The sequence below is a fragment of the Bubalus bubalis genome, chromosome X (assembly GCF_019923935.1).
Source record: "Bubalus bubalis isolate 160015118507 breed Murrah chromosome X, NDDB_SH_1, whole genome shotgun sequence".
NCBI lineage: Eukaryota > Metazoa > Chordata > Mammalia > Artiodactyla > Bovidae > Bubalus > Bubalus bubalis.
In genome coordinates, this window is record NC_059181.1 from 137,652,949 (window position 1) to 137,705,094 (window position 52,146).

The following is a 52,146-nucleotide window of genomic DNA, read 5'->3' on the forward strand; positions in this document are numbered from 1 at the left end:
CTGGCTGGAAGAGTGTACTTTGCTGAGATGTAAATTTAAGGGTATTCACATTTTGGAATGCATGTACAGGTTTCTCACATTATTTTTAGTAAGGAAGTTTCTGAAGGTAACAAGGCTAGTACTAAAGTTGAAAGCAGTGTCGCATAGTGGTTAAGAGCTTGGCCTCTCAAATTCAAAGCTGAATTTGAATACCAGCTTTGCCACTCACCATGTTACTCTCTTAACTTCTTAAGACCTCACTTTTCCGATCTATCAAAAGGGGGAAATAATAGCCCCTGTCTCCTGGGGTAGTTTTGTGCACATGAAAGCTTTTGCACCACCTTGGTAAGGATTCCATAGTGTCAGCTGCTACTATGTGTGCCACCTGAATAAATTTTTTAAGTGGGGACAAAAAACCAAAATGTGAACTAAAATGAGAATGATTCTTTTGGAACAAAGGTATTCTGAACATTCATTCATTTAACAAATAATCATTTAGAGCCACGTGCTTTGCATTGACTTTTACTCAACATCTAAACCATACTATTTTGTATTCCCGTGTGATTATGGATCCTTCACGCAAGAGGCTTAAAAATGTAGCCCATTGGTTAACATAATCACCTAGGGTGATTTGAAGTTGTCCCTTCTGGTTCCTGGGGGTGGCTAGAGCCTGAAGCTGGTCACCAGGGCCTCTTATCATTTGCTGGCTGATTGTGAGGTCCGGATTAACTCTCAGACTCCCCTGTTAGTATTCCACTCTTCATTTTATCTAAAACTTTTTATGGTTCCCTTTTCTGCTTCTAATTTGCTCTTTCTTAACCATGCTTTGGTTCCAAATAGGAAAAGGAGTACGTCAAGGCTGTATATTGTCACCCTGCTTATTTAACCTATATGCAGAGTACATCATAAGAAATGGTGGGCTGGAGGAAGCACAAGCTGGAATCAAGATTTCCAGGAGAAATATCAATACCCTCAGATATGCAGATGACACCACCCTTATGGCAGAAAGTGAAGAAGAACTAAAGAGCCTCTTGATGAAAGTGAAAGAGGAGAGTGAAAAAGTTGGCTTAAACTTTAACATTCAGAAAACTAAGATCATGGCATCTGGTCCCATCACTTCATGGCAAATAGATGGGGAAACAGTGGAAACAGTGGCTGACTTTATTTTTCTGGGCTCCAAAATCACTGCAGATGGTGACTGTAGCCATGAAATTAAAAAACGCTTGTTCCTTGGAAGGAAAGTTATGACCAACCTAGACAGCATATTAAAAAGCAGAGACATTGCTTTGTCAACAAAGGTCCGTCTAGTCAAGGCTATGGTTTTTCCAGTAGTCATGTATGGATGTGAGAGTTGGACTGTGAAGAAAGCTGAGCACCAAAGAATTGATAGTTTTGAACTGTGGTGTTGGAGAAGACTCTTGAGAGTCCCTTGGACTGCAAGGGGATCCAACCAGTCCATCCTAAAGGAGATCAGTCCTGGGTGCTCTATTGGAAGGACTGATGTTGAAGCTGAAACTCCAATACTTTGGCCACCTGATGTGAAGAGCTGACTCATTTGAAAAGGCCCCGATGCTGGGAAAGATTGAGGACAGGAGGAGAAGGGGACGATAGAGGATGACATGGTTGGATGGCATCACCGACTCAGTGGACATGGGTTTGGGTAGACTTCGGCAGTTGGTGATGAACAGGGAGGCCTGGTGTGCTGCGGTTCATGGGGTCGCAAAGAGTCGGACACAACTGAGTGACTGAACTGAACCATGCTTTCAGGGCCTGGCAACCTCAGACCTGATGCTGAGATTGTTTGTTTACTTGATCTTTATTTGTGTCTCCTCCGCCCCCATCTCCTCCCCCTGCCCCGTCCCCCCAGCTCAACTGCTCCTGCTAAGTCACTTCAGTCGTGACCGACTCTGTGTGACCCCATAGACTGCAGCCCACCAGGCCCCCCCGTCCCTGGGATTCTCCAGGCAAGAACACTGGAGTGGGTTGCCATTTCCTTCTCCAATGCATGAAAGTGAAAAGTGAAAGGGAAGTCGCTCAGTCGTGTCCGACTCTTCGAGACCCCACGGAGGGCAGCCCAGCTCAGGCACCCCTCTAAATACCGCTCATGCCTTTTCCCACTTTTAAGATCTTTGCCCCGCCTCCTCACGCTCCCTTCATTCCCATACTCTGCGCGCAGGCGCCCCACCCCTCTTCTTTCCCTAGACCTCGCACGCGCGAGGTGGGTGGTGATACTGTAACAAGGCATCACTGCGCCCACGTTAGCTGCAGAAGCGGCTACATTCTCATGCCTTAGTCTCTTCTCCCTGCACTTCCCTCAAGTCAGGTTTCCCCCTCTGGGCCTTTGCGCCAGTAGCCTGCCCGACTCCCCCGTTAAGACCCTTGTCATTTCCGCCTTTTCCTTCGCGCCTCCGTTTTTAGGCTTAGAGGGGCGGAGTTGGGATGGCTGTACCACCGTTGCCGGGGCGACAGCTTGATTACTTCCGTTGGTATCAATGTTTCCGGGTTGGCGTTGCAGTGGCACTTCCGACTGTGGGAGCCTCGGCTTCCCAGTCGTCAGATGAGCCCGAGCAGGTGAGGGGGAGCTCCTGCACTTCCAGGCTGGGGAGCGGGGCTGGGCCGCGCCAGGCCGCGCGGGGCCGGGCTGGCCTGGTTCCCGACCTGGGAGGGGCTTAACGGTCCTTTGATCTCTCTCTCCCCTCAGCTGAGTCCCTTCCCTGTTTTTCACTCTTCTGGCATCGGTGGTTTTACTTCTTCGATTGAACCCTGCTTCCTCGACCCCCCAGGGAGGCCGCCTCATTAAGGCGCCTCCCTTCTCTCCACGAACTCGCTCTGACAGCTGAGGAACTGGCAAGATCCTGCTACCCAGAGGGTGAATGGGTATCTTTCCCGGAATAATCCTAATTTTTCTAAGGGTGAAGTTTGCAACGGCGGCCGTGATTGTAAGCGGAGTAAGCAAACACCTCCATTGTACTAGTGTGAGGGATGCTGTTGAAAGGTGCTCCCTTTCAATTTCTACCCCCTGTCACTCCTTGAGATCAAGGCATTGAAGGCATCTATTAAAATGCAGTTCAGCTAACTGATTGGGATGACAGCCATTATGAATATGAATTAGCTTCTCAGATAAGGTAAAAGCAGGGACATTTGTAGTTCTCTGTCAGTGTTTCCTTGTTGTTGTTTTTTTTTTTTTTCAGACCAGGGGTGCTTCAAGTCATCAACTCTTCCCTCACCTTCATTCCCTACATTATCAAGTTCCTTTGTGTCTCCATTTTAGAAGTTTATCTCTAATCTTGCTGCCAACAAACATCTTGTCTGCTTTACTTCACACCATCCTAAGCTAGTTTCCTTGCCTCTCCTGTTTGTAATCCATTGCTTGCTGCAACCCTAGTAGGCTAACTAAAATGTGGTAGATTTCATCAGGTCACTAATCTATTCAAAAATTTACAGTATCCCTTCCACCCTGCCACACTCACTTTGATTTCATGCCTTTCAACTGAATCTGTTCCTTATCATACTGTTTGTCTGATATTGTTTCAATATAAGCAAGATGTAAACAACATATTGTTTCAATATAGAATAATTCTCTGTTCCAGTTAGGTTGCGTTCTTTCTTCTGAGAACAAACCATACTGATGCTTGCCTCCACATCCTGTGTTTTTCCCCAAATTTGTGTCTCTACAGCCTGTTCTCCCCTTACTCTCTCCTTTACCTACACCTGTGAATATTCTACCTGCCCTCTATCAAGGCCCACTTTAAGTTCTCTCATCTCCATAAGCTTTTTCGAATTATTCAAGCTCATGTGGATTGGTTCCTTTTCCATGCTTGTCCTGCTCTTATAGTTTGTGCTATATAGTTTAGCACTTATTTTTTTTTCTCTGATGAACTACTTTGATTTCTTCCACCGGATTATAAGCTCTTGAAAGGCAAGTACTGTATTTCATACAACTTTTATCCCCACACCCATCTCCTTAATTATCCAGGAAACATAAATATCGTTATGGTGTTAGAACATGTTATGTGGTTTTCTTTTAAACATGGCATTTGTACCCGTAGCACATTGGACATTTAGTATGCCTTCAATAAGCATTTGCTTGAGTCTCTATTTTATCTTCTGAATCTGAGAATATCTAATGCCTACTCTTTCTTAAAGGGGAAACCAAGAAAAGCGCCTGGATTTTTCTGACCAGAGCTTTGCAGTAGTGTGACAGGATTATGTAACTTGTGTTCTAGGACATTCTTCTCATTCTTTAGGCTATCAAATATTCCTTAGTCAGATTTCAGAATACATGTCTGCATTTTGAAGGCATTTTTCATTGGCTTCTTTACACAATGAAAATACTTAAGGTACTGTATTTCTATTTTAACTCAGATGTGGCTTCTTTTACCCATATCTGGGGATAGACCCCACAAATCAAAATCCTTTGGGGAGTATTTTACACAAATAATTTTCTGCAACAAAACCTAGGGAGAGAGTCTCTGAGGATCAGCAAAGTGTCATGTACAGAGTGTGTAGTATTGGTCGGGTCCAGCAAGTTATCTTTCTGATTTCCCCTGTAACCTTTTACATACAGGCTGTATATGTTTATAATGGACATCACGGTGGAGCCAACCAAGTATTTAATGGATGTGTACCCAATTCTGTGTAAGCTATTTTAGGGGTTATAAAAAGTACCGTGAGACCAGGTGCCAGCCTTCAGGGATCTTACCTAGTTAAGAGAGAAAATAACACGGGGCAACCAGAATATAAAACCTCATCCTAGTCATTATTTGTATGCCTGAGATTTAAGATATAGAGGAGATAAATGAAGGCTCAAAAGAGCATTACACAGCTGTGGAATAGGTATGACATAACAGGCATGCATGTATACAGCCTTATGTAAAAGACTTGGAGATTATAGCTGACATTTTAATGATTCAGTAGTGTGATATGACTCCCATAAAAGTGACTGCAATTTTCAGCTATAGTAATTGAAGTGTTGGAGAACAACAAAAATTATTGGTAGATATTTAGCCTAAAAAATAAGTTGTAGGAGAAAATGGTAGCTGTCTTTAACTGTTTGATGGACTCCCCTAGGAGAAAAGAATAAATTGTTCATACTGCCTCCAAAATATGAGTGAAAACTAGAGGAAGACAGACTTTTGGCTCAGTATGAGAAGGGAATGTCTAAAATCAGACTTAAAGATGATACAGGATTTCTTCATAACAAGATTCTTTCCCTGCATTGGAGGGAAAGAAAGTTTACTATCAGATGGGAGTGGGAAGATGGCAGTGGTCCCAGACTTTTAGTCTTCATGGACCAGTAAAATTGAAATGAAGGTGTGGGGAGGCGGCACAAATTAGGGTACCCAGTCTTATTTTGCCAAATAAGAACACTGAACAAAATCAACTACCAGCTACTACATTTCATATAAGAAAGGTGATTTTTGAAAAATGCTCCAGGAGTAGGAAGAACATGATCTTCTAATAGTCCTTTAAATGAGATACATTTAGCTGAAAAAAGGCACTTGGTGCCCTTATTTTTATTTCAATTCAGAATTGTGAAAATTTCATTAAAGAACTACTGGGCTAACTGACCAGAGATTGTGACTGGTCTTTCTGCTCCCTGCTGTGGCTTTGCCCCCTGCCTTTAACTGCATTAGTATTATTCTCTGAACCCTGAGTACATCTTTATTAAAAGGCAGGTAGCAGGTAGTCAAGTCAGGCTTCTTCTATAATGAAGAGTTGAAAGAAGTGATGAAGAGAGAGCTTTCGAGAGAAGCATAGCTGCCTTTTGAAATGTTTGACTGTTTGGGGAAATCTCTAAATTAGTGAATGGAAAGGGGATTCCCCCTTCTAAACTTAGAAAAAGGACATGCCAGTTCCTTGCTTTTCCATGTCTACCCTTTCATTGTGTGTGTCATGTGTTGCTATTATTTGTAGTTTTAAAATATGGGCATAACTGAAAATGTTGATAAGGTAGTATTTAGTACTCAAGACTCTTCTTTCAAGCTGCAGCTGATATTTAAAGTACTTATTCCTACTTTGCTTTTTAGAATTCTTTTAAACAGTTTTCCTCCAAAAGAGCTATGTATTGCCGACTCTGTATGTCAGATGGACTGGCTGATCATATTATGCATGAAAGGAAGTTTCCGTAATTATTTTTGTGGCCTCTTAAACATTTGTCTGCATGTTAGCTATCCTTTCTGGAAAGTTGTTTTTCTGTGCTTAGTTACAGAGGATTCCTTATGCGGAAACAAAGCAAAACCTTGTCTCCTCTTAAAGCGAAAAACTGAAAAGCGAAGTCGCTCAGTCGTGTCCAAGTTTTTGCGACCCCATGGACTGTAGCCTGCCACGCTGCTCTGTCCATGGGATTTTCCAGGCAAGAGTACTGGAATGGGTTGCCATTTCCTTCTCCTCTTAAAAGAGACTGTCAATTCAGTGCTAATCCCAGATTGGGCAGTAGGGGAGGTGGGCAGTAAGTATTATCTGTTAAAATATATATATTTGAGTACTTAACTATTCAAAAAATGTAATAATGGTAACTAATAGTTGTTGAATTAGGTGCCAGGTACTTTTCTAAGAGTTTTATGTGTTTTATTTAATTTTCATAACAATCCTATAATACAGTACTTATTATTATTCCCATTTTACAATTCAGCAAACTCAGGCACACGTGGTTAAATAACTTGCCCAAGGTCTCAGAATGAATAAGTGGTGGTGCCAGGATTTAAACCTAGGCAAGTCTAACTTTTCGAATCCTCATCCCTGGCCAAAGACCAGTTGAAGTTGCTTTTGAAATTCAATAGTAGGCAGACCTTGAAGATCTGAAAAAAGGAATATTTAAGAGAAATCTGAGAAGCCATCCTAAGAAAATAGCTTCCAGCTGGACCAGAATTTAGTAGGCAAGGCCTAGAGCAGAAGGTCTTAAAGCTTGAAAATATCAGCATTGTTTGTAAATTTTCATATTCTCAGGCCAGACCCAGACCACCAATCAAAATCTTGCAGAAGTAAGCCCCAGCAATCTGTGTTTTAATCTGCCTTCTGGGTGATTCTGGTGCCCATTAAAATTTGAGAACCACTCTTGGAGAAGGCAGAGCTGTAGGGAAAATAAAATTCCAGAGAGAAATAGCTGGGAGTGGCAGGAAAAGAAAATAGGCTGAAAAGATTGAGGGTGACAGGTCTAATGGGGGCAGGAGGGGAGGGAGGTAAGGAGGACTGGGAGTAGAATACTTTGTTAAAGAACTCAAACATCAAAGAGAAACAGTATTTATATTTATGTGCTTTAAAAGGTGGAGAAGGCAATGGCACCCCACTCCAGTATTCCTGCCTGTAAAATCCCATGGAGGCGGAGCCTGGTAGGCTGCAATCCATGGGGTCGCTGAGGGTCGGACACGACTGAGCGACTTCCCTTTCACTTTTCACTTTCATGCATTGGAGAAGGAAATGGCAACCCACTCCAGTGTTCTTGCCTGGAGAATCCCAGGGATGGGGGAGCCTGGTGGGCTGCCGTCTATGGGGTCACACAGAGTCGGACATGACTGAAGTGACTTAGCAGCTTTAAAAGGACAGAGACAAGGAGATTCACTAGATGGATATATGTTAAATGTCAGGGAGAAGAGGGACATCATCCATGTTGCTGTCATTCCTCAGAGAAACAAAGGAAGGTGAAAAGGTGCTTAACTTGGCCTGGGCCTAGTGGGAGGAGGTTTTGTGTAGCTGGAAAGTAGCTAGATGAAATAAAGTTTAGTGGAGAGATGAGAGGGCTAAGAATATGAGAAGGTAGTGATGCCAGTCTGTGCTTTGCACCTGAATCAAGCTAACAATACCATGAACTGCTTTTATGAGATGCCTCAGCCTATGTAATTTAAACTCCAGATTCCTTCACTTGTAATTGTCTAATTGAATGTCTAAGTTGGGTGTGCTAGATGGACTGAAACCTCTTCTTCGGGTGGGATGGGGATAAAACACTAAAGAAACTAGAGAACGTGAAGTGCACAGGTTGACATTTGAGTGAATCGCACACTTACCCCTACAGAAAGGCAGTAAAGAACACGTTCATGGTCATCTATCACATAAGAGGAGCCTTCATTTTGTGTCATTCCACTTGGTAGGGTTTTTCTCTATGTCTGTTTTGTTTGCTCTAAGTTGTGATCATACACTGACAGGTGCTCCTCACTCTTGTGCCTTGTTCTGATTTGTGTTTATTTTTAGCACCAGAAAAGTGCCACTGTAAGCCATGAGATGTCTGGTCTGAATTGGAAACCCTTTGTATATGGCGGCCTTGCCTCTATTGTTGCTGAGTTTGGTAAGAATGTGGAAACCGACATATCTGCTCCTTTGGGGTATAGATATGGTAATGTTATTTTTGGTAAAAAGTGGAGAAAAAGAAGCTTGCCTATTTGCTTTAAAAACTGTTGTCTCATACATCAACATGAATCATCCAGAAACCAACACAATACTGTAATTATCCTTCAATTAAAAATAAGAAAAAAACTTGTCTCAATTCTATCAAGTAATATTTTCTGGGAAAGTACTACTACTGCAAGTGATGTTAAGAAAAGTCAAACTTAGGACGCTGTTTTGGTGGTTTAATGATTTAATTTGCTAGGCTTAAGAAGTGTGCATGAAAATATAGAGGAGTTCGGTAAGATAGCGGTTTCTGCTATATTCTTATACTAATGACCTTTCCTTTGTGCTCAGTTGTTCATAAATTTCTTAGTAAGTATTCAAACTCCTTGTTGTCAAACCTCTTTCCCATTTTGGAAGAAAATTGACCAACAAGATCAAACCAGATTCTTCTCTTTTTGATTTTAATTTTGGAGTACTTTTAGATTGTTTTTCATTTTCCAGATTCTCTTTCCTAAATTGTTTGTTGAGTGACCCCACTAGCTTTTCTTGACTTTCTTGTCATGAACTCTGGTATTAGGATATCAGGGTCATCAGTGACCAGAGTTGCATAACCACTGTGTTAGTTTTAGACCTTGAAATAGTCCTTGAAACATTTTGCCAATATAATGACTACTTTGTCTGTGTTGATATAATAAGAGAAAGAAGTTTGGTTAAAGAAATTTTCCTGCTAAACACTGTGCTGGTTAGTCCTGAATTACCCAAGGAACCAGATGAGTAGGCTATTTAGTCCTGTATAGGACTTTACCCGGAGAAGGTAATGGCATCCCACTCCAGTACTCTTGCCTGGAAAATCCCATGGATGGAGGAGCCTGGTGGGCTGCAGTCCATGGGGTCGCTGAGGGTCGGACACGACTGAGCGAATTCCTTTTCACTTTTCACTTTCATGCATTGGAGAAGGAAATGGCAACCCACTCCAGTGTTCTTGCCTGGAGAATCCCAGGGACGGGGGAGCCTGGTGGGCTGCCGTCTTTGGGGTCGCAGAGTCGGACATGACTGAAGCGACTTAGCAGCAGCAGCAGCAGATATAGTACATTTCACTTTATCATATATAGCCCTTGTCCTCTGATAGTAATATTTTAGTGAAGATCTAGCTGTTATAAAAAGGACTTTGCCTTATGTTTTAAAAATTACCATTGGCCTGAATCATCCAAAATTTAACTATGACTCTCTGGAAAAACTTACAAATGAGTGTGTTACTTCATAGGAACTTTCCCCGTGGACCTGACCAAAACAAGACTTCAAGTTCAAGGCCAAAGTATTGATGTCCGCTTCAAAGAGATAAAATACCGAGGAATGTTTCATGCTTTGTTCCGAATCTATAAAGAAGAAGGTGTATTGGCTCTGTATTCGGGGTGAGAATGGATTCTTTCCTTACATCATGAAGAGAAATAATTTTTTGAGAAGCCATGTAGTTCAGCATTAGATAGTTTGTGCCGTTTATATCCACCATTTCAACTTGTAATTCAATATTTTTTTAACTTTTTGTTTTATATTGGAGTACAGCTGATTAACAGTGTTGTGATAGTTTTAGGTGAACAGTGAAGGGGCTCAGCCATACATATACATGTATCCATATGCCCCCAAACTCCTGTCACATCCATGCTGTCACAAAATGTAATTCAATATTGATGTGCCAATTTATATTTCACTTGCTTGTAAATCTTGAGCTTTGGATTTTGTGTTCATTTGGCTATAAGTGATACATTTTAAAAACAGATATCTCAGTGTAGCCCTGGCTTTCTCCTTTTTTCCTGAGAGTCATCCATAGCCACCATGAATAGCAGAGCACCAATTGACAGTATATATTTCTGTGATACTCTTCCTGAGTTGCCAAATCCTGACTTAAATTATTTTTTCCTCTTTAAAGAAATACTATTCTGGCAGTTTAAACATAACATGAAGAATAAGAGAGAGGGAGACCCATCATTTTTTGGGGGGGGAATCATCTTTTGATTATTCATAAATTGGCGGCTTATTGTCCACTGTGTTGTTTAATCTGCTGCCAATTTACTAGTTCACTTCTGCATCTAGGGTCCCAGTTCATTGCTCTGGGAATGGATATCAATTTTATTATTAACTTATGTTGGACTTAATTTCAAAGATAATTTACTTGGGGAAAAAATCAAGAATTACATCCTGAAGCAAATGAGTCATGGATCATGTGTTTCACCTTGTTCTTTCATCGGCACAGATAATCACAAGATACTTTTTTCAGATAGCAAGCAATAAAGTCAGAAATATGCATGTTTTGTCATCATTTTAAAATCTTAACTGTTTGAACTGCTGCTGTCTTTCTATTTATAACTGCTAAAGTTTAATTCTGCAATATGGAAGAATCTCAAAGGAGGTATGAGTGAGAATATCTCCAGTTAATAAGCAGAACTTGAATAGAATGAAATCTTGGCTCTGGTGTCTCCTGGATAAGATTAAAGTTGTATCTGCAACTGCTAGGAATTAAGGTGGATTTTTTTTAAAAAGCTATGAAGCAGGTAATAGTGTATACGTCTTCTGCATTACTGGATTCAATTTGCTAATATTTTGTTAAAGATTTTCATATCTAAGTTTATGATAGATATTGGGTTGTAGTTTTCCTTTTCTGTACTGTTTTTTTCTGGTTTTGTTATCAGGGTAATACTAGCTACATAAAATAAGTTGAGAAGTGTTCCCTCTTCTGTTTTCTGGAAGAGATTGTGTAAGATTGATGTTAATTTATTAAATGTTTGGTTGAATTCCCTAGTGAAATTATCTGGGCCTAGAGATTTCCTTTTTGGAAACTTTTAAATTATAAATAAAAATGTTTTAGATGTTATGAGATTATTTGGATTATCTATTTCATATTGATTGAATTTTGGTAGTTTGTGGTTCTCAAAGAATTAATCCATTTCTTCTAAGTTGTTGAATTTATAGCATAAGGTTGTTTATGTTGTTGTTGAGTCGCTAAATCATGTCCAACTCTTTTGAAACCCCATGGACAATAGCCCTCTAGGCTCCTCTGTCCATGGGATTATCCAGGCAAGAATATTAGCCATTCCCTTCTCCCAAGGGCCTTCCCAACCCAGGGATCAAACCCGGGTCTCCTGCATGGCAGGTGGATTCTTTACCACTGGGCCACCATTCTTCTAATGACTGCAGGGTTGTAGTGCTATTCCCCATGTCATTCCTGATATTGGTGACTTACTGTTTTTCTCTTATAACTACCATGACCCTTACTAGAGGTTTATTAATTTTGTTGACTTTTTTCTGAATAACTTTTTGTTTCATTGATTTTCCTCTATTTTCATGTTTTCAATTTTATTAATTTATGCCATTTATTATCTACTTCCTTCTGCTTGCTTTGGGTTCACTTTGCTCTTTTTTTTTCTTGTTTCGTGAGGGTAGGAACTTAGCTTATTGATTTTGAGACTCTCCCTCTTTTCTAATGTAAGCATTTTGTGCTATAAATTTCTCTCTCAGCACTGCTTTGGCTGCATCCCACATATTTTAAAAGGTTGAAATTTCATTTTCATTCAATTTTATGTGTTTAAAAAATACACCAATGTCACCCAAGGATTGTTTAGAAGTACCATTTAATTTCCAAGTGTTTGTGGGTTTTCCTTACCCTACTGATTTCCAGTTTAATTCCATTATGGTTAGAGAACATACTGTATATAATATCAATCATTTTAAATTTTTTGAGGTTTGTTTTATGACCCAAATATGCTCTCTCGGTGCATGTTCCATGGATACATGAAAACAATGCATATTTTGCTGTTTTTATGGAATGAGGTGGGTGATGGAAGTGAATAGGCAGTCTAGATATGTATAATCTGCAAGTATATGATAAAGATAACTTTTTTTTCTTTCTTTCTCTTTGGCAGAATCGCTCCTGCTTTACTAAGACAGGCATCATATGGCACCATTAAAATTGGCATTTACCAGAGCTTGAAGAGATTATTTGTAGAACGTTTAGAAGGTCAGTGTAGACTCCTCATTCTCTTTCGAGATAACACTCAAAGGGATTGTTAAAATTATGCTTAGTGAGAAGTGTTAATCATGGGGTGTCTGAGAATGGATAACAGTCATTGCAAGGTCAAAGTAAGCTTGCACTGATTTGAGATTAATCCCACTATAGGTTTGAGGGATCTGCTCTTCAAGTTTGTCCGTTTTCCTGTCAAACAAAAAAAAAGGCTTCTGGTCATCACAGAGAGAACATGGAACAAACTTGTTGAGAAAATTAATGCTGTCCTCATCTATAAGAGAACTTCAACTATAAGGAATCCTCTAGCTGTGGGTTTTGATAAGCTTTGGTTAGATAGAGTGGTTTTATATATACATATAATATGGTCATCTTAACCCACATTCAGCATTACCATTGTCTATTTGCTGCTATAGCTTTTTCAGCTAAATACTGTACTAAAATGATTATTTTACTACAGGCCTGAGGCTGTTGCATAGTTGGGGACAGCTGGAGAGCTTTTCGGTTAGTAATGTCCTTTGAATTGCTTTATTTTCTAAATCAGCTTTTTCTGAAGCCTCTTCTTTGAGGATCCTGAAGTATTCTAGTCCTGAAATAATTTCCTCTCACATTTTCTTCACTTGGGTTTACCTAGTTTCTCTTCGTATGTTCTTCATGGTGAGGAGGCATGATGAAGATTGAATTTTAGAATAATATGCTCTGTGGTTTCTTTGTTCTTTTTTCTAGCTGAGAGAATTTAGTTCCAAATGACTAGTTTTTCACATTTAACTACAGAAATCTTCTGTAAATAAATAGATGCTAGTAGCTATCAAGGCCAATTGAAATTAGTATTTAGGAAATTTTTTTCTTTTAGACATAAGATTTTATTTTTTAAGATTTGGTTCTGAGTCTTTTGAGTTGATAATTCTCTAGAAAGAGACTTAAAATTTTTTCTTTAGATGTTTGAAGTGATTAAAGTGCTATTTGCACTTTCTGAATTTATATGGAATATTGGCAGTTATATAGAATAATAGGATATATTCCAGTGTATTTTAGAAATATTTTAAAATAATCTATGTTTTACAAATTTTTTGTTTCAGTACTCATTTGGAACCTAGAAATATTTGAGTTTCTTTATTTTCATAAGCTTTGTAGTTCATTTCTACAGTCATTTTTCTGACCATGCTTCCCTTCCTCTGATAGCTCAGTACTCTCTTTTCAGAAACTCTCTTCTCAGTGCCTCTTATAAGCAGACCTTTCTTTTCCTTGTTCCTTTTTACAGATGAAACTCTTTTAATTAATATGATATGTGGAGTAGTGTCAGGAGTGATATCTTCTGCTATAGCCAATCCCACCGATGTGCTGAAGGTAAGGAAAGTCTGGTTGCATTGGGTGTATTCAGTGTGAAGCAAAAAGAGCATGAGCTTTGTATCAGATTTGGTCACAAATCCCTACTGTGTCACTTGCCAGTTGTAAAACCTTGGGCAGATCACTAAACTGCTTTAAGCCTCAGTTTTCTCATTTGTAAAATGAAGATAATTCAGTATATAATACATAAAGTTGTTAAGAATTAAAGGTAATATAGGTAAACTATCATTACACATGGTAGGTAGTAGATGTTCAATAAATAGTAGTCAGTTTATTATGATATGCTTTAATCCATTGGTCTTCAGACTATAGAGTAAGCAAACCTTTAAACGTTCTTTCCAAGAGCTATGCAATTTTAAGGGAATCAGTTTCCAGATCCCTTACTTTCTTTATACCCTTCTCAAAAACTGATCTAAAAGTGAACTTATGTTTATAACAACCCTTTCTCCACTTTAAAAGAGAAAGGCATATTATATTCCCCCACCCATCCCAAATCTTAGTATGGTATATCGACCTATAGTGTAACCTGGAATATCAAACAAAGGGATACACTGAAATACAGTTTTAGAGAAACCTCTTTTAATGACTAATTGAGGTATCTTAAGTCGATAATGTCGATGTCTTTTCCTGTCCTATCCATAATTCTATTAAGGATGAGATTTAGCTTTAAAATTATATATTTTGGCTTATGTTGAAATATTCTGAATTCAGGACCAGAACATTATAGGTTAGTGGTACTGAGTTTTTTACAATATAATTGGATTTCTTTCAGTATTTATCAGAACACAGAATGAAACATTTATTTAATTATATCAGTAATATTAATGTATATTTTATTTAATCTAATAATTTAATTTGATCTAATAGTATCAATCTATATCTTATATTTGAGATAGAGTGGTAAACATTTCCAATTTATTAACTCATTTAAACTTATGATAATTAAAATTACTAAATATATGATTAAAATGTATAAGAAGATCCCAAGTTTAAAAAAATTATTTTAGGGGAAATGTGAAGGAAAAAAAATAGGAGAACATATACTTTATTTATTTGAAACCACAGGTGGCTAGGTTAAGTGGAAAGGGCATCTGTTGTGATTCAGAGAGCTTTGAGAACTGAGAGAGTGACTTGAAAAACACATGAAAGAAACCAGTGGTGGTTGATGAAGAAACTATGAAAATGATATTTCTGGATTAAATTGAGAAAATTTTACCTACAGAATTTTTATATCACTTTAGAGTATACAGACCAAGTACAGTTATGTAAAGTTTAAAAATAAAATAAAATTAAAAAAAAATTAAAAAATAAAAAAAAAAATAAAGATAACTGACTGTATCCTAAAACTCTAAAATATTTGCCATGTAATTACACTTGTTAGAATGTGCTTTTCAGATTCACTTCCGTTTCCTGTCCCTCTGACCTGTCTGGTACAGTTGCAACCACTGACCAATGCTACAGTCTACCTTTTCCTTTCTTATACTTAGGTAGGGCTGAGTGGTGAGTGGTCCTGGGGAGTGGGGGACCAGGGTAGTCACAATCTTATTAGGAGTTACAATCACTGTTGATCTGTTTAATCCTTTCACTTATCCTTAAAGGGTTCTCTCTCTGAACTATATGCTGCTTTCTTGCCTGTGTGCATGTAGTTCTCTTTTTGCCTGCAATGATTTCCCCCCCTTTCCTCAGGAATTTGTCCTTCAAGACAGCTCAGAAACAGGGTCAGGACTAGGACAACACAAGTGAGATACTCCGCTTGGGTGCAAAATGTCAGGATGTGCCAAAGAAAACCTCAATAATCAAGAGGAAATAACTTTTTGTGCAATCTTTTTTAAAAATTCAAATGAGTGCAAAAAATTTATGATGAAACAAAATAGCCATATTTTGTACAATCCATCTCACTTGCTTACGTTAACCTGCCCTGTTGGATCCTGTCTTTAGTTACAATTTTGATGATTGGTTCATCGTAGGTTTTTGTGCATTCATTTTTATTTTGAAAAATATTGCATTCAAATATCATTTATCTGAATTACTGAGGTTTTTTTACACCCCCCTGCTACATTCTGTGGCTGAGGAAAGTACCACACTTACCTCAATGTCATCTCAACCCTGCTCAAGAATTACCTCCATAAAGAAGTCCTCTACTTACCATAGGATATTTATGGTTTCAGTTTGTCTTTGTGATAGTTTCTATTTCATTTTAATATGGTTTCAGTTTTATTTCTACACTCTTAGTAGTAGCAGTTGACTTTCCACATAAAAACATATTGCTGTACTGTGACTTACCAAGAACATTTATTAAAACCTAGAGTTGTGCTTCATGAAAGTCAGGCCTGCATTTGGTCCACTAGAATTTAGTGACTGACTACTATGATCTGTGTGTGCTCTCAGTGGTGAATTGTATCAGATCTTTCACATGGCCTGGCAATGCTATCTCCCCTTTCTTGTGCCTCTCAGAGGCTACTTTGCAGAATACAGTGTCATGCTTTTTACAAGTAAAACTCAATGTGAGGTCTTGTGAGCATTAGATTATATTTTAAAACTTTTCCTGCCTGCTTTTTACACCTCAATAAACAATGCATGTTCAGTGTAGCAAAAAGTGGAAGGAAGGAAAAACACAAAAGAGAGAAATGCCCATTTGTGGCTTCATCACTTAAACTTAAGCTACCATCAGCATTTGGTTTTGCATATGGTTATTTTTAAGTTTACATATTTTTGATAAAAATAATATGCCATACATACTGCTTTGCAACCTGCTTTTTCTATCTAGCAGTTAATTGTTGACATTTTCAAATATCCACAAATATTATTCTACAATCAAATTTTATGGCTGTATACTATTCCATTAAATGGATGTTTCATACTTTATGCAACTAATCCTTTGTTATTTTTGAACATGTAGGTTGTTTCTAGTTTTTCACTAAACTACTCATAGTTTAAATGGATTCTTTTCTACCTTCTCTGAGTACATGTTCTTTTTTTTCCCCCAATTTTCTTCCAACTCCAGAAATGATGGACTTAGTATGAAGAATGTGAGGCTGATGAAAATCATCTTTATAAAATATACTTTGGCACAAATAATGCTGTATATACATAGCTTAAGTCATTAATTTCATCATAATAGCAGGCTGATTTTTTGGATAATTCCCAAATACTGTTTTCTTTATTTTAAATGAGTGAAACGTTTCATTTTGGTTCTCCGTCAAAACAAAATTTGCACCTCTTCTGATTTTAGATTCGAATGCAGGCTCAAGGAAGCTTGTTCCAAGGCAGCATGATTGGCAGCTTCATTGATATATACCAACAAGAAGGTACCCGGGGTTTGTGGAGGGTGAGTACTCTTGGTATTATTCTTTACACCTGGAATTTGTGAAGAAGACCTTTAATATAAAGGCATAAAATTGTGAATTGTCACCTTATACTATGTAAGATTCTTGATAACCCCAAAAAGATAAGAGGGTAAGAAGCTCCTTATCACCTTTGAAAGGACCAAAACTTATCAGTTGTTTTTCAGTTCAGTTCAGTTGCTCAGTTGTATCCGACTCTTTGCAACCCCATGGACTGCAGCACGCCAGGCCTCCCTGTCCATCACCAACTCCCAGAGTTCACTCAAACTCACGTCCATCGAGTCAGTGATGCCATCCAGCTATCTCATCCTCTGTCATCCCCTTCTCCTCCTGCCCCAAATCCCTCCCAGCATCAGAGTCTTTTCCAGTGAGTCAACTCTTCGCATGAGGTGGCCAAAGTACTGGAGTTTCAGCTTTAACATCATTCCTTCCAAAGAACACCCAGGGCTGATCTTCAGAATGGACTGGTTGGATCTCCTTGCAGTCCAAGGGACTCTCGAGTCTTCTCCAACACCACAGTTCAAAAGCATCAATTCTTCGGTGCTCAGCTTTCTTCACAGTCCAACTCTCACATCCATACATGACCACTGGAAAAACCATAGCCTTGACTAGACGGACCTTTGCTGGCAAAGTAATGTCTCTGCTTTTTAAAAAAATTTATTTATTTTTTAATTGAAGGATAATTGCTTTACAAAATTTTGTTGTTTTCTGTCAAACCTCAACATGAATCAGCCATAGGTATACATATATTCCCTCCCTCTTGAACCTCAAGAGGAACCACAATATGATGGGCATATTGTGCCCATCTTTGTAGGAAATGTTCCCTTGGTACCTCTAAGTTTCTTGAAGAGGTCTCTAGTCATTCCCATTCTGTTGTTTTTCTCGATTTCTTTGGATTGATCACTTTAACATTATAAAAGTTAAAAGATATACTATAAAATATTGAGAAAATATATGAAGAAGAAAAATATCCAGTAATCCCACTAGCTAGTAATGTCTGTGCTTTATTAATATGCTGTCTAGGTTGGTCATAGCTTTTCTTCCAAGGAGCAAGCGTCTTTTAATATCATGGCTACAGTTAACATCTGCATTGATTTTGGAGCCCAAGAAAATAAAATTTGTCACTGTTTCCATTGTTTCCCCATTTATTTGCCATGAAGTGATGGGACCAGATGCCATGATCTTAGTTTTCTGAATGTTGAGTTTTAAGCCAGCTTTTTCACTCTCCTCTTTCACTTTCATCAAGAGCCTCTTTAGTTCCTCTTGACTTTCTGCCATAAGGGTGGTATCATCTGTATATCTGAGGTTATTGATATTTCTCCTGGCAGTCTTGATTCCAGCTTGTGGTTCATCCAGCCCGGCATTTTGCATGATGTTCTCTGCATATAAGTTAAATAATCAGGGTGACAATATACAGCCTTGACATACTCCTTTCCCACTTTGGAACCAGTCTTGTGCTCCATGTTCAGTTCTAACTGTTGCTTCTTGACCTGCATACAGATTTCTCTGGAGGCAGGTGAGGTGGGCTGGTATTCCCATCTCTTGAAAAATTTTCCACAGCTTGTTGTGATGCACACAGTCAAAGGCTTTAGCGTAGTCAATGAAGCAGAAGCAGATGTTTTTCTGGAATTCTCATGCTTTTTCTATGATCCAGCATATGTTGGCAGTTTGACCTCTGGTTCATCTGCCTGTTTTAAATCCAACTTGAACATCTGGAAGTTCTTGGTTCATGTACTGTTGAAGCCTAGCTTGGAGAATTTTGAGTATTAATTTGCTAGCATGTGAGATGAGTGCAGTTGTGTGGTAGTTTGAACATTCTTGGACACGGCCTTTCTTTGGGATTGGAATGAAGACTGACTTTTTCCAGTCCTGTGACCACTGCTATGTTTTCCAAATTTGCTGGCATAATGAGTGCAGCACTTTCACAGCATCGTATTTTAGGATTTGAAATAGCTCAACTGGAATTCTGTCACCTCCACTAGCTTTGTTTGTAGTGATGCTTCATAAGGCCCACTTGACTTTGGACTCTAGGATGTCTGGTTCTAGGTGAGTGATCACACCATTGTGGATATCTGGGTCATGAAGATCTTTTTTGTATAGTTCTTCTGTGTATTCTTGCCACTTCTACTTAATATTTCTTGCTTCTGCTAGGTCCCTACCATTTCTGTCCTTTATTGAGCCCATCTTTGAATGAAATGTTCCCTTGGTATCTCTAATTTTCTTGAAGATATCTCTGGTCATTCCCATTTTGTTGCTTGTCTCCATTTCTTTGGATTGATCACTTTAACACTATAAAAATTAAAAGATATACTATAAAATATTGAGAAAATATATAAAGAAGAAAAATATCCAGTAATCCTAACTAGAAATATCACTGTTAACATTTTGTCATATTATCTTCCAGTCTTCTATATGTACTTTGGGTTTTTTGTTTTGTTCCTATAACTTTTTATCCTATGTTAATCACTTAAGTTTGTAATATTAAATAAGACTAGTAGTTCAGTTCAGTTCAGTTGCTCAGTCGTGTCCAACTCTTTGCGACCCCATGAATCGCAGCACGCCAGGCCTCCCTGTCCATCCCCAACTCCCGGAGTTTACTCAAACTCATGTCCATCGAGTCGGTGATGCCATCCAGCCATCTCATCCTCTGTCATCCCCTTCTCCTCCTGCCCCCAATCGCTCCCAGCATCAGAGTCTTTTCCAATGAGTCAACTCTTCGCATGAGGTGGCCAAAGTATTGGGAGTTTCAGCTTTAGCATCAGTCCTTCCAATGAACACCCAGGACTGATCTCCTTTAGGATGGACTGGTTGGATCTCCTTGCAGTCCAAGGGACTCTCAAGAGTCTTCTCCAACACCACAGTTCAAAAGCATCAATTCTTCGGTGCTCAGCTTTCTTCACAGTCCAACTCTCACATCCATACATGACCACAGGAAAAACCATAACCTTGATTGGATGGACCATTGTTGGCAAAGTAATGTCTCTGCTTTTGAATATGCTATCTAGCTTGGTCATAACTTTCCTTCCAAGGAGTAAGTGGCTTTTAATTTCATGGCTGCAATCACCATCTGCAGTGATTTTGGAGCCCCAAAAAATAAAGTCTGCCACTGTTTCCACTGTTTCCCCATCTATTTCCCATGAAGTGATGGGACCGGATGCCATGATCTTCGTTTTCTGAATGTTGAGCTTTAAGCCAACTTTTTCACTCTCCACTTTCACTTTCATCAAGAGGCTTTTGAGTTCCTCTTCACTTTCTGCCCTAAGGGTGGTGTCATCTGCATATCTGAGGTTATTGATATGTCTCCCAGCAATCTTGATTCCAGCTTGTGCTTCTTCCAGTCCAGTGTTTCTCATGATGTACTCTGCACATAAGTTAAATAAGCAGGGTGACAATATACAGCCTTGACGTACTCCTTTGCCTATTTGGAACCAGTCTGTTGTTCCATGTCCAGTTCTAACTGTTGCTTCCTGATCTGCATACAAATTTCTCAAGAGGCAGGTCAGGTGGTCTGGTATTCCCATCTCTTTCAGAATTTTCCACAGTTTATTGTGATCCACACAGTCAAAGGCTTTGGCATAGTCAATAAAGCAGAAATAGATGTTTTTCTGGAACTCTCTTGTTTTTTCAATGATCCAGCGGATGTTGGCAGTTTGATCTCTGGTTCCTCTGCCTTTTTTAAAACCAGCTTGAACATCAGGAAGTTCACGGTTCATGTATTGCTGAAGACTGGCTTGGAGAATTTTGAGCATTACTTTCCTAGTGTGTGAGATGAGTGCAATTGTGTGGTAGTTTGAGCATTCTTTGGCATTGCCTTTCCTTGGGATTGGAATGAAAACTGACCTTTTCCAGTCCTGAGGCCACTGCTGAGTTTTCCAAATTTGCTGGCATATTGAGTGCAGCACTTTCACAGCATCATCTTTGAGGATTTGAAATAGCTCAATTGGAATTCCATCACCTCCACTAGCTTTGTTCGTAGTGATGCTTTCTAAGGCCCACTTGACTTCACATTCCAGGATGTCTGGCTCTAGGTGAGTGATCACACCATCGTGATTATCTTGGTCGTGAAGATCTTTTTGTACAGTTCTTCTGTGTATTCTTGCCACCTCTTCTTAATATCTTCTGCTTCTGTTAGGTCCCTATCATTTCTGTCCTTTATCGAGCCCATCTTTGCATGAAATGTTCCCTTGGTATCTCTAATTTTCTTGAAGAGATCTCTAGTTTTTCCCATTCTGTTGTTTTCCTCTATTTCTTTGCATTGATTGCTGAGGAAGGCTTTCTTATCTCTCCTTGCTATTCTTTGGAACTCTGCATTCAGATGCTTATATCTTTCCTTTTCTCCTTTGCTTTTTGCTTCTCTTCTTTTCACAGCTATTTGTAAGGCCTCCCCAGACAGCCATTTTGCTTTTTTGCACTTCCTTTCCATGGGGATGGTCTTGATCCCTGTCTCCTGTACAATGTCACGAACCTCCGTCCATAGTTCATCAGGCACTCTATATAAACAGATTTAGTCCCTTAAATCTATTTCTCACTTGCACTGTATAATCATAAGGGATTTGATTTAGGTCATACCTGAATGGTCTAGTGGTTTTCCCCACTTTCTTCAATTTAAGTCTGAGTTTGGCAATAAGGAGTTCATGATCTGAGCCACAGTCAGCTCCCAGTCTTGTTTTTGCTGACTGTATAGAGCTTATTCATCTTTGGCTGCAAAGAATATAATCAATTTGATTTGTGTGTTGACCATCTGGTGATGTCCATGTGTAGAGTCTTCTCTTGTGTTGTTGGAAGAGGGTGTTTTCCATGACCAGTGCGTTCTCTTGACAAAACTCGATTAGCCTTTGCTCTGCTTCATTCCATATTCCAAGGCAGAGTTTGCCTGTTACCCCATGTGTTTCTTGACTTCCTCCTTTTGCATTCCAGTCCCTTATAATGAAAAGGACATCTTTTTTGGGTGTTAGTCCTAAAAGGTCTTGTAGGCCTTCATAGAACCATTCAACTTCAGCTTCTTCAGTGTTACTGGTTGGGGCATGGGCTTGGATTACTATGATATGGAATGGTTTGCCTTGGAAATGAACAGAGATCATTCTGTCGTTTTTGAGATTGCTTCCAAGTACTGCATTTCGGACTCTTTTGTTGACCATGATGGCTACTCCATTTCTTCTAAGGGATTTCTGCCCACAGTAGTAGATGTAATGGTCATCTGAGTTAAATTCACCCATTCCAGTCCATTTGAGTTTGCTGATTTCCTAGAATGTCGACATCCACTCTTGCCATCTCTTGTTTGACCACTTCCAATTTGCCTTGATTCATGGACCTGACATTCCAGGTTCCTATGCAATATTGCTCTTTACAGCATTGGACCTTGCTTCTATCACCAGTCACATCCACAACTGGGTATTGTTTTTGCTTTGGCTCCATCCCTTCATTCTTTCTGGAGTTATTTCTCCACTGATCTCCAGTAGCATATTGGGCACCTACCGACCTGGGGAGTTCCTCTTTCAGTATCCTATCATTTTGCCTTTTCATACTGTTCATGGGGTTCTCAAGGCAAGAATACTGAAGTGGTTTTCCATTCCCTTCTCCAGTGGACCACATTCTGTCAGACCTCTCCACCATGACCCGCCCATCTTGGGTGGCCCCACACGGCATGGCTTAGTTTCATTGAGTTAGACAAGGCTGTGTTTCGTGTGATCAGATTGACTAGTTTTCTGTGATTATGGTTTCAGTGTGTCTGCCCTCTGGTGCCCTCTCGCAACACCTACCATCTTACTTGGGTTTCTCTTACCTTGGACGTAGGGTGTCTTCACAGCTGCTCCAGCAAAGCACAGCCGCTGCTCCTTACCTTGGACGTAAGGACCTTGCTCCTTACCTCTCCCCTTGTCCTCGTCCAAGACTACTAGTAGTACAGAGTATAATGGGAAATTCGTTAATAGGTTCTTAAAAGGGAGAGACTCACTTTTATTCTTTCTTTATAATTTTCCCTAACTGTGCTGTGCTGTGCTTAGTCGCTCAGTCGTGTCTGACTCTTTGCGACCCCATGGACTGTAGCCCTCCAGGCTCCTCTTTCCATGGGTATTCTCCAGGCAAGTATACTGGAGTGGGTTGCCATGACTTCCTCCAGGGGATCTCCCCAACCCAGGGATCAAACCCACATCTGCATTGCAGGCAGATTTTTACCTTCTGAGCCACCAGGGAATGTCAAACATACAGAAAAGCTGAAAGAACACAACAATGAACAGAACCTACACACCTGGATTAAATGACTCAAAGTTTAGTCATATTTGCTTTATCTACTTACGTATATATATACACACATATGCGTACCAACCTACACACACACACTCTTTCTTTTGGCTAAACTATTTGAAAGGCAGTTGCAGACATCATAGTACTCCCCTAAGTACTTCATTATGCATATCATAAGAATAAGGACATTCTTCTACATAATGACAGTAAAAGCTCAAATATTTTGGCCACCTGATGTGAAGAACTGACTCATTAGAAAGGCCCTGATGCTGGGAAAGATTGAAGGCAGGAAGAGAAGGGGACAACAGAGGATGAGATGGCTGGATAGCATTACTGACTTAATGGACATGAGTTTGAGCAGCTCTGGGAGATGGTAAAGGACAGGGAAGCCTGACGTTCTGTGGTCCATGGGGTCACAAAGAGTTGGACACGACTGAGTGACTGAACAACAACAACAAATTGTCACACCTCAGAAAATTTATAAGTCCCTAATACCTAACACCCAGTCCATATTCAGTTTTCTTATAAAATGTTTCCTTGCACTTCCCCTGTATTTCCTGTGTGCTGGAGGTTAGATCTGTTGGCTTCATTAGATGCATGTGAATTGTTTTTGGTAAGAGAGCTGCAGAGGTGACCCTGTATGTCACATTGCACCACAGCAAGAGGCACATAATGTTAGGTTGTCCCCAAATTAGTGATGCCAAGTTTGTTCACTTGTTAAGATACTGTCCACCACCTCTTACCATAATAAAAGATAAGTCTTTCCCCCTTTGCAATTAGCAGGTAATGTTTATGGTGATATATTTAACATCATCATGTATATATTCTGTTACGTAATAACCTTTCATCAGTGGCATCCATCAATGATACTTGAAGTTTGCTTTTTGATAAAAAGGCCCTTTGAGGTACCCTGTCTTGATTAGTCTAATTTAAAACCAGAAAATGAAACTAACTAGAACTCTTTCACAAACTAATGCTAGGAGAAAGACAAAGACAGAGCAATAAATAGAATTGGAGATTTTGTCAGGGGAATATAACTACTTAATTTTTATTTAAAATAATCTTTTAATTGTAATAAAATATATATAACACAATTTTAACATAGTTGTACAACTACATTATTTTTATTTAAAATAATCTTTTAATTGTAATAAAATATATATAACACAATTTTACATAGTTGTACAACCAGTCTCCAGAATTCTTTTCATCCTGCAAAACTGGGACTCTGTACTGATTAAACAACAGCATGCCATTTCGTCCTCCCCCAGCCCCTGGCCACCAGCCTTTTATTATCTCCTTATGAATTTGATGGTTCTGGGTACCTCGCGTAAGTGGAATCATACAGTATTTGTCTTTTAATTACTGGTTTATTTCATTTAGCATAATGTCCTCAAGGTTCAACCATGTTGTCACATGGGTCAGAATTCCTTTTTTAAAGCTGAACAATATTATATACATACACTGCATTTTGTTAATCCATTCATCCATTGATGAACATTTAGTTTGTTTCTGTATTTTGGCTCTTGCGATAATGCTGCTGTGAACATAGATGTGCAGATGCCTTTTCAAGACTGGTTTCAATTCTTTGTGTATATACCCAGAAGTGGGACTGCTGGATAGTATGATAATTCTGTTTAATTTTTTGAGGAACTGAAAATGGCTACTTTTACAATCCAGGCTATGTACATCATCCAGACATGTAAGGTAAAGAAGTGAAATACATTGTGTTATGTATTCTTTTGACCTCCCAGGTGGCACTAATGGTAAAAAACCCACCTGCCAGCATAAGAGACGTGGGTTCTATCCCTGGGTCGGGAAGATCCCCTGGAGGAGGAAATGGCAACCCGCTCCAGTACTCTTGCCTGGAGAATCCAATGGACAGAATAGCCTCGCAGGCTACAGTCCAGGGGTCGCAAAGTGTCGGACGATGACTGAGCAACTTAGCACATTCTTTTGACACAGACACGTATTATTTACATATTAAAATACAGGAATCTTTTTCATTTCAACAGGGAAGTATGTTTGTGTTTTTCTTCAAACACAGGGCCCTTTTCGTCTGTATTCTATTTTCTTGCTTTGATTGTAATAAAATGGGTACTGGAAACATTTCATTTTCACTGGAAGCATTTCCCTTTCTTCCTAACTCCATTGTAAGAAATAACAGCAGGAGTACAGTAAGAAAGTGACTGGCGCTTAGGTCAGGGTTGGAGAGACAGTAGAGTGGTGACCTGGAGAGCACTTGCCCTGTTCATTGCTGCAGTGCGCCATAGGAGTCCATGGCACTTTCAAGAGAGCTGAAAATCTGCATTCCTGTGTGAAGTATCCATTCCTGTGGTAGTTTTTTTTTTTTTAATTGGTGTTTGTTTGTTGTTTTTTTTTTTTATGTTGACAGCTAATTCAGCCTTCTAGGAAATACTGTGTAGGCCACACAAAACATGTCTGTGACCAAAATTCACCCCGTGGGACCATACTGTTCACCAAATTAATCTTCTGGGGCTACCTTCTAACAGAGTTGAGCAGGTGGAAGGGTCAGAGAGGAAGGTACTGCTGGGCAAACCAGCCTGACCAGCAGAATCAAGCATCCGATGATAGCACAGCTCCATCATGTCCACTTTATGAATTGCGTTTGGGAAGTTAGGGAGGATTGAACTCTAATTTTAACAGGTATCTCAGAAAGCAGTTATTCCTCCTGGTATATTATTTTCAGTTTTTTATCAAATTATTTTAAATTTTATTTTTTGGCCACATCACACAGCATGTGGGATCTTAGCTCCCCAACCAGGGATCAAACTCATGCCCCCTAGATTGGAAGCATGGAGTCATAACCACTGGACCACCAGGGAAGTCCCTCAGTTTTTTTAAATGATATTTAAACACAGTTATAAAAGTAAAATATTCCTTGTAAAAAATTTTACATAAATTTGTCATTTGTGTATATACCTCTCCTCCTAAAGTTAGAATGCTCAGTCACTTCAGTCATGTCTGATTCTTTGCGACCCCATGGATTATAGCCCACCAGGCTCCTCTGTCCATGGGATTTCTCAGCCAAGAATACTGGAATGAGTTGCCATTTGTTACTCCAGGGGATCTTCCTGACCCAGCAATCGAACCTGCATCTCCCATGTCTCCTACATTGGCAGGTAGATTCTTTACCCACTGAGCCACCTGGGAAACCCAGTTAGAATAACACTATCTCTTCCCTTCTTTAGCATTATAAGCATTTTCTTGTGTTATTCTTATTCTTCAAAAACGTGACTTTTTAATGCTCTAGCAACCCTGTGTTGTAATGTAAGCTGTGATGGGAATAGTGTGCTTGTGACTGAAAAGCTGGTAGTGTTACTGCAGGAGGACTTGGAAGGAAGTACACTTTGCCTTGGCCTTCTCCCTGGCTGTGTCATACCTTTTGTGTGATCCTAATGTATCCTTTCTGCACATCCTAAATTCTGTGAATTAAACTCAAAAGCTCTCCTCTCCCTACTGACTTTTGCTTTGTGCTTTTATTTTTAAAATTATTTCTTTATTTATTCTTGGCTTTGCTGGGTCTTTGTTGCTGTGCGTGGACTTTCTCTGGTTGTGTCAAGTGGAAGCTACTCTTCATTGCAGTGTGTGGGCTTTTCATTGTGGTGGGTTCTCCTGTTGTGGAGCACGGACTCTAGGGCAGGCTCAATAGTTGTTGCTCCAAGGCTTAGTTACTGCTGGCTATGTGGGATCCTCCCAGACCAGGGATTGAACCCATTTCCCCTGCATTGGCAGGTGGTTTCCCAACCACTGGACCACCAGGGAAGCCCAACATCTTTATTGAGATAATTCACAGACCATAAAATTTGCCATCTTAAAGTATATATTTTAATGTTTTTTGGATATCCACAGACTTGTACAGCCATCACCACTGTCTAAGTTTAGAACATCTCATCACCAGAGGAAAAAACCCTATACCCATTCATAGTCACTTCTCACAACCTCCAACCCTCCCAGACCTAGGCAACCACTAATCTGCTTTCTGTCTCTAGATTTCCCAATTCTGGCATTTCATGTAAATGTAATTATACAATATGTGGCATTTATGACTGGCTTCTTTAGTTTAGCATACTATTCGAAAAGTTTCATCTGTGTTTTAGCATTTATCAGTACTTCATTTCTGTTTATGGCTGAATAATAATTCTATTGTATTGTACATACCACATTTTGTTTATCCTTTCATCAATTAATAAGTATTTATTTGTACTTTTGGGCTATTATGAATGTTACATATGTACATTATGTATGTTATGAACATTTATGTACAAGTTTTTGCATAAATACATGTTTAATTCTCCTGGGTATATCTGGATGCGAAATTGATTGGTCCTATAGTAATTCTGTGTTTAACTTTTTCAGGAATTGCCAAAGTGTTTATCACAGTGGCTACTCTACATGGTATTCCCACCAGCAGTATATAATTGTATATCTTCTTTGGGGAAATGTCTATTTAGATCTTTTGCACATTTTAAAAATTGGGTTGTTTGTCTTTTTATTGTTGAGTTGTAACAGTTCTTTATATATTTTGGATACTAGTCCATATATTAATATAATATATGCTTTGTACTAGTCCAGATACATGATTTGCAAATATTTTCTCCCATTGTGTGGGTTGTCATTTTTCTAACCACAAGAATGTTTAATTATGATGAAGTCCATTTGTCTATTTTTCTTTCGTTGTTTGTGTTTTAGGTGTCATATCAATGATTTTATTTGTAGTACAGTAAGTGAATTGGGAATTTATAAGTGTTTCAGTATATGCAATTGATGTGAAATAGTGATCTTATGCTGCAGACTTGGATTTTTTTCTGCCATTTTAAAATTCCTGACCTATTTTGTTCACCCTTTGACTTAACTCACTACCAATGTATTTACACAGTGTCTCATGTCACTTATGTTTTGTAGGGTGTTGTCCCAACTGCTCAGCGGGCTGCCATCGTCGTGGGAGTAGAGCTACCAGTCTATGATATTACGAAGAAACACTTGATATTGTCAGGGCTGATGGGAGACACAATCTTAACTCACTTTGTGTAAGTCTGATAGGTTGTGTTCATTCCATATTGTCAGTACTTCAAGCACAAAAAGCATCTTTCACTGAAGTCCTCATCTAGAATTGATAATGAGTACATATGGCCTAAATACCTTTTTCTCTCTCATCACCAGAAGTTCAAGCCTTCTGATAAACGTACAGAGATTCCAGATGCAATAGGCACTTTCGTACTTGGGAGCAGTGTCTAATTCCAGATGTCTGCAGTATTTGCATTTGTTCATATATAGACTCTATACCTAATAAACTCATCCATTATTTGCTTTGATTAATTTTGGGTCAGAAAGCAAATTTTCTCAATGATAAACAGAATAAAAGGGTGAAATTTTATAGGGCTTGTGAAGCAAGACCACAGTTTTGGACTGAAATGTTGCTCATTTCATCTTACATTTTCTTCATCTTGCAACTTTTATGATATTTAATACTCAAATGCCTTTTGCATATGATGTTGTGACTTGAAAAGTTTACGTAACTAATAGATGATGCATAATACTTCCTGCTTAGGAAACTTGCTAGACTTACGAACTCTTTAAAAAAAAAAAAAAGGCTATCTGAATTTTGGATTGAAAAGTGAAGGGGACAGCTTTTGACTAATGTCTCTTTAGTAAAGATTTCCTTTCTCTTTAGATTGTAATAAAAGAGCAAGTGCCAGGTTTTATGTGGTGTCTGACTCATTGTACATTTATGTTTGACCTAATTTCTGTTTACGCGGGCAGAGGTGGAAGTGGGGCAGTCTGTCTTCTTACAGTTTTTATCTTTAGTTCCAGCTTTACATGTGGCTTGGCTGGGGCTCTGGCTTCCAATCCAGTTGATGTGGTACGAACTCGCATGATGAACCAGAGGGCAATTGTGGGACATGTGGACCTCTATAAGGGCACTTTGGATGGCATTTTAAAGGTACGTGCATAGTGAACTTGGATCGTATTTTTTTATTTTCTTTGATGTCTCAGACTTGCAGTCCTTACTCTTAGTTGCTGCTCTGAAGATGGAAGAATCATTATATCTATTTTAGTAGCCTCTCAGAGTAATTCCCAGGTAGGAAAACTGTCTCCTTGGTAATTTGCTGATGCTTAGTGGTCCTTGATATTATTATTCCAGTTTGAATGCTTAAGACTGCAGGATACCTTATCAATAGCACAATGTAGAATTACTGATGAAAAGGACCTGACATATTCCACATTTGCCCACTTCAGACAAGGCAGAGATGCTGTAATAGAAAATCCGATACTCGATTCTAGTTCAGTATTGTACTATTGTTCCCAGTTTGGCTTTGAAAGTTTCTGCTGTGTTATATTTGTAGGAAGCTGAGAATCATACAGGTATTATGCATTATATAACCACTAGTAATAATATTTCTAAAAAAGCAAATTTGGAGCTAAAATATACTATCATATGGTTTCTCTGCTGTTATCAGTTTAGTTAATTATTATCTATCAGATACCATTTTATATTTTTTTAGACAATGTTAGTTTTTATTTTCAGTCATGCACATCTCATATCAAAAATTTAAAGGGGAAAAGCCAGTTTATTACATTTGTCCATATATTTACCATTTCTGTTGCTCTTCCTTCTATCTTGAATTTCTAATTACTTTGGTATCATTTCTCTTCCACCTGTGAAATTTATTTTAGCACTTACTTTAGTGCAGGTACATTGGCAATTAAATATTTTAGTTTTCCTCCAACTGAGAATGTCCCTTTTTCATCTTTATTTCAAAAAATTATTAATATCATTTTTTTAACTTTACAATATTGTATTGGTTTTGCCATATATCAACATGAATCCGCCACAGGTATACACATTTTATTTTATTAATATTTTATTTTTAATTAATTAGGTATTGGTTGTGCTGGATCTTCATCCTCCTGGATCAGGGATCAGACCCATGTCCCCTGTATTGGAAGGCTGATTCTTATTCACTACCACCAGGGAAGTCCCCAGGGACCATTTTAGTAGAAACAGAGAAATTACAATGTACCGCAGTGTACTGCAGGTATAAAACGGAGAAGGCAATGGCAACCCACTCCAGTACTCTTGCCTGGAAAATCCCATGGATGGAGGAGCCTGGTAGGCTGTAGTCCATGGGGTCACTAGGAGTCGGACACGACTGAGCGACTTCCCTTTCACTTTTCACTTTCATGCATTGGAGAAGGAAATGGCAACCCACTCCAGTGTTCTTGCCTGGAGAATCCCAGAGACGGGGGAGCCTGGTGGGCTGCCGTCTCTGGGGTCGCACAGAGTCAGACACGACTGAAGCCACTTAGCAGCAGCAGCAGGTATACAAACAGATAATCAACACATCTTGTTAAGTGATAAACTCAGGGCTCTATGGGAGGAAATTGTAGTCTAGTTTGGAAATTTGGGATAGGTTTCCTGTAGATGGAAGAATACTGAATATAATAACTTACATCTGTTGAGTGCTTTACTATGTACCAGAGACTGTTCTAACGAGACTTACATGTATTCATTCATTTAATCCTCACAATTACAGCACACTGAAGCACTAAGAGGTGAACTAACCTGCCCAAGGTTTCACAGCTAATAGGTGGGAGAGCTGGGATTTCAACTCAGACCATTGGTTTCAAACCAACATTTTTAACTACACTGTGGTGCCTTCCCTATGTTGGTGGCTGAGGGTTAGTTAAGTTATAAAGGATATTAAATGCTATGTTGAGATGCTTGGGCTTATTTTTTTTAGTTGATGAGGAGCTGTCGATTTAATCAGGTCAGATTTATGTTTTAAATAGATCATGCTGGCTTTGTGGAGAGTGGATCTAAGACAGTGGTTCTCAATCTTAAGTGCACATTGGAATCACCTGGGGAATGTTCTTAGCTTCTGTGCTCACCTTAGACTACTGACATCAGAATAGAGGTCCCCACCCTCTGGGGTTTAATGCCTGATGATCTTAAATGGAGCTGATGTAATAGTAATGGAAATAAAGTGCACAACAAATGTAGTACACTTGAATTATCTCAAAACCATCTTGCTCTCCCAGTCCATGGGAAAATTGTCTTCTACAAAACTGATCTCTGGTGCCAAAAACGATGGTGACCACTGCTCAGAATGTCTGGAGTAGGAGCCAGGTTGTCAGGATTTTCAAAACTCCTCAGGTGATTGCAATGTTCACCCAAAGTTGAAAACCATAAAACCAAGGGAATAAGCCTGAAAACTTTAACATGCATCTGTACCACCTGGAAAGTGAAAGTGAAGTCACTCAGTCGTGTCCGACTCTTTGCGACCCTGTGGACTGTAGCCTACCAGGCTTCTCCGTCCATGGGATTCTCCAGGCAAGAACACTGGAGTGGGTTGCCATTTCCTTCTCCAGGGGATCTTCCCGACCCAGGGATCAAACCGGGTCTCCCGCATTGGAGGCAGATGCTTTAACCTCTGAGCCACCAGGGAAGCCCACCTGGAGGGCTTGTTAAAATGCAGATGGCTAGGCCCCATCACCAGACTGTGATTTAGCAAGTTTGGAGTAGGACCTGAGAATTTGCATTTCTAACCATTTCCCAGGCAATACTGATGCTGCTAGTTTGGGACCACACTTAGAGAACTGCTGACCTAGGGATAGGGAAACTTAGTGGAAGGCTCTTAGAGTGGGCTGAGCAAGAGGTGATGAGAGGCTGAACTTGGCATGAATAGTAGGGATAGAGCTGAGAATAATTTAATTGATAAAGTCAACAGGATTTGGTTGACTTGGTGTGGAGAGGTGGGGGAGAAAGAAGGTGTCAGAGATAACTTCCCAGTTTTTGGTTTTGGTGACCATGTGGTGACTTTTATTGACAGAGATATCACAGGAAAAGGAGCAGGTTTTGTGGGAGACATCACAGTTCTGAGATACTTAGTTTGAGGTGCGTGAGGAATACCCAGTGAATATATTTGGATATCCTAGTCTTAACTTGGAGGTTCAGGGGTGGAGGTAAGAACTTGAGGAAACAGTAGTGTACAGGTGTTACATAACTGGAGGGGGAGACCAAGGAGAGCAGGAAGAAGAGTTCACAAGTTTGTTGCTTTCATCACACACTGGAGTATTGTAAAGCTCCTTTCATTACTAGTGATTCACAGAAGCAATGATTCTCATACTCTGAAGAGTAGAATTTGGCAAAAGCTCTCCTTTCTATTTCTAACATGCTCACCCTTCCACTTGCCAATCACTGGTATAGAGAGAGAAGAGTAGGGCCAAATAAAGAACTCCCAATTTTTAAGGGCTTGACAGATGAGGAACTCAGGAAAGACACCAAAAGATAACAGTTAAAAGATATGAGGGAACTTACAAGACATACTATTGTCATAGAAGCCAAAGGAGAAATGAGTTTCAAGAATGGATGAGAAGTTATTTAATACTAAATAACTGGGATAGAGAGATCCAGTATAAGGGCTGCAAAGTCTGTTGGGTTTCATGTTTTCTAGAGGAGGTTTGCTGGATTGGTGTTTGCAAAAGCCAGATTGCTGTCCACTGGAGAGTGTGTTTAATCCTTCATTCATTTTTTTCAAAATTGTTCAAGTGTCTTTTGTGCTAGGTACTGTTCTAGGTTGGTGAACAAAAAAGTCCTGGCCTTCGTGACATTTTAATTCTAATAGGAAGAGACAGATAAACACATAGGAAGTGAGGATAAGTAGACAAGTGTAAAATACTCTTTCAAGAAGGTTGGCTAAGAGGAGATAGAGGGTACGGTAATATAGTAATAGTTAGCATTTATTGAGTGCTTATTATGTACCACACACTAGAGTATATCCTTTAACTATCAGCAACCATGTAGAGTAGATAATATCTTTGCCATTTTATAAATGAGAGAACTTAGGTTCTGAGTAGCTAAGTATTTACCCAAGATTACATACCTAGTAAGTAGCAGATCTGGGATTTAAATCAGGGTTCCGTCTGATTCCAAGGTTTATACTCGTAACTACTATGCCGTATGGTATCGTCAGAAACATATTTTCGTGTTGACAGTAACCTTTATGTACTTATATTTACCAGCCATTCATTTATTTGCTATTAAAACAACTTTGCTCTATATTGTCATCATACTTTATTATTTTATCTGTAAGAGTACACTTGGGTGAATGGAATGATGCATTCCTCTTTGATTTAGAAATGAGCAGCTGTACATCTCATCCTCTTAACCTCTATCTGCAAACACTTGAATTGCTTCTCATTGACACAAAGCTTATATTATTCGATCCCTTTTTACTTCTTACAGCCTTATCTTTGCTACCTTTATTCTATATTCCAGACAGACTGAACAGGTTCTAGTACTAGACTTTGTTTCATTGCCAAGTTTCACCCATGCCATGTACTTTGTTAGATGGCTAGCTCCTATCATTCTTCAGATTGCATTATTTTTTAATATTTTTTAGCATGTGTGAGAATTCTCTTCCTTTTTATTTTTTTAAAAACATTTTTGAACAGTTTTTTTTTTTTTTTTGGCTGTGCCACATGGCATGTGGGATCTTTTCTCTCTTTGCTTTGTTTTTTTAAAATTTATTTATTTTTAATTGAAGGATAATACTGTAAAGAAATTATTTTAAAATTTTTAATTGGAGGATAATTGCTTTACAATGTTGTGTTGGTTTCCGCCATAAGATTGCGTTATTTTCATAAGTGCCTTCCCTGACCATTAAACTATATATGTGTGTAGTTTTATGTTCTTGTTCTCTCATAGCATTTATTATATTTTGAAAAACATCGTTTTGAGGGTCAACTCACTAATTCATAAAATTCATCTATTTGTGTGGCCTTTGGTATGTTCCGAGCTATGTGCAACCATCAACCCCACAGTCAATTTTAGAACACTTTCTTGACCTCCAAGAGAAATCCTGTACTTTTTGGCTATTATCCCACTATCCTCCCAGCCCTAAGCAACCACTAATGTACTTTTATTTCTGTAGATTTGCCTATTGTTGGGTATCTTATATAAATGGAATCATACAATATGTGAGGGTTTTGACCAGCTCCTTTCACTTAATATGTTTCAAGGTTCATCCATGCTGTAGCATGTGTCAATCCAGGCATAGCTCTGGAGGAGATGTGCTTCCAGACCACCACAATAAAGCCATACTGAAACAAAGTGAGCCACAGGAACTTTTTGGTTTCCCAGCACATGTAAAAATTATTTTTACATTACATAATAGCATATGAAATGTGCAATAGTATTGTCTGAATAAAACAATGTACATACCTCAAAATGTTAACCATCATCTGAGCCTTCAGCGAGTCATAATCTCTTTACAATAGTAATATCAAAGATCACAGACCACAGATCACCATAACAAAGGTAATATAATGAAAAAGTTTGAAATATGATGAGAATAACCAAAAGTGACAGAGAGATACAAAATGGGTAACTGCTGTTGGAAAAATGGTGCCCATAGATTCACTCAACTCAGGGTTGCCACAAGCTTTCAGTTTGTGAAAAATCCATTATCTGCAAAGTGTAGTAAAGTGCAATAAAATGAAGTATGCCTGTACTTTGTTCCTTTTAATGGTTGGGTAACATTCTGTTGTATGGCTGTATCACATTTATTGACTTTTGTTACATTTTATTGTACAGTTGACCCTTGAGCAACTCAAGTTTGACCTGCACAGGTCCACTTATATGCAGATTTTTTTCAGTAGTAACTACTACAGTACTACACGACCTGTGGTTGGTTGAATCTGTGGTTGCGGAGGGCTGACAAAAAGTTATACCAGGAGTGTTGACTGCACGGAGGGTCGGTGTCCCTGACAACTGTGTTGTTCAAGAGTCAATTGTAGTTGCTTTTAATGTCTGTCTGCCCAGTAGACATAAGTTCCATGAAGGCAGGGGCATATCTTATTTATCTCTCTATCCACAGCAAATTATTTATTGAATGAATGTATAACTTCATAAAGTAGCCTCTTGTCTCTGTGTATCTACAGAAGTTCTTGTTTGTTTTTACTCAACTGCCTCAAGCCAAAGAGTGGTGCATCCCAGTTCTAATGTTTGGACGTTTGTCCCTGTTTTGGAACTCAGCAAGGAATCATTAAGCTCACAAGATTGTTAGTGACTGTGTGTGTGTAAAGTTTGTGTGTTCATTTACTCAACAAATATTTTTTCAGATATTTAGTGGAGACTTCACTATGCCAGAGAGTGTTCAGTAGTGGAGTAGAATGGTAAAGAAGACCAACATGGTCCCTGCTCTCTTGCTTTCCTGGAGATTACATTCTAGTTGAGGGAGACAGAGAATAAACATGCAGATAATAAATGGTGTAATTTCATAAAGAAGTAAATGCTATGAAAAAGCTAACACAGCGTAATGAGATAGTGACTCTGTGATGGTGGTGGGGAACTACTTCAGCTAGGATGGTGAGGAAAAGGGTGTGAGGGGGTGACATTTATTTGAGCAGGGGTCTGAATGATGAGAAGAGGGTGGTCACTAGAAAATCTGAGAGAAAAGCATTTCAGGAAGAGGGAATGGGTACAAGGGCTCTGAGTTTGGAATGAGCTGGACACTTTAAAGGGTTAAAAACAAGGCTGTGCTGGTGTGACTGTGTGATGAATGAAGGGAAAAGTAGTAGAAAATGAAACTGGAGAGAGGCAGGGCTAAATCATGTAGGATCATGCAGGTCACTGAAGAAAGTTTATAATTAGAATCAAATCCACTGGGACGTCATTGGACAGCTTTAAGCAGGAAAGGGACACTACTGATTTATAATATTGAAAGATTGCCTGGCTTCCTAGGTGGAGATCATAGACCAGTTAGGAGGCTTGTTGTGGTGTTCCAAGTGAGAGGTGATGAGATTGGCTTGAATCTCTAAGGTCCCTTGTCTTAGCAGTCTTTGATTCTAGGTTATCTGCATCCAGGATTTATTTTGGTTGATTTTCACAATTTTCCAACATCAATTTTGGTCTGAGACCTTTAGCATTTGCTGATGATCCATTGGGACAAGCATATTACCACTATGTTTTCATAAATAGTGCCTTTATGTTACTATTTGCTTCAAAAATGATTAGTAAGGATAATCATATCAAGTCTTATTAATTTATAGTATAGGATAAGGGATATTTAGAAGTCTGGATTCTCATATTGTTATTTTATCCAAATATATTCATTTTTTAGTATAGTGGTGGGTATTACTTCACCAGTGAGAGGGCAAAATAACATTTTTCAATGTAGAACATGATAGCTTACACACAGGAGTAACTTAATATTTATCCATTAAACAGGAACTGTTTCTGTTGACTGAATTTAACACACATCATCAGTTTATGACCTTTGGTATGCATTATTTGTCATTTAATTCTAATAACCATTCAGTTGGTAGATGTAGGACCTCCATCGTATAAAACAGAAAACTTAAATTCAAAACATTTCACGTTGTCCCTCACCTAATCCTCTAGCCATTCCTATAAAGTCAGCCATGGCATTACATACGCAGAATTTGCAATGATGAAACAGACTCAGAAAGGATAGTGACTTGCCCAATTCCCTATTCCTCTACCTTGCTTTAGTTTTCATATTAGTACTTATAATTTCTTAATATAATGTTATTAATTTGTATATTTGTTCATCAGTTCCACTAGAGTATACATTCTATGGGACTTCCCTGGTAGCTCAGTGGTAAAGAATCCACCTGCAATGAAGGAGACACAGGATATGCTGGTTCATTCCCTATGTCGGGAAGATTCCCTGGAGGAGGGCATGGCAACCCACTCCAATATTCTTGCCTGGAGAATCCCATGGACAGAGGAGCCTGGTGGGCTACAGTCCATAGAGTCACAAAGAGTTGGACATGACTGAAGCTACTGAGCACACACATGCACGTGTGCATTCTATGAGGGCAGAGAATGTATAAGTTATCTGCTGCTGCTGCTAAGTTGCTTCAGTCGTGTCTGACTCTGTGTGACCCTGTAGATGGCAGCCCACCAGGCTCCCCCGTCCCTGGGATTCTCCAGGCAAGAACACTGGAGTGGGTTGCCATTTCCTTCTCCAATGCATGAAAGTGAAAAGTGAAAGGGAAGTCGCTCAGTCGTATCTGACTTGTAGTGACCCCATGGACTGCAGCCTACCAGGCTCCTCCATCCATGGGATTTTCCAGGCAAGAGTACTGGAGTGGGGTGCCATTGCCTTCTCTGTATAAGTTATCTATGGCTGTGTAATAAATGACTCCAAAGCTCAGTGCCTTAATACATCATACATTTATTATCCCACAATTTCTGTGGATTCGGAATTAAGAAGCAGCTTAGCTGAATGATTTCAGCTTTAGGCTCTCTCATGAGGTAATTGTCCAGATGTCAGCTAGGGCTATAATCATCTGAAGGCTTGACTGGTGCTGGGACATCTACTTCAAAGATCACTCATGTTATTGTCAGCAGGAAGGCACTGTTCCTCTTTGGCTGTTGGCCAGAGGCCTTAGTTTCCCCTCACGTGGGCTTCTCTTCATGATATGGCAGCTGGCTTCCTCCAGAGCAAATGATCCAAGAGAGAACAAGGCAAAACGTTCTTAAATGCAAACTATCTTTTATAGCATAGCATAGCATTGTTAACTACTGCCATGTGCTATTGGTGACACAGACCGATCCTGATATGTTGTGGGAGGGACTACACAATGGTATGAATAACTGGAGATGGTTATCATCGGGGGCCATCTTGGAGGCTAGCTACCACAGCTACTTTCTCTCTTGTTTACTATTATTACTATTATCCCAACACTGAGAAGAGTATCTTGCATATTGTAGGTGCTTAGTAAATATTTGTTGAATGAGTGGGTGGATGGATTTAGAATACCATACTAATTAAAAATGTATGTCTATAGCAAAAAGGACCATTCATGGATCCTAAGTTGTTGGGGAGGGGCGTGGACGATGAGTTCTATAATAACAGTAATTGTCAGATGTAAAGTGCAAGGAGAATTCACTCTTATTTTTTTATATCTTTCCCTCAGATGTGGAAACATGAGGGCTTTTTTGCACTCTATAAAGGATTTTGGCCAAACTGGCTTCGACTTGGACCCTGGAACATCATTGTATCCTTTTAGAACATGAGAGTGAAAGCACATGGTTCAAGCTCCCAGGTAATTCGAGGCTATGGGAAGGACAATTTTGATTATTGGAGCCTTTTAGGCAAATGAGAATCTATTCTAGTGATGACCATTGCAGATGGAACTAAGTACAGAAATGGCTTTCAGTTGGAGTCTAATACAAACTAAAGGGATTAGAAAAGAAATGCCAAAGTTTTTTTCCTCTTTATTTTTTAATTTTTTTTAATTTTATTTTTTAACTTTACAATATTGTGTTGGTCAACAACAAGCACAACCAAATCTGGAAGGGGCTAGGAAGGTTTTGAAAACCCTGCTATGAGGTATCCACAGGAAGGTCTATGGAGTCCACATTTCCTACCCCTAAGTATAGGACCAGAGTAGCTGGGGAAATAATAAGACAGAAAATACTCATAGGACAAAGGAATCCAGAGCCAAGGGGGACTCTTTCCTCCTGGGTAACTTTCCTTCCTTTAGCTGTGTTTGAGTGCCTCCTGTGTGCAGAGCCATGAGTTGGATGGTGTGTGTGGTGGTGTTTGTATTGTGGTGAGCACTGCAGGGTTGAAAAGTCATTCCCTGTCCTTGTGGAGGTTGAGGGAGATAGTGTCTCCATTCCTCTTCCTGATCATCTAATGTCTGTGACAGTTACTCTAGCACTGAATTTTATGTAGTTGATGTTCTTGGATATGTGTGTGTGTGTGTGTGTGTGTGTGTGTGTGTGTGTATGTCTGTGGCCTATTTGCCCCTAAAGAATAGAAGTATGTTAGACTTTTAATATGCTTATATTGCTAAATGCCAACAATCAAAATGGGTGCTTGATGGGCACTCAACACATGCTTGATTTGCCAGATGTAGTTTGAAAAAAGACTTTTAAGCAGGTACAACTTAGAATAGCAGAGCCTAAGTATCCCAGTAAGAGAATGCAGTGTACAATTTATAACCAGGTTTGACTTTCAGTATCATTCCAGTGATCTTCCATGACTTACTCTTCAGTTTTTTATTACATATGAGCAGCTCAAGAGGCTTCAAATCTAAGGATGTAAGCCAAACCCTGCCAACCTTTCTACTCTCTTTCCCCTTTTTCCTGTGTTCTGATGTATTTTGATCAAGTTGTAAGTGTTTACTGAACCATTGGTCTCCCAAGGCCCTTCTGGTGGAAGAATGATAGGATGGTTCAAAATTGCTCATGTGTTTGTGTTGCCATGTGAACTGTTCCCTGAGAGGAAGTATTAACATTGAGACTCTGGCCCCAGATTGGTATCTTCTGTGAAGATGGATACTGATGGATGATACTCAAAATGGCCTTCTCTTCAAATGTGGGTTAAATGTAGCTTGTTAGCCCCAGACTTGGGCTAGAGCAAAAGGCATAGGCCAGGGCAGTTACTGCTATGTATGTTACAGACCTCAGTTCTCATTAAAGTATTTATTCACAGAATCACTTTGACTTTGTCTTTATTTACTGTTCTCTCATCTGCCAACTCTTTAGGTTATATTCTCCGGAAATTGATAAAGATAAGGTGACTATGAAATTGAGTCTGGACTCTTAAAGCACATTTATGGGAACAGACTAAGTGCATTGTGCTTTCCCACTGCCATTCATTCTCATCATGCCACTCGCTTGTAAACATCAGACACGTGGTTCTAACCTAAAGAGTGAATAAGCAAACAAGGGGCTCATTTGGACAGTTTCCACAGATAAAATGCTGAAAGAGGCTTAAAATAGAACCCTGTGTCTAAGGTTCTAATTGCCTTATAGGCAAAAATTTCTGGCTACTTTCTTACACTAGAATAGTATCTACCACATTGTAGGCACTCAAATACTTGTGAAAGGAATAGTTTAGTTCTTCATCTTTATCCATCCGGAATAGTTTAGTTCTTCATCTTTATCCATCCATTTATTTGTTCAGCAAACATTTATTGTATGTCTAGTATGTCCTAGATGCTGGGGGTGTAAAAATATATTAAGACATAATCACTATTTTAGAGGTCACATCCAAGGAGAAACAGACACATAGATTCTGAGTACAATAGGTACTAAGTACTGTCTGACAAATGAACTAAGTGCTGTAGAAGCACAGAGGAGGGAACAGTCCATTGCCTAGGGGCCGGGCTAAAGGCTTCACAGTATAGGTGATATTTGTGTTAAAAAGCGGATGTTACTATGTAGATTAAGGCAGGGAAGGACATTCCAGGCAGGGGAATTGCAGGAGGTGGGGGGGACGTTCAGCATGGCTAAAATACAGGGTTTTGGTTTTCAAATACCATGTGACACAGAATCACCTGAAGATCTTGCAAAAACTGTAGATTCTTGTGTCCTATCACCTGAGATTCTAACCTTATGTGGGGAAGAGGTATTTGCTTTTGTCACAGGCATTCGATGGTGGGTGATCCTTAGATTACACTTTGAGAAGCATTTGTAAAGAAATATGGGCTAGAATGAAAGGAAATTACAGTGTGGCCAAAAGGGTCAAATTATGAAGGCTCTCTATATATCCCTAAGAAAGAGTTTGGCTTTTATCCTGGAGGAGGCAGGCAAAGGAAGCTGAAAATAGGGGATAATATAACCAGCTTGTGATTTTTAGGATAATAACCCTGGTGTGGAGGGTAGCCTGGAAGGAAGCAACCGAAACCAGGTTAGGATCCACTGAGATCTACTCCCCTTTATGTACAAGGTCCAGAAAAGCTAAGAAAATGTGTCCTAAGTCACATAGTCTGATTGTGGCAGGTTTGAGGCTAGCACATAGTTGTCAGATTCCTTCTCTGTCTCATTCTACCACCCCACAGTGCCTTCTTATTTGTTAAAGTACTGCCTTTTCAAAATAAACTTTAACAGACTATTTTTTTAGAGAAGTTTTAGGTTAATAGCAAAGTCCTGTGGAAGGGGTGGAGATTTCCTGCATACCTCTTACCCCCACAAATGTGCAGCTTCCCCCTCGTCAAAATTCCTCACCAGGGTGATTCATTTGTTAGAGTCAGTGAATCTACATTGGCACATCATTATCACCTCACATCCATCATTTATATTAGGGTTCACCGTAAGTGTCATACATCCTGTGGGTTTTGACAAATGTATAATGAGATGTATCCACCATTATAGTATCATACGGTAGAGAGTCACTGTCCGAAAAATCCTTTGTGCTCTGTCTATTGATTCTTCCTTCTCCCCCAAACCCCCAGAATCCACTGATCTTTTTACTGTCTCTGTGATTTTGCTTTTTCCAGAGTGTCATATAGTTGGAATCATACTGTATATAGCCTTCTTAGATTGGCTTCTTTAACTTAGTAATATATACTTAAGATTCCTCCATGTCTTTTCATGGGCTTACAGCTCATTTTCTCTTTTTTTCTTTCTGCACATACCACAATGTATCTATCCATTCACCTATGGAAGAACTCCTGGTTGCTTCTTCCAAGTTTTGGCAATTACGAGCAAAGCTGTTATAAATATTCATGTGCAGGCTTTTATGTGGACACAAGTTTTCAGCTCATTTGGTTAAATATCAAGAAGTGAAATTGCTGGATGGTATGGGAAGAGTCTGTTTAGTTTTGTAAGAAACTGCCAAACTACCTTCCAAAGTGGCCATACCGTTTTGCATTCCCACCAGCAATAAATGAGAGTTCCTATTTCTCCACATCCTTGCCAGCTTTTGGTGTTAGTGTTTTGGATTTTGGTCATTCTTATAGGTGTGTAATGATATCTCATTGTTTATTTTTTATTTTTTAATATAAATTTATTTATTTTAATTGGAGGTTAATTACTTTACAATATTGTATTGGTTTTGCCATACATCAACATGAATCCTCCACAGGTGTACACGTGTTCCCCATCCTGAACCCCCCTCCCTCCTCCCTCCCCGTACCATCCCTCTGGGTCGTCCCAGTGCACCAGCCCCGAGCATCATATATGAAACGAATCGCCAGTCCAGGTTAGATGCATGGTATTTTGTATTTTTAATTTGAGTATAATCACTTTACAACATTGTGTTAGTTTCTGCCATACAACAGAGTAAATCAGCCATAAGTATACATATATCCCTTCCCCTTTGAACCTCCCTCCCCCGATCCCACCTCTCTAGGTCATCATAGAGCACTGAGTGAGTATTATACAGCAGCTCCCCACTAGCTATCATTGTTTATTTTTAAGACTACTACACCAGTCAGATACTCTACTCCTTTCCAAATAGGTGAACGAAAAGGAAGCCACTTTTTTTCACAGTATAATTTTTTCACAGTATAATTTTTTTCACAGTATAATTTCACAGTATAATTTCTTGTAGGGTGTGTATATATTGGAAATTGACTTTCAGCTCAGTTTAAATGTTATTCCTTCAGAGAAACCTTCCATTGATTTCCTCTCCACTAATCTAAATCACTTTCATCATTGTAATTCCTTAGACCATGAATTTATAACTACACATTATATTTATGTGATTATTTAATTAATAATATCTATATCTCCCATTAGTCTGCAAACTCCACAAAAATAGGGATTCTGTCAGTTTCATTTGCTGCTGTGTTCTCAGTCCTGAGTACAGTTATATATACTCAGCAAGTATTTGTTAAATAAATTGATCTGTATCCAAAGACCTGATAAAATGTCTAAAGCATAGCAAAGGTTCGCAAATGCTGTGGGATTTAAATGAAATGAAACTAAATTTGGAATTATAGATAATGGTGGGTGATAGGTTATTTAAGAGATAATAGAGGTGCTTGGGGAGATGCATGTCACCTTTTAAACTGATTATCTGTTCCTTCATTCATTCAACAAATATCTACGCCTCATGGAGCTTATAGTTTACAAAGGGAGACATCATAAAAAGATAAATGAGTAATACATAGTATATTAGATGCCAGTAAAAGGTTTATAGAAAAATAAATTGGGGGAGAGATATGGGGAATATAGGAGTGGGGTTGCACACTAAGAAAGCCAAATTGGATTGAAGTCTATAGGTTGAGAGAAGAAGCCAATCTAAGGTTAAAGCAAACGTAAGACCCCCTCAGGTGAGACTGTGCCTGGAATCTAATGTGATAATTCAAGCAAGAACTAATGGTGGCTTTGATGAGAGTAGTAGCAGTGGAGGCTGTGAAAAGTGGTTGAAATTCCTGTATGTTGGAGAAGAGTGAATAATGACTTGCTAAGGGATAGGATTTGGGCTTTAAAAGAGAAAGAGAGCAGAGGTTGGAGTTTTAACTCCAAGGCCTGGGCCACGAGAAGGGCAGTATTGTCATAGAAGTGGAGAAGACTGGAAGGTACAAGGCTTTTTTGGCAGGGGTGGGGGGCAATAATTTTGTACATGTTAAGTTTGAAGAGCCAGTTAGACTTTTGGAGAGATGTGGTTTAGGCAGTGAGACATTGAAGTGTGTTCAGGGGGGATATGGGCTGGAGATGTATATTTGGAAATCATCAGTATGTGTAGATGGTACTTAAAGCTGTGATAATGAATGAGATCACTAAGGGAGTAAGCGTCAATAGATGAGGTTCAAGAACTGAACCTGGGGCAGTCCTTCATAAAACAGTTGTCTAAAAGAGAACAATATTCTGGTGATAGAAAAAGAGTGAAGGAGGCAAGGAGGTAAATTATTTTCAACATGAAATTTGAAGAAACAGAGTTTGAAGCTAATGAGATCTTTAGCCAAATTGCCAAAGCTTTAATGATTGTTGCCTTTAAGTAGCCATATCATGAGCAGATAGTTCAAATTCAAGAATTTGACTTGCTTTTTTAATTTTTGGTGTAGTATTCCTATCTTATCATAGTCATGGGTAAATACAGTATCCCCCCAGGTAACCAGTATGATGAATAGAGCATTTTGATTGAACACTTAAGGGCTGCTGCTGCTGCTGCTAAGTCGCTTCAGTCGTGTCCGACTCTGTGCGACCCCATGGACTGCAGCCTACCAGGCTTCTCCGTCCATGGGATTCTCCAGGCAAGAATACTGGAGTGGGTTGCCATTGCCTTCTCCACACTTAAGGGCTAGCCCATTTCTATAGTGAAATAGGTTACAGTGAGGGCACCTCAGTGAGTCCGAGTCTGCCTCTGGCCATATCACATTTGAAGGGGATTATTTCACATGCCTGAAGAACTCCATGTTTCACAAAAATATTCACCATAGAATTCTTATAAGTAGAGGCTCCCCGTTGTATTTTTGAATTGCAACTTTTGATTGGAAAAAAAAACTTACAAGGGTATGTCAGATGTGAACTAGATCCACCCAGGGTCTTCTGAAGGTAGACTGAGAAGGAAATCTTTGGAGTCAATGAGTACAAGGAAACCGTCTTTAAAGAGACTAAGGACCTCAGTTGAAATCTTGTATGTCAAGGAACAAAACAAGACTAAACTGTACTGTCTGCTCAATTTATCTATAAACCTAAACTGTTCTAAAAAATAAAGCCTATTAATTTTTAAATGCTCTTAATGAAAGGGCAACACAAAGATGACCAGGCACCACTGGTTCAGAAGAGAAATAATTATTTTCCCAGGTAAAAAGTCCAACATATCAAAAAGAGACAATGACAAGAGTTGGCAAGGATATGAAGAAGTCAGAACTTTTACAAATTGCTAGAGAGGTTGTAAAATGGTGCAGTTCTCTTTGGAAGACACTTGGATGAGTCCTCTATAAAGCTAAACATAGAATTGCCATCAGTTCAATTCAGTTCAGTTCAGTTGCTCAGTCTTGTCCGACTATTTGTCACCCCATGGACTGCAGCACACCAGGCCTCCCTGTCCATCACCAACTCCTGGAATTTACTCAAACTCATGTCCATTGAGTTGGTGATGCCATCCAGCCATCTCATCCTCTGTCATCCCCTTCTCCTCCCAGCATCAGGGTCTTTTCAAATGAGTCAGTTCTTTGCATCAGGTAGCCAAAGAATTGGAGTTTCAGCTTCAGCATTAGTCCTTCCAATGACTATTCAGGACTGATTTCCTTTAGGATGGACTGGTTGGATCTGGCAGTGTAGTCCAAGGGACTCTCAAGAGTCTTCTCCAACACCAAACTTCAAAGGCATCAATTCTTCGGTGCTCAGATTTCTTTATAGTCCAACTGTCACATGCATACATGACCATTGGAAAAACCATAGCCTTGACTAGACGAACCTTTGTTGGCAAAATAATGACTCTGCTTTTTAATATGCTGTTTAGGTTGGTCATAACTTTTCTTCCAAGGAGCAAGCATCTTTTAATTTCATGGCTGCAGTCACCATCTGCAGTGATTTTGGGGCCCCCCAAAATAAAGTCAGCCACTGTTTCCCCATCTATTTGCCATGAAGTGATGGGACCAGATGCCATGATCTTCATTTTCTGAATGTTGAGTTTTAACCCAACTTTTTCACTCTCCTCTTTCACTTTCATCAGGAGGCTCTTTAGTTCTTCTTCGCTTTCTGCCATAAGGGTGGTGTCATCTGCATATCTAAGATTATTGATATTTCCCCCAGCAATCTTGATTCCAGCTTGTGCTTCATCCAGCCCAGCGTTCATCATGATGTACTCTGCATATAAGTTAAATAAGCAGGGTGACAATATACAGCCTTGACATACTCCTTTTCCTATTTGGAACCAGTCTGTTGTTCCATGTCCAGTTCTAACTGTTTGAGTCTCTGTCTTCAATTCCTCCTATATACATACTAAAAGGAATTGAAGACAGAGACTCAAACAGACACTTGTACACCAGTGTTCTTTGCAGCATTATTCACAATAATTAAAAGATGGAAACAACCCAGGTGTCCACTGACAGATGGATGAATAAACAGATGTACATCCATACAGTGGAATATTATTCAGCCATAAAGAGTATGAAGTGCTGACACATTACTGCAACATGGATGAACCTCAAAAACATACTAAATGCAGGAAGTCAGACTCAAAAGGCCACATATTATATGTTTCCAGTTAAATGTTCAGGATAGGCAAATCTATAAAGACAGAAAGTATTTCTTTACAGAAAGTATTGATAAAGTAATGACTGCCTAGGGGTGGGGGGAAAGAGGGAGGCACTGCTTAATGGGTATAAGGTTTTGTTTGGGGATGAAAATATTCTGAATTAGATTATGGTGATGGTTGTACAATGCTGTAGATATACTAAGAAACATTGAATTGTATGTTTTAAACAGGTGATATTTATAGTATGTAGATTATATTTCAGTAAAACTCTTAAAAAAATCCATCATGTGGTTTATCTTGATTAGGATGACTAGTGAAGGGTTTCAATGAAGCTGCTTGGTAACAAACTACAGACTGATTTCATGTTAACTCCAGATGACCACACGGATATTTTCCTCTGGAATAAGCAAATCTATGATGTTATCAGTAATGTGAAACTTCAAACAACTGAAATTTCTGATCAGGAAACCTCAGGTTTGAGGGGATAAAATGATGATCAAAATCTGCATGGTGTAAGATGAACAAATTTTCAACTTCTACCCCCCGTTTTTTTGAGAAGGTAGAGCATGAGACAACTCAGATAATAATAGTAATAGCTAACTCTTACAGCTTTTATTATGTGCCAGACACTGTTTTAAGTGTATTATGTTTATAAAACTATTTACATCCTTTCAGTCACCCTATAAGATAGGTACTATTCTTATTTTTCAGGTGACAAACTCAGGCACAGAAAGGTAAAACAGTTTGATCCTAGAAAATGGCAGAGCTGGGATTCTAACCTAGGCGGTCTGGCTCATGAGCCCATGCTTATGGTACCATGCTAGAGGTGTACTGACTCAGCCTTATCCAGGGTCACTTAAAGTTTATGGCAGGTGAGCAGCAAAGAATACAGATTTCATTCCGTGTCTTTATAGCACCTCTGGAGAGAGAAGTAGTTGTTGTGGTTGGTCACTCTTGGACACTTGACTGTAATACTAGATTTTAAAATCTTCCCAGGAGACCTGGGGCTGCAAATATATCATTTTCCTCTTATTATCTGCTTTCTACTTTATTTTTCTTCATCTTTCCTTTGTTGACCTTTCTTCTCCATGACCTGCTTCATCACTAACCCACTCTTCTTCCCCAGTCTAAGTGAGCACACCATACACACAGGGGTGTGTTGTTGTTTGTATGTTATACTACTGATTGAAGAACTTGGAGTTATTGATAAAGATGTATGTCACGAGTTTCAAATTTAACAATCTGGACATATGACTAGACTTCTCACCCTCTCTTCTCCCATGCAAAGAAGTATGCTGTTAGGCTTGTAAACAAATTTATGGGAGGATTGATAAAACTTCTAAGAACCTGCTTATCAATACTTCTCTCAGTTCAGTTCATTCAGTCACTCAGTTGTGTCCGAATCTTTGCGACCCCATGAATTGCAGCACGCCAGGCCTCCCTGTCCATCACCAACTCCCAGAGTTCACTCAAACTCATGTCCATCAAGTCGGTGATGCCATGCAGCCATCTCATCCTCTGTCGTCCCCTTCTTCTCCTGCCCCCAATCCCTCCCAGCATCAGAGTCTTTTCCAATGAGTCAAGTCTTCGCATGAGGTGGCCAGAGTACTGGAGTTTCAGCTTTAGCATCATTCCTTCCAAAGAACACCCAGGACTGATCTCCTTTAGAATGGATTGGTTGGATCTCCTTGCAGTCCAGGGACTCGCAAGAGTCTTCTCCAACACCACAGTTCAAAAGCATCAATTCTTCGGCACTCAGCTTTCTTCACAGTCCAATTCTCACATCCATACATGACTACTGGAAAAACCATTTCCTTGACTAGATGGACCTTTGTTGGCAAAGTAATGTCTCTGCTTTTGAATATGCTATCTAGCTTGGTCATAACTTTCCTTCCAAGGAGTAAGCGTCTTTTAATTTCTGGCTGCAATCACCATCTGCAGTGATTTTGGAGCCCCCAAAAATAAAGTCTGCCACTGTTTCCACTGTTTCCCCATCTATTTCCCATGAAGTGATGGAACCGAATGCCATGATCTTCGTTTTCTGAATGTTGAGCTTTAAGCCAACTTTTTCACTCTCCACTTTCACTTTCATCAAGAGGCTTTTGAGTTCCTCTTCACTTTCTACCATAAGGGTGGTGTCATCTGCATATCTGAGGTGATTGATATTTCTCCCGGCAATCTTGATTCCAGCTTGTGCTTCTTCCAGTCCAGTGTTTCTCATGATGTACTCTGCACATAAGTTAAATAAGCAGGGTGACAATATACAGCCTTGACGTACTCCTTTTCCTATTTGGAACCAGTCCGTTCCGTGTCCAGTTCTAACTGTTGCTTCCTGACCTGCATATAGGTTTCTCAAGAGGCAGGTCAGGTGGTCTGGTATTCCCATATCTTTCAGAATTTCCCACAGTTTATTGTGATCCACACAGTCAAAGGCTTTGGCATAGTCAATAAAGCAGAAATAGATGTTTTTCTGGAACTCTTTTGCTTTTTCCATGATCCAGCGGATGTTGGCAATTTGATCTCTGGTTCCTCTGCCTTTTCTAAAACCAGCTTGAACATCTGGAAGTTCACGGTTCATGTATTGCTGAAGCCTGGCTTGGAGAATTTTGAGCATTACTTTACTAGTGTGTGAGTGCAATTGTGCAGTAGTTGGAGCATTCTTTGGCATTGCCTTTCCTTGGGATTGGAATGAAAACTGACCTTTTCCAGTCCTGTGGCCACTGCTGAGTTTTCCAAATTTGCTGGCATGTTGAGTGCAGCACTTTCACAGGATCATCTTTCAGGATTTGAAATAGCTCCACTGGAATTCCATCACCTCCACTAGCTTTGTTTGTAGTGATGCTTTCTAAGGCCCACTTGACTTCACATTCCAGGATGTCTGGCTCTAGGTCAGTGATCACACCATCATGATTATCTTGGTCATGAAGATCTTTTTTGTACAGTTCTTCTGTGTATTCTTGCCACTTCTTGTTAATATCTTCTGCTTCTTAGGTCTATACCATTTCTGTCCTTTATTGAGCCCATCTTTGCATGAAATGTTCCCTTGGTATCTCTAATTTTCTTGAAGAGATCTCTAGTCTTTCCCATTCTGTAGTTTTCCTCTATTTCTTTGCATTGATTGCTGAGGAAGGCTTTCTTATCTCTCCTTGCTATTCTTTGGAACTCTGCATTCAGATGCTTATATCTTTCCTTTTCTCCTTTGCTTTTTGCTTCTCTTCTTTTCACAGCTATTTGCAAGGCCTCCCCAGACAGCCATTTTGCTTTTTTGCATTTCTTTTCCATGGGGATGGTCTTGATCCCTGTCTCCTGTACAATGTCACGAACCTCCGTCCATAGTTCATCAGGCACTCTATCTATCAGATCTAGGCCCTTAAATCTATTTCTCACTTCCACTCTAAAATCATAAGGGATTTGATTTAGGTCATACCTGAATGGTCTAGTGGTTTTCCCCACTTTCTTCAATTTAAGTCTGAGTTTGGCAATAAGGAGTTCATGGTCTGAGCCACAGTCAGCTCCTGGTCTTGTTTTTGCTGACTGTATAGAGCTTCCCCATCTTTGGCTGCAAAGAATATAGTAAATCTGATTTGGCTATTGACCATCTGGTGATGTCCATGTGTAGAGTCTTCTCTTGCGTTGTTGGAAGAGGGTGTTTGCTATGACCAGTGGGTTCTCTTGGCAAAACTCTATTAGTCTTTGCCCTGCTTCATTCCATATTCCAAGGCCAAATTTGCCTGTTACTGTATCCACTAATGTTTTCGTTAGCCTAGCACAATCAAAATATTGCATGTAAGTCAGAGTGATAAAGTTGCTTTTTAAAAATACCATCATATCTTCTCAGTGAGAATGGCTACTCGCATTAATCTTAATTCCTGAGGTTTCAGTAAAGAGTATTTCTTCTCTCTATTCAGTGTCTCAGCATCAGAATTCAGTTGCATTTGGGGCTGTGCCTAACTCATTATAAGCAGTCTTCATACATCCTTGGCTCTCCCATTTATTTAGTAAATAAGAAAAACAATTTAACACATCATTGCATAAGATTTCTAGGGGACCTGATAATTTTAAGGTGGTAGTTGGAATTTTGGATTATGAGCCTGTTTTCCACATTTGAAATAACCTCATAGCCTTCAGCTCTAATTTCTTGGTTCAATTTTCTTAACCATTTAAACCACCTCTGAGATGACATCAGTTTGCTTTTCCATGTGATGTGTTTTAGTATTTGTATAATGGCTCAGTGGGAAAATCTGCAAATTTTATGAATCATAAAAGCACATTTGTAAGACAGCATGGCATTTTATTGGGCCAGTGACTGTTATCTCAGCATGTTCATCATCTTTTAAAAAATTAATTTTACTGATTTTTTTTTTGGCTGCACCGTGTAGCATGCAGCATCTTAGCTCCCCAACCAGGGATTGAATCCACACCCTCTGCAGTGGAAGTGCGGAGTCTTAACCACTGGACCCAGGGAAGTCCCCATCGTTTTAGTGCTGTAATGTTAACACAATCAAGACAGAACTGGAACCAATATGGATTTATTATAGTAAATGGGAAATATAATTCAATCATGAAACTATTGGGTAACATGCACCAAATGAAAGCAAACCTAAAAAAATAGAGACCGCCCCCCTCCCCCGCCATCCCCCAGGTTCTTAGTGTGATTTTAGTCCCTCTGGTGCTTTGGAGCAAATGAATGCTGCTCGCCCCATTGTGTGGAAGGCATTTGAAAGAAACAGGCACTGCTTTGTGCATTAAAACAGACTCTGAGACCCTTAGCAGCTGCATCAGTCATTTCTAGGACTCCTCATGAGAGGGCTCTTTGAGCTCAATGGCGGCTTATGGTCCCAACAGCTTGGAAATCCAGTGAACATACAGCCGTCTAGTTGCCTGTGAAGCCCTCCCGCACTTTAGCCTGCCACCGTGGATCTGTTAGGTGGAACACATATTTCCCGGTCAGCCGGGCTGCGAGACTACGGCTTCGAGGCTTCAGCTGCATCGGGAGCTGACTCCTGGCTCCATGTGATCGCATTTTCTCATTCTCATGCCTGCTTAGCATTTTATGGTATTGCATAAAGCAACTCCCTCAGAAGGTTTTAAGAGTGAAAACACACTGAAATTAGTATCTATATCACATGGCGCTGTATCAAGGATGCCTTTGTCCTGTGAGGGGGGTTGTTAAACTGCTGTGTCTCATTAGTCCAGATTTCTGGATTTGCAGATTAACCCCGTGGCAGAACATACCGACAGGTTTTCTTTTGTAAACACAAAATAACTGACGAGCCCTCTTGGTATGGATTATGCTTTCAGGAAGCCATGCACATTCATTTCTTTGAGATATTCATATCAGTGTGACCTGTTCATTTATGGCTCACTTTTGACTTCTTGTAGCAAATATCTTAGGGAAACATTTTGTTGTTTTAGTTGTTTACTCGCTAAGTCATGTCAGACTCTTTGTGATGCCATGTACTGTAGCCTACCAGGCTTCTCTGTTTATGTGATTTCCCAGCCAAGAATACTAGAGTGGGTTGCCATTTCCTTTTCCAGGGGATCTTGACCCAGGGATTGAACGCACGTCCCCTGCATTGGCAGGCGGATTCTTTACCACTGAGGCACCTGGTAAGCCCCCAGGGAAACATTACCCTCCAAGAAATGCCAGCAAAAGTGTGAATCAAAATTCTCATAAGTGTTTAATGCTCCTTGACCTAGTAATACTACTTTGGAGAATTTTATCCTGAGGGATTAAACAGACATGTCAAAGATTTATGGCTGTATGCGTGCTCAGTCATTCAGTCATGTCCAACTCTTTGCAACCACATGGACTGTAGCCCACCAGGTTCCTCCATTTATGGGATTATCCTGGGAAGAATACTGGAGTGGGTAGCCATTATCTCCTCCAGGGGATCTTCACAACCTAGTGACTGAACCCACATCTCCTATGTCTCCTGCATTGGCAGGT

At 39.5% G+C, this 52,146-nt stretch overlaps 1 protein-coding gene across 6 annotated transcripts; it reads left to right on the plus strand.

Moving 5' to 3' along the window:
• The first annotated feature begins 2,264 nt into the window (after nucleotides 1-2,264).
• On the plus strand, nucleotides 2,265-39,754 carry SLC25A14 (solute carrier family 25 member 14). Of its 6 annotated transcripts, XM_006042990.3 has the most exons (11): nucleotides 2,414-2,550; nucleotides 2,681-2,927; nucleotides 8,167-8,260; nucleotides 9,569-9,716; nucleotides 12,222-12,316; nucleotides 13,581-13,666; nucleotides 16,899-16,994; nucleotides 28,180-28,304; nucleotides 29,083-29,218; nucleotides 38,227-38,307; nucleotides 39,313-39,754. In XM_006042990.3, the coding sequence occupies exons 2-11, from the start codon at nucleotides 2,853-2,855 to the stop codon at nucleotides 39,352-39,354; spliced, it is 978 nt and encodes a 325-aa protein (XP_006043052.1). In that variant the 5' UTR covers nucleotides 2,414-2,550; nucleotides 2,681-2,852; the 3' UTR covers nucleotides 39,355-39,754. The 6 variants fall into 6 exon arrangements, with proteins under 6 accessions (XP_006043054.2, XP_006043052.1, XP_044792589.1 ...); XM_006042992.3 differs by lacking the exon at nucleotides 2,681-2,927 and having other exon boundaries at nucleotides 2,265-2,550; XM_044936654.1 differs by lacking the exon at nucleotides 2,414-2,550 and having other exon boundaries at nucleotides 2,570-2,927.
• Nucleotides 39,755-52,146: the final 12,392 nt, after the last annotated feature.

Coding starts and splice junctions, on each gene's coding strand:
- SLC25A14 (XM_006042992.3), top strand. CDS start 2,419: ATGGCTGTACCACCGTTGCCGGGGCGACAGCTTGATTACTTCCGTTGG. Junction 13,667..16,898: donor ATCCCACCGATGTGCTGAAG/GTAAGGAAAGTC, acceptor TTCTGATTTTAG/ATTCGAATGCAGGCTCAAGG. Junction 38,308..39,312: donor TTGGACCCTGGAACATCATT/GTATCCTTTTAG, acceptor CTTACTCTTCAG/TTTTTTATTACATATGAGCA.